Consider the following 69,355-nt stretch of genomic DNA (forward strand, 5'->3'; position numbering starts at 1 on the left):
CAGAGCATCATGTCAATGAATAAAGGTTTCAGAGACCTCCTGCTGCTCACTCATCCCACAGGAATGATGAGTGATGACCCCATCAACCCCCCTCCAGGTCCTCCTCAACTCTTAACAGCCCACATGTAAGTTCTCCAGACCCCTGAGTTTGGGACCTCATAAAGCTCAGGGGAGAGAGGGGCTGTGGGGCATCTGAGCATCTGGCCACCTGGCAGATTCTAGGTATTCTCTAATATTCAAATAATATGGCAGGACCAGAGCTTAAGGAGCTGAATGACAGCATCAAGACTGGGCTGGCCCCACAGAGCAACTGATTACCACTGGGGTTGGTCACCCAGGAACAGGGTTCCCGACAGCTGAATGTGTCCTCCCACTCTTCTGTATCACTCCTTCCCTTTTCTCCTAGGAGGGAATCCTAAGGCCCTACTGTTAAGGGTGTCAAGAGCTTCCTTCACCATCAGATGTGGCAAACTGAGCTGCTCACAGCTCTGACCTAAGCACCCTCTACCTCCTGTTGTCCCTGCAGCCAGTACAGACCTTTACCCACACACACACACACACACACACAGTAGCCCCCCTCAGTCAGGGTCTGGAGTTTTCTGAGCACCTTAGTTTCAGCCAAACAATAGTGGGACATCCTATATACCTTCCCACTCTACTCCCTCCTCATCTAAGAAGGGTCCAGGAGAGTCAGTGCCTGGTTTTCAGAAAAGCACCCCAATTCATGGAGCCTCTTGGGAAGATGAGGTAGATAAGGGATGAGTGTCTACCTTCTCTCCCGACTCAGCTACTTCCCATAGGGGCTAATGGCTGCCTAAGGGCAGTGCCTGAGATGTGAGCCCAGCCCAGTAGAGGAAGACCTAGAGGTTGAGGTACTACATGGCCAGTGGGAGCATACCTCAGCAGCTCAGCAGCTAGGGACAGTCATCACCCACATGCCCCTCAAGGTCTCTGGACAGCTGTCTGGAGCCTGGAGTTGGGGGAGGGGTTGTCCAGTTGTAAAAAGGAAGAGACATCTCACTTCCCATAATACAGGTCCTTCTGTCAAGCTGGGGCATGTCCCACACTGAATAAAGAGTAGGTTCTCTCAGCAAGGTGAGAGGGTGGAGGCTGAGCAGGAGCCACCAGCTGTGGCCGGAAGCATTTCTGAGAACTGAGATGGCTCTGGGCCTTTATCTGAGACTGAACAAAAGTTATGAAATCAAGGCAAAGGGGTGTGTGTGTGCTGTGGTTTTCCGGGAAGAACTGGAAGGCAGCTACTGTGGGGTAGGGGTTTCTGGGAATTGCAGTGAAGCCTCCTTCCTACTAGTCTAGGCCAAGCAGAGACACACCCAGCTGTTGTGGCTGCCAGGTGGCAAACACCATCCCTGCTTCAGAAGGCAGGATCTGGAGTGGTCTCTGCAGCAGAGTCTTTTTCAGCAGATCCTCTGTACATTTCTAGCACCCCTGGATTTCACACTCACCTGCCTGCAGTCATGGGGGCCTGAACAGACCCTGCACAGCTCATGGTTCTCAGTGGAAATCCCCAGATCTCTCAGGCTGGCACAGCCCATCCCATGCCCCCGAGGTGGACGTGAGTAAAACTGGGGGTGTTGCTGGCTGCAGGGCAAGGGTACATTGGAGACTGCAGCATCCCTCACCCCACCCTGCAGAATCTCCTGCCATCTCTATCACACCCATCAGTCACCCACAGAGGAGTTTCCAGCAGATGCAGCCTGTGGGTATCTGCACACGTCATACTATTTGGGGATGCCCCACCTGTGGCAGTTCCAGGGGAAGGCAGGACTGCCTATGGCTCAGAACCTAGGGGCATGGTGTGATAGGCAAGCTGGGAGATGCCCCAAGACCCCACCTCCCTTTCCGGGCTGACTCTGGACTTTGCAACATGTGCCTGACTCCTCACCTACCCAGTAAGAGACAGAAGAAACAGCTCCAGGTAATGAGGGTGCTGGTACATCCACAAGGGACTTCATATGGCCCTGAGCTCTTTGTGTTCTGATCCCAATGTCCTCTACTTTCATGGCAATTTTTCCATCTCCTCCTTCAGTCTCTCCCAGGAGCCTGTGTGTTGATGGAGCTGTTAGCACCAGAAGGTGCAGATCCATCCTCCAATCCCCATTTACCTGCTATGAGATGATAAGGCAGGAGGCACTAAAGGAAAGGATGGGTTGAGTAAGTGCTCAGATGTGCAGATGCCTCAAGGGTGCTGCTACAACTCCTTCCCTCAGGCCTACCACTCCCTGGACATCCATGCCAAGATGACCTTATTGAATTTTCTTTGATATAGGGTCTCACTATGTAGCTCTGGTTGTCCTAGTCACTCTGTAGACCAGACTGGCCTCAAACTCCCAAGATCTGCCTGCCTCTGCCTCCTGAGTGCCAGGATTAAAGGTGTGTGCCACTGCACCCTGCTCTTATTGGATCTTTCTATGAGCAGCCCCTACAACTGCCAAGAGGCAGGAAAGATCCTTTGCTGGGAGTACCTCAGAGCCCAAACTATGCACTTCAGAGAATTTGCCTCATACCAGAAAGTGCTCAGTATGGAAACTGGCAAAACCCTGATTTTTAAGCAGTTAGGCCAAGGCAAATGTCCTAAAGTGCCATCAAAACTCAAGTCTCCACAGATATCTCAAAGGGCATTCAAAGGACAGTAACCCAAAGACTACAGGCTCAGTACATGGCTGCCTAATACGGACCAGGCAGAGGTGAGGTGAAGTGGTTTGGACAAGAAGCCAAGAGAAGGACTGGAGAGCTGGTCTAACACCTGCTGCTCTCTCAGAACCTGTGTTCAGTTCCCAACACCTACATGGTGGCTCACAACTATGCATGACTCCTGCTCCAGAGAGTTATTCATGATGCACAGAAACTTACAAAGGGATAAATATGCAAATAAAAAAAAATAGAAGACAAAGCAAAGAAGGCAGGTATTCAGTACTAGCACTTTCCAAAAGCCTCCTTTGCCTGATGGTTCCTACTAAGGGTCTGTGGCCAAGATTAACCTTGACTTGTGCTCCCACCACACCACCGAGAGAGCACTGAGGACAGGCCTCAGAAGCCCCCTCACTTTAAAATTATTAAAGTTTTTTATTACATTTTATTTATACATGCATGTGTGCTTGTGTTTATGCACACAGACGTGGAAGTCAGAGGACAACCTGTCAGGGTTAACAGATTCTCCTATCATGTGGTTCCCAGGGACCAAACTCAGACCATCAGGCTTAGAGACAAGAGCCTTTGCCTGCTAAGATATTTCACCAGACTGTCCATTCTGTTTTATACCCTGGAAATGACCATGGGCATAGGATGACAAGGAGTGTCCTTAAATGCAGCCCTGGGAACCTTGCTTTCCTCTGTCCTCAGAACACAGCCACTCAGATTACTAGACAAGTATTTATTGAAAACCATGTATACAAGGTCTTGTGCTGAACACTCAGTGCTCTTGGAGAGCCTAAAGGCCCTACTCCAACAGAGCTGGCAAAAGAGGACGGCAGCCATAGGGCCACTGTAATCACCACTCTTTCTACACCCAGGTGTAATTTACCACCATTAACACCTTACACCCACTTCCGCCATCGAGGGGAGCAGGGCCAGGCCCAGGGAAGGATGCACAGTAGAGCCTTTGCTCTCACCAAGGGTAGGTCTGGGCAAGTCTTAGAGGATCTGGTTTGGGGTACAGAGGAAGAACAACCCTCATGGCCACCGGTCTCCCAGACGACTCTTTTCCTCCATGTGCTCCCCACGCTCCTCCTCAGGGAACTGGAAGCTGCAAGCATCCTCAGCTGGTGGCTGTACCTCCAAGTGTGGCTGGGTCTCTGTAGTAAAAATGTGGTCAGCAAGTAGCGTGAAACACATGTTCCCCTTCCCAGGGACACAACTGACCTCGGGGACACATGTGCTGCCTCCTCAGCTGCCATATATGTAGGCAGAGCTGGGCTGTAGTTAGGAAGAGGATGCACACAGCCATGGCCAGGAAGATGACAGTCAAATGGCCATGTTGCTCAGTGGGCAGTGGCTCCGGGATGCACACAGCATTGTGAGTCTTGTTCCCAGGGAACATGGTGAGAAATCCAAACTGGGCACAGCTGGGACACAGACAGACACTGTCAGGCTTGGTTACCCGAGCAGCCACTCTAGAAGGACTGCTGTCCTCTGAGCCATTTGGGAGATGAATGGGGGCCCTCAGGTGTTACTACAAGGGAGGGACAGGAAAGTCTTCCTCAGAATGGGCCTAGGCTACTCATCCAGGACTTACTCGGCCCAAGGTCTGCAGTGGCCCTCACGACCTGCGGAGAAGGTGCCCATGGCACAGTCAACACACTCGAAGCCAAACTTAATATTCCCTGTGGATAGACAGACAGACTATAGGGGCTACTGAGGTTAAAGAGGAAGGAGTCAGACTAGGATCTATCAGTCCACCAGATCTAATGTCCTCAGGACTAGGGCCTGGATAGACAGTACTATGTATGTCTATTCCAGAACTAGAACTAGATAGGATATATTGATCCCTATGAAGATGGATAGGATTGGTGACAAGACTTGGCCATAGTCAGAGTAACAGTCTGAGAGCAGACCAACACCTGGCCAGTCCCCACAGCCTCTCACATCCAGCCCTGAGAAGACATCAGCACCCTCATTATGGTGGAGAATCCCAGGCTAATGGGAAGAATGACTCAGGTACCCTGAGACCACTTAGCCCACCTATCCCTTTTAGAATCTAGAATGCAGGTCCCTGCCTACCCAGAGGATATGCCCATGAGCCCTACATGTACAAGCATTCTTACATACCTACACATGCTCACTGAGCATCTATACCAGCTTGGCTCTAGATTAAAAGGTTAGCTTGGGGACATCTGTGGCCTTCAGCAGTCTCCTAGGGACATACCATAAAGCTGCACCTTCTGGCCTGGTTGGCAGGGGTAGTGTTTGCAGGTCTTGCACTGAGGGTCTTCACAGTGGTACTCCGGCATGACACACATACAGTCTCCTTCAGGACAGGTCTTCTGGCCTTGGCAAAAATAAAAGCCTCAGCAACTAGGCAGAGGCCCCTTCCCTCTTCAGAGCTCCTACTGGTCCTTCAAGTGGTTAGGGTGCTAGGCCTCCATCCTCAATCAACCCCAGTGCAAGACCCTAGGTTTTGTCCAATCCAGTGTTCCTTCTCAGATGGCTGACTGCTAATATACATACCTCCCACTGCTCTGAAATTATGGTTTCATAAGTCCCATTAGATATGAGAGTCACCTGGAGCTTCCTAAGGTCCCTTGGCCTATGTTGCCCCATTCCCACCCTATATTGTCCCTCAGGGCACTAGGAACACTTCAGCAGCTGCATTCACTGCTATCTATATTTTTATCACAGAGACATGGACCCTCAGAGCTGACCCTTTCTATACCAGAGGGGTAGCAGGTGAAGTGCTGAGATATTTTTCTTTGATGGGTCCTCAGACTGCCCTACACCTAGAACTCTAAGTCACAGACAGTGGATCAGGCAAAGGAGAATGTTGGGACACCAACACAAACAGAGAGTAGCTTTGGTGATAGCTAAGGTTTGACCCATCCAGCAGACCCTAAGATGGTCTTCTTTCACCTTGGACCCCAGATCCCTCTTGAAGGAAAAGTTTCCAGCCCCTGTTGCCCCTGCTCCCACACTTCTGATCTTGAACAAGTGGCTCAGATGGACCCTCTACCTCGTCCTCAGTTCCAGAAGTTTTCCTACCCACTCACATATGCCCTGTGCCAACCCTCCTCGTGTGAGCTGCTGCACATCCTGGTTCCTGCTCCCCTCCTTGCTTACCTGGAACACACAGGCTGCAGCATCGCGTGTTGGTGCCAGTTCCATGCTGGAAGCTGCCAGGGCCACAACTAGGTTCCTCAACCAGGCTCTGCTGACCTAGGTCCAGCATACAAATCAATGAGACTCCACACAGCACAGCCCACGCTCCCATAGTGTTTCTCCTGAGTTTTCTTCCTGTTGGCTGATTTTTAGTAGTCCCCAGCCTGCTCCAACATGCCTTGTCCCCGCCCCTGCCTCTGTCCCCACCCCTCAGCTTGGGCTCCAGCCCAGCTCCACCTCCATCTTCCGGCAGGCATGTGGTGCTTGTAAAGGCCTTCTGTGAAGTGTGCAACAAAGCTATATCATCTTCCTTGACATCTCCTGAACCCCAACAAGCCTCTTCCAACTCCAGCATACCCACCCTGGCTAGGCTGCTGAGGAAAAGGATGCCCCATTCACATGTGCTGCTGCCACACTGCCTGTGGGTACCCTTTACTGTTGTACCCTTTCCTCTTCCACCCCAGGGAGCTTCTCTGGGTTTGGGAAACTAAGAGAGCCAGTGAGGGTAGTCCAGAGCATATATCATGCCTTTCAGAGAAGATCATCATAAGCTGGGCATTTCTAGCAGGCACATGAAGCGTATGGCCTGCCCAGACCCAGCCCTGGCAGTTCCAGGTTGGATCTCTTGGCTCTCTCTGGAGCCACTTTTGTTCACCTCCACACACAATTCTAGACAACAGGAAGGGAGTCCCTGATGGAGCCCTTCAGGCCTCCTCATAGTGAGACTATCCTTTCTTTCTGAGCCTCAGTTTCTCCATGTGGTCACTAGCAGGTTCTGGAACCCTGCCTCTATAAGCCTTTCTGGATTATTCAGCCTTACTTCCTACATCTTCCAGCTAAAGCTAAGCACAGGGAAACGTGGTGGGGACTTTGGGGAATATTGGGAGTGAGCATGGGAATCTCTAATATAACAATGGTTATACCCACAAGTGGTAGGTGTGGAGACTATTGTGATTGTGGAAGACCTAGGAAACCTGGTCTGACACCCTTCTAAGCTGCTGTTGGAGGAGCCTGAGGAAGTAGGAAATGTCAGAAGTTACTAGCTGTGCAGCCCTTGTTGTTCTCTGGCCACAGGTGTGTAAGCCTCCTGAGAGGTAGCCCTGGTCACTGCAGGGTAGGGAGGGGGCTCTGGGTACTCCACTCTAGGCTAACCTCAGCAGAACCTCTTCTTTGAGAAACAAACAGCTCCTGGCCAAGGAGGTGGGTCTGAGTACAAAGGCAGAAAGGACACCGTGTTCCTTGATTCCACATAAAGGTGTTGAGGGCAGTATTGGCTATGTTCCTAACCATTTAAAAAAAATTAAGGGGGTGCTCACTTTGGTAGCACATATACAAAAATTGGAACAATACAAGGATAGGATTAACATGGCCCCTATGCAAGGATGACACAAAAATTTGTGAAGCACTCCATATTTGGAGCTGGACATAGTAGTACACTACACACCTTCAATCCCAGCACTCGGGAGGCAGAGGCAGGTGGATCTCTAAGTTCGAGGCCAGCCTGGACTATATAGTGAGTTCCAGGACAGCCAGAGTTATGGGAAGATACCCTGTCTCAAGCAAACAAACAAACAAAAATCTAAGAGGTCAGCCAGGACCATGCCTTCATAGTATCACCCCAACCCTGGGGAGTGTACGGTATACACATGGTATCTCCTGCCAACCATGATATCCTCACACTGGGGATCCCTGTTCTCTAGGCAATGGCCTCTTCCGCAGGGAAAGATAACAAAGCATTGACTCACCCCCTAAACACTGCCTTGCAATGTACCTTGGGGGCATCTCATGAGAATTTTGGCCTTGGTGTCGTGTTTAAGCTCAGCCATGGGCATGGTCTGCTTGATATAGACTTGCAAGGCTATAAGCTGTTAATGAGCTCCACAGAGGTTCTTTCCACAGTGCTCTTGTGCCAACCACACACAGACCACAAAGATCAAAAGACACAGATCATATACCTGGGGAGATGTTTTCAAGCAGATGACATCAGTAAATGTCAGCACCTATGTCAGACTTCCTGTCCCACCCTCTTCTAGGTACCCACTGCAAGGGACTCCCAAGAATGAGCAGCTTTTATAACCGGGTGGTGGGTAGAGGTGATTTTTATCTGCTCACTGCTATCTCCTTTATTTTATGAGCTCCTTGTATTTCCATGTGGTTTGTTTCATAGGACTCAGTGAGTATATTCCAGGCAGCAGAGGGTCCTGGCAGTTTGACCCTGTAGGAAATCCCCAGGCTGACATGGGGCCTCAAGGAGAGGTAGTCAGGGAGTTTTTGAGATGAGGGGGATAGAGAATGTACTTTGGGACAGCACCAGAATGAAGAGAAAGTAAACCCAGTGTCTGTGCAGGTGGGGCCATGGATATTTAATCTGGGAAGGGACCCAAGGAGCCCAAAAATGAGCAGGAGACAGCAGGAAAACTGGAGACTTGTGTCCAGTAAACAGGAGACATAGATATGACCTGCCTAGTGTGGGAATAAAACCTCTTTCCTACAATCTCTAACCTCCCAAGCCCCACAGCATTCTTCTTCCAACCCTCCCCAGCCTCCTGTTGGCCTCTCTAGGCTTGGACTTCCCTGTGGGGTGGGGGTTGCCAATTGGTCTATGGCTCCATCCCCAGGCTTACATAGGGACCCAGTGAAGGGTATTTAGTAGTTTAGTGGGTGTTTCCTTTGGTTTTAGGCAGCTGGATGTTGTCATAGAATGAGAAGAAAGAGATGGGAGGGGAACCAGAATCAGAGATAGTTTTGTCCAGCCACCCTTTGGTTCACAATGACTTGGACTACAAGTAATAGGATGCCCCAGCATGCAGATTAAGATCATCATATCTGGCTCAGCAGTGGTGGCACACACCATTCATTCTAGCACTTGGGAGGCAGAGGCAGGAGAATCTCTGAATTCAAGGCCAGCCTGGTCTACAGAGTGAGTTCCAAATGGCCAGGGCTACATAGAGAAACCCTGTCTCAAAAAGCAAAACAAACAAACAAAAATCATATCAGGCCACATGCAAACCAAGTAAAAGATGGGAGGGGTAACAAGGTGCTACTTTAATGCCAGGTCAGTGGCCTCAGGGTGGCAAGAGGCAGGAAATAAGGAAACAGCCATTTTTTTAGATCCTTATGTTTCCTATGCCCCCTCAAAGTGCAGCTGACACAATCTAGCACCAACCCCACACCAGAATGTCTAGTGACTCTTTTTTTGTTTGGGGTTCTTTCTTTCTTTCTTTCCTTCTTTCTTTCTTTCCTTCTTTCTTTCTTTCTTTCTTTCTTTCTTTCTTTCTTTCTTTCTTTCTTTCTTCCTTCCTTCCTTCCTTCCTTTCTTCTTTCTTTCTTTCTTTTTTTCAAAACATGGTCTCACTATGTAGTTCTGGCCAACCTGGAACTCACTACGTGGATCAGACTGGCCTTGAACTCACAGAGATCCTCCTGCCTCTGCCTTCTCAGTGTTGGGATTAAAAGTATATGCCACCAAGCTTAGCCATCTAGTGACTCTTAACATGCATCACATGACACCAATCTGGGCTCTCTGTTTTCACTTACATGATCAGGCATAACCGCTTGACCATTTCCATGAGCAGCTTGGCACCTTCTGACTTTAATTCATTGAGCTTCTGGGTACCTGTGCTTCCAGATGCTGCTTCTGGAACTCCTTAACAGTAGAGGGCAGCAATAAGACCCTGGGTCCTCAAGTCTGTTTTAGATAAAGTGTCTGTGTTCTTGTCATGATCTCAGGACAGATGAGATTTGGCTCAAGTAGCAGCCTTCAGTTTTCCAACACAGCTGGCTAATTGGCTGCTACATGGATCCATGGCCATTCACTTCCAGAGATTCCTAAGGTAGTACCTAGTCAATGCCCAAGGACCATCAAACACTTCTCACCATTCATGTGGCTGGAGAGAAAGGATAACTCTGTGTTAGCTGCCTGAGCCACGAGTTCAAAAGGGGCACAATGGTTTATGAGCTCCTCTTGTGATCAGGGTACTTAGGCTCTGCTTGCCAGGGCCCTTTCCTTTTGGCTAAGACTCTTAGGTTTTCTTAGAGCAGTGGTTCTCAATCTGTGAGTTGTGACCCCTTTGGTAAAACTCTATCTCCAAAAATATTTACATTACAATTCATAGCAGTCACACAATTTCAGTTATGAAGTAGCAACAAAAATAATAATATGGTTGGGGGTCACCACAGCATGAGGAACTGTATTAAAGGGTTGAAGCATTAGGAAGGTTGAGAGCCACTGCCTTAGAGCATAGACTCTGGACTGCTCATCAAGCTACTAGTTGGCTCCCTTAGTACCATCCCCTTGGCATTTCAGGCCTCCTGTACTACATACCCCTATTCAAACATGTGACTTAAGTGTGGTTCTCTGAGGGGACCTTCTCCTTAGCCTAACTCTCCCCCACCAGAAGAGGATGCAACCTCAGCCCCCTAGTGCCAGTCACAGACTCACAGTTGCTAGCATGTTTATTGGTGGTACCACCAGGCAGGTAGTATGCATAGCATACATAGGAGAGCCCAGAGCCAGCCCAGCACCTAGAACGGTGTGGAGGGTACTGGCAGGCACCAGGATATGGGTTGCCCATGCTCCATAAAACCCACTCCTGAGGTATTGTTCAGATCTTGGCCAGAGTAAAGTGTGTGTCAGTCTGTTCCTCCTGGATAGGGATCCTGAAGCTGTTTTCCCCTAGGAGAAGCAAAGAAGGAAAAAGCAGTGAGGAGGTATATCTCATCCCGCTAGGAAGTAAGCTTTATTAAGCCCAATGTGGGTACTCACAGTACGGTCTGGGAGTATCAGGCAACCTCCAAGCCTTTCGGAGCAGGTACAAGGCCAGCAGAACAGTCAGGGGAGCCAGCAGGCCCAAGCCTAGGCCCAGGAAACCAGCAAATGCAGGGCCTATGAGGAGAGGCTGAGTGAACTCACTTACCCTCACCTTCTCACCCTCATCTCTTGGGCCAGCGTCCCTTACCCCTAGGAGCCACCAAGGTGGATGTAGAGGGCAACTGAGAAGTCCTGGGCCAGACTGTGGTGGACTGGACAGTGGTTGGCCTTGATATAGGGCTCTGGGTCTCCCAGAGTGGTGTGGCTGGGATGCTTCTGTCCTCACAGACTGTGTCCAAGCTGGTACTGGCTGGGTGTCGGGTCTGCTTCCCAGATAAGGTACAACTGTGGGATGAGGGTGTCTATTAGCTAGAGACAATGGTAGAAGTTGTACTGGGTCATCCTCATCTCTGCCAAGACCTCCACCCCCAAGCCACATATCTATGTTTGTTTCTGTCTTCACCCTGTTTCCATCCCTGTCCTGCTCCTAGATGGGGTTCTGTACTCTCAAATCCCACCCAATACTTCTCCAGTCTTCTGGAGAACCACAACTTGAGAACAAACATGTTCCTATGGCCTGGACTAGGATCTCACATGCCCCCACTCCACTTGCAGGGTTCCCCACAGGGGATGTCAGAAGATCCCCTGGCTCACAGATTTCTGTTCTCTGAACATCTAGACACCAGCTCTTAAATGCCCAAACCTTTCTGGTTCTATTCCTTCCACATCTCCAGTCCTCAGTGTTCCTGCCAGCCACAATACTCACTTGGTCCAGGGCTTGCAGGCCTGGTTGTTGCCTGGAGAAAAGTGGCCAGGAGGGCAGGGAACACAGTCTGCAGCAAAGACATAAGTCAGCTTTCTGATGCTACTAGGTGGGCCCTGGATGCTGAGACTACTGGAGGTGGGGCCTGAAGGGAGGGTTAATGCTCACTCTCCGGTGCAAGTGAATGGAAATCTTGACCTCTGCAAGCTCCTTCCTTCCCACTGGCACTGACACAAGTCTTGGTATGACCCATTAGAAGAGGGGCTTTTGGCCAAGACTAGATGGAGAGATACTGGAGGAGGTAACAGTGTATGAAGTGAGAACATGGCTCCTTTATACCATTATCATGAAGGTGCCAGCACACATGGATCCTGACCACCTCGCACACACTGGCCATGGATAGACATGAACCTGCCTCGTGTAGGGGGCCCCCCTGAGGCTCACCAACTCCAGGCTTGTGGCTGCTGTCTTGTCGAGGTTGGGTGCCTGGCCTGCACTGGCAGACAGTATCCTGAGTAGGTGTGCAATTCTGCTTGAGTTCACTCCCACTTCCTAGGGAAGATCAGGTAGAGACTGTGAATGAAGCTTTCCCAGCCCTGACCTATGAACAAGGCAGGGCAAAATGGACTTGCCTCTCCTCAGTTGGCACAGGGACAAAGTTGAAGCTGAGGGAACTATGACTTTAGGCTTCTCCTCTCCTAAGACCCTCTCCCTGGCTACTCTGTTCCTCCCGGTCATGAAGCCCTGCAGAAAGCTACTGAGCTGGCACAGGGCAATTGTGGCCTCCCTTTTTTATCCTCCCCCAACCTATCTCCAGCCTATATTACCTGAATCAGAACCTCAGATACTCTCAACCTCCATACCAGGGCCTTATCTACTAGGACAACTTGGGCAGGTTCACATGGCCAACAAGTGCCCCACTCCAGTTCCATATGGCCCTGGCTGAGCCTTCACCCCAGACGACAAAAGTGTCTCCAAAGAAATGCCCTGGCTACTAAGGACCCCTTAGTGAACAGGATTCATCATGGCTTGGAGTTACTTCCTCAATCATATGGGAAATATGGGCACCCATTGTAGCTGCTTCCTTGCTGGGCTTGACAGTGAGTCAGGGTAGGCGGAACTCACGTTGGTTGCACTGTGTACACTGCTTGCAGTTTTCATAATTGATTGCCTCATTGTAGAAGCCAGGTTCACATGGGTGGCATACAGTGTCCCTGGTGCCATCACAGCGGCTCACCATACCATTGCCTGTAGTAGAGCCCAGAAAGTTCAACAGGTCAGCTAAGGCCCAGGGCTGTGGAGACAGCACCCAGCCTCTTGGTAGGCTCTGTCTCAGGCTTGGGACAGAATCCATGGAGCATCACCTGTGACATCACCTGAATTCATTTACCCCCAGGATGTTTGTACCTGTGTCTCCATCATTGTCCTCCAAGAATCATCCCTCCCCTACCCTGCCACTACATCCCAAAGCCAGGCCACTCACCTGGCTGGCACTCATGACAGCACCTGTGACCACTGGGGTAGGTATCTTCAACACAGTTGGGCCTGGCTGCAACTCCAAATGTGAGTCCCAGGAGCAGAAGTGCTGTGGGCTGCTGAACCCACACATACATCCTTGTCTGGGCTCTGCCTTCACAGGAGTCTGGGTTTTTCCTTGCAGGATGTGGCTATAAGAGCTATGGGGGAGGGGCGAGAAGAGTAGGCGGAGAGGCAGGAAGATATGTGAGCATGCTTTATAATTGTGTTCCTGTATATATGACACAGGTGCAGTCCCATAACAAGTTAGGAAGTGCTTGGGGCCACTGGGGCATGTGAAACGAGGTGCAGATACCCAACATATACATATGAAGGCACACAGAGATACATACACATTCACACAGGCATTTTTTAAAGATTTTATTTTTAATCATATTTTTCTTTTGGGGGGGCATATTATATGGTAAGCATAATACTCAAGGAGGTCAGAAGAGCTAGAGTTATAGGCAATTGTGAACCACCAACATGAATGCTAGGAGCTGAAGTCCTCTGCAAGAACACTTGCTTTTACTACTGAGCATGGTAGCACACTCCTTTAATCCCAGCACTTAGGAGCCAGAAGCAGGCCAACTCTGCCTAATTTACATAGTAAGTTTCAGGACAGCCAGGACTACGTAATAGAGACCTTATCTCAAAAACAAAAACACCCCAAAAGAACAGTATAAGCTTAACTACTGAGTCATCTCTCCAGTGTGAACAGACTTCTTTTTTTTTTTAACCCCCCTTTTTGTAGTACTGAGAACCTAAGTTCTTTTACATGCTGGGTAAGTGTTCCACCACTGAGCTGCATCCACAGCCCTCTTCATGTTTTATTTTGAACAGAATTTGACTAAGTTGCCCAGGCTGACATTTGAATTTATTCTGTAGCCATGTTTCAATCTTTTCTTCCTTCCTTCTTTCCTTTTCTTTTTCTTTCTTTCTTTTTTTAAAGATTTAGTGCCAGACAGTCGTGGCACACTCCTTTAATCCCAGCACTCAGGAGGCAGAGGCAGGTGGATCTCTGAGTTCAAGGCCAGTCTGATCTACAGAGTGAGTTCCAGGACAGCCATGGCTACACAAAGAAACCCTGTCTTGAAAAAAACAAACAAACAAAAACAAAAAAAGATTTAGTTTATTTTTAATTGTGTATATGTGTGTGTAGGGAATATATGCATGTGGTACAGGTGCCCAAAGAGGCCAGAGGTGTCTGATCCCCCTGAAGCTGGAGTTATAGGCAGCTATAACTATATCCTGATGTGGATATTGGGAACCAAATTTGGGTTCTGGCAAGTGCTCTTAACCGTTGAACCATTTTTATGACCTTGAACTTCTCACCCTCTTGCCTCCATCTCCCAAATGCTGGGATTACAAGTGTCACAGACTTTCTTTTCTTATATACAAATTACTGCACTGAAGGAGGAAATGGGTTAACAGGGAGGCAGTGTCCTTATTACACATTGTGTAATAAATTGTGACATGATATAATTATCAATTTCCAAATTAATTGGAAAGTTGCATGCTAGCTGTGCACAGTGGTGCACACCTGTAATCCCAGTTTCCAGGAGAGAAAGGCATGATGACTGCAAATTTCAGGCCAGCCTGGATTAGATGAAGTCTGTTAAAAAGCCAAAAAAAAAAAAGGTGCAGGGATAGTCCTGCTGCAGAACAAGATACAGGACTGGGGCTGGAAATCCCCCACCCAAGATCACATGTGAAAGAAGTCCCCAGCCCTCTTATGGAAATTCCTAACCTGGAAGGTCAGGCTGGGCTAGGTAATAGGTGGAAGAACCTAGAGTGGGCCAAGAGGTCACAGAGACTGCCCTCCCCATGCTTTTGAAGTACAGTGAAAGTCCTGGAGAAGAATCCTCAGGGCATCCTGGGCAGCATTCCCCAGTCCTTTCCTAAGCAGAAAAGAAGGTAAAACTCACATTTGACACATGGTCTTTCCTGAGGCCAGGTAGCTTGGAGGTACTGGTCAGCACTCCACTCTAAGGTCCCCTTCCTCCCCTCAGAACTCTGCTGTCCTTGGCTGTCACACCTGGACAAGGAACTTAGCATCAGCACACAGATGAATAGAGGTGCAGAGAAGCCTAGATGTGCCCCTCCATTCCTAGGGACTCTGTTGCACGAATCCTAATTGGCCTTTTAATAAAACCCCAGTGCTAGATATTGGGGTAAATGCTGAAAGATCAGAGATAAAGGAACAAGCCACTAGAGAAACTTCTCATCACTACCGAATTCTCAGGCTGAATGGAAGGCAAGATCCTATCTCCATGAATCCTTAGACTGAATGCCTCTGAGTCCTCAGCTGAATGGTCTAGTTCCTGTCTCCTCATGTGCCTTATATATGCCTTTCTCCACCCAGCCTAGTGCTGGGATTAATGGCATGTGTGCTTCCCAAATACTGGTAGCAAAGGTATGAGATCTCAAGTGCTGGGATTAAAGGTGTGTGCCACCACTGCCTAGCCTCTATGTTTAATCTAGTGGCTGGCTCTGTCCTCTGATCCTCAGGCAAACTTTATTTGATACATAATATTTCATCACCACAGGACTCCCTGCAGAGGCTCTATACAGGACAGCAGCCCCTTCTGCTTGAAGCTGCTTCCATACAGGACCACACTGAAACTGAGTTTTCATGGTACTAGAAAAATCACTTGCAGTAGTTGGCATCACTGTATCTACTGGGCTGGTGTTCCTAAAAACTGCAGAGGAGACCACAGTTCTGGGCTAAGGCACTAGGGGTTAGAATGAGGCCCTACTCATCCCCTCAGTTCAACAAGATAAGGGACCTAAAGCTACTCCCACAGGCTGCTGCCCCTTGAGTACCAGACTGGAAGTCATCAGAACTTCTGAAAGACCAGGTGCTATTACATAACAGCTACCTGCCAGGTATCTAGCTGGCTTCCAGGGCTGTACTACACCTTCACCTGGAGACCTTCAAGATGCCACCTCAGATGTGACACTCCAGGTCAAGGCCATGAGCAGGAGCAGGATGGTGGTCAAGTCTCATAGTCTGCTAAGAGGTCTGTATTCCAGAGCAGTGTGTCTACCACTCTGGGAGATTCAGAGGCTGGGATCTGCTTGTCCACATTATCATTCTGAGTTCTAAAGTCTTATCTTTGCCTAGAAACCAGCTCAGGTACCACGACACTCCATTGACTATGAGGAGCCATGCTCCACCACCCACCCTGGTCCCCAACACACCACACAAAAGTAGGTTCCTGTAAAAAAAAAAAAAACTGTGTCATACAGGTAATCTAGGGCAGGCCTAGGATTTTGATGAGGTATCAACTGTCCTGACACACCTGCTCTGTTCCTTTTTAATACCAAAGCAGGGGCCCTGAGCACCAAAACAGACCTTCAAGAACACTAGCCTGGGACCTTAGCCAGCTCAGACTCTGCTGCGGATCCCAACCTCAAGACCCAACTTGATCCCACTTAACCTTTCCAAAGCATGAAATTCTATCATTCTCTTTCATGTCTTGCCTATTTTCACTTCTACCATGAGGAGAATCAATGTTTATTGAAAGCTATAAACCCAGTTAACCAGTGTCTACCTCAGACACTTCTAATGTAAGCTACCTAGCCACACTGTTCTCTTTTTTCATCTGAAGAATGACAATGTGTTGCTGGGCAGTGGTGGCACATGCCTTTAAGCACAGCACTTAGGAGGCAGAGGCAGGTGGATCTCTACATTCCAGGATAGCCAGGGCTACATAAAGAAAAACAAGGGGTTCAGTCCTCAGCTCCGGAAAAAAAAAAAAGAAAAAGAAAAAGAAAAACAAACAAAAAAGGAAGGCAGGCAGGAAGGAGGGAAGGAAAAAGAAAATAGGAGAAAAAGGCAATTCTATTGTAATGATTTTTGTGACAACCAATATCTACACTTTCTCATAAGGAAGGATGGATCCTGCAAGGTTCTGAGGAGTTTGAGGAAGACCCTACCCCAACAGCCTACCAGACCTTACCAAGGGGGTAGCACCAACTGTGGGGCTGATTACTTCTAGAGAAATGTGTCTTTCAGTTTTCAAGAAAATTGTAAGAGTTGTATTTATTTCCTACAGTACAGTGAGCCCCGGAGGGGCCCGGCCCAGAGTTCCTGGCCCTGATATGTACAGCATTCTCATCTGAACCAACCACTCCAAGCAGTTCTCAGAAGTAGAATAGCAACTGAGAGAGATTTGGTCAAGCAAATGCAGCTTAGCCCATGACTGGTACAGAAAGGCTGCTGCCTCAGAAACATGCTGGAGAGGACACAATGCCTATTAAGCATATCTTTAATAAATCTGGGCCATGCTGTGGCAGGAGCTGAGCCAGAGCATATGAACACAGCAGAAGAAAGAAGGTTCTGGGACAGGGCTTTTCAGGGTCATGGTAGCCCCCAGGCACAGGGTAGGTAGCATTTCAAACCCACCCGGGACCCAGTCAACCACAAGTCTCACTAGACCACAGGTCCCTCAAGGTGTAGGAAGGGTCAGACAGGAGACTGACGGCCTGGCCCCAACTGAGGGTTGAGGGCATGCTCAGAACTCCTCATGCACATTGCGAGCATAGTCCATCAGCTTGCTGCCAGTGAAGAACTCGCTATATTTGAGAATCTCCTCAGGCTCCAGGTGGTGGTTCTGGTTCTCATCAGCAATGGCGATCATCTGTTTGGCTTCATTGAGGGCATTGTATTCGTTCATGGGGTCCATGTAGTTCTGTGAGATCCAGACATAAGTCAGTGGCCTATACCTGACACCTTATCAATAGCGAGGCCCTGTGCCCACAGCCCCCACACCTACATGCTAGCCCAGAGGTCACTTCAGAAATGGGGCTACTATGTGCTTTCTCTTAAGGCCCCATACAGAAGGGGCCTTAAGAATCCCTTAACACAGGGCTAAATATGTAGCTCTGTGATAGAACAACTGTTTAGCATGTTTAAAGGCCCCGGGTTTCATCTTTAGCACCAAAATGAATTCCCAGATGCCTTCCACAGACTAGGGAGTCATTTTCTAAAGGCCAATAGCCCATAGTCAACAGGTTTCACAAGACCTTCCCATCTCTTCACTCTGAGTACTAATGCTGATGCCCATTATCTCAGGTCATCATGTAGGCAAGCCCCCTTTCCTTTGGGAACTTACTGTAGGATTAGCCCACATCCTCCAAACACAGGGCCATTCCTGGAACACACCAACATTCATAAGCACCCTTGCTCACCTCCAGCTCCTCCATGGTCACAATCCCATCATGGTCGGAATCAATCAGTTCCTCAAACTCCTTTTTCCTGTCTTTCACCCAATTGTCGTCAATGTCTTGGCCTTGCTGGTTCTCAACAGTGCCCACAGGCAAGGAGATGAACTCAGGCAGAGACAGCTGCTTATCGCCATCCTGGTCTATAAAGGGTTGGAGGAAGGTAGTGCTCAGCTTGGGCTTTACCTAAAACTCACTGAGTATCACTTAAGAACTTCCTTAGAAACTAAAACAGGACAAGCCCACCTACCCTGGGGCTTATCCCTCCAGCAGTGTAGTGACCCCAGCCCACTGGTCACCCCCAGGCCTACAACAGGGCCACAGTGGAGACAGGCCTTACCCAAGTCCCGAACAATCTCCTTGACCATGAACTTGAGCATGCCCCGGCTGTGCTCAGGGTGAAGGAAGGAAAGGAACTCATCCTCAGTCAGCAGCAGGTCTGCAGGTGGATTGTCTGCCTGATACCAGCGACCTTTGAGGTTCTCAAGGACTTCCTGTGCTGCGGAGAGGCACATTTGTGAATACCCAGACATGCTGGACACTAACGCAAGCACCGGCAAGGTTTTACTCTACTCAAACTCAAGAGGGCCATCACTTGCCAAGACTAAGGGTGCTAGCCCACCCAGAAGAGCCTGGTCTTTGGGAGGGACAAACAGAACCCTGAAACTGCCCAGCCCGCCTTCCCTGCACACTCCAAGTTGTTTATTCCTCATCAGAAATGGAAATTTCACCGAGACTGGGGCTGACTCACCTCACTGACGTCTATAGGAACAAAGGTGTCACTTTTGTTCCTCTCTACGTTTTTTATGTGCATTATCATTCGGAGCATAGAATGCAGAAAACCCAGTTTCTAGAAATGACTGAGGTAGTGAGCAAAGCTTCCCATGGACTCTAGAAATGATTGCCAATGCATCCTTTAATGTCTCCCATGTTCTCAGGGCACAAATCAATCTTCTCCCATGTAGGACTCAACATAGTCAGTGATTATGTCCCACTGCCTAGGCTTCCAAGTCACTCAGCTCCAGGAACCACAAGAATCCTTGCCTGCCTTCATGGTCTTATCCCATTGTCCTGAGTCTGCCTCTGGCCACATCCTGACTGTAGCAGCCCTCCATGACCCATTAAGTACCTGATCAACACAGACAGGCCAAGTGGCCTTCATGCATAGTATTTCCTGTGTTAATCTAACCTGACTAACAGGACTCTTTTAAAGGATGATGGGGAATGGGATACATTGGCACAACCCTGTAGTCCCAGCTGACTGGGAGGCTGAAGCAGGCAGCACATTTGAATGACTGTCTCAAAAAAGTAAAAATAAAAACAAAAAAGTGATAGAAGGCAGACTTCTCTACCAATACTCCCACCATGTGCTGAGGGAGACCCACTAGCATTATACAAAGGAGATTATAAAGCATAGGCCTTCCTTCTAGGATCCTACCAAGTGCTCAGATCACCCCAGACAATCAGAGACCCTTCAGTGGGTTGAGGTCAGGATGTGAATACACAGGTTATAAGTGTTTTAATGATAAATGTCCCTCATAGTCTAGGGCACTTGAACACGGTCCCCAGTAATGCTATTTGGGGAGGTTTAGGAGGTGAGGCCTTGTTGGAGGAAGTACATTACTAGGGGCAGGCTTTAAGTGTTTACAGTCTCACTCAATTCATGCTCTCTACTTCATGCTTACAGTTCAAGATGTAAACTTTCAGCTTCCTGCTCCTGCCACCATTCTGGACTCTAATCCTCTAGAACCATAAGCCCAAATAAAGTCCTTTCTATATGTTGCTTTAGTCATGGTACTTTTTCACAGCAACAGAAAAGACTAATAGAGAAGTCAGTACTAAACAGAAGGATGTTGCTATGAAGAACCTGACCTGTTGGTCTGGGGAAGAATGTGGAAGATTTGGGAATTTTGGACTCAAAAAGTATGTAAAAGCTATAAGCAGAGCTTAAAGGGCTATCATTATAGTAGAAGCCTGAAAGACAGTACTGTCAGGAGCAATGCTGTCTGTGGTGGCCAGCTCAAAAAGTTTCAGAGGGAAACAATATTAGCAACTGGACTAGAGGGTATTCTGGTGATATTTTGGCAAAAATATGGCTGTCTTTTGCCACTGTTCTGAGAACTTGTCCAAAGCTAGATTTAAAAGTAATAGAATAAAAGCTGAAGATTAAGTGATTAAGAGTACTAACTACTTTTCCAGAGGACCCAGGTTCAATTCCCACCATCCATATGGCAACTTATAGTTGTCTGTAACTCCACTTTAAGGGATCTGATATCCTTTTCTAGCTTCCTCAGGCACCAAGAATGCATGTGGTACATATACATATATGCAGGCAAAACACCCACACATTAAAAAAAAAAAAAGTAATGGACTAATTTCTTTGGTGGAGTTTGTTTTTTGTTTTTGTTTTTGAGACACGGTTTCTTTGTGTAACAGCCCTGGCTGTCCTGGAACTCACTTTGTAGACCAGGCTGGAACTAACAGAGATCCACCTGCCTCTGCCTCTCAAGTGCTAGGATTAAAGGTGTGCACCACCACCACCCACCTTGGTGGAAATTTTAAGACAGTAAAATATTTGAATGTGTGGTGTGGTTATTAATACTTATACAGGTCTATAATGAAAAAGAACAAGTGGAGAAGAATACAATACAAAATGTACAGTTTGGAGAAGAAAAAAGAAAGAACTAAGAAACTTAATGTCAAAGCCAAGACATATGCTGGAAGAGTTTGTAATGTGTTAAAGAGATTAATGTCATTAAATAGTGCACTGGAACAAAGGGTGCCCTTCATGGAAAGACCCTACTCAGCTAAGCTTCCAACTTACAAAAGGAAAAGGCCTAAGGAATTTTCTGCTCCTAGAAAGAAATAGAAAACAAAAACTACCACTAATGTGGTTCAAGAGGGAACCATTCCAAGCTGGTAGTTGAACTTTGTAATGTCAACCATGTGGTACTGGCTTTAAAAGTCTAAAAGATCCAAGAGTGAAGAAGTGATGATTCTTCCTCTACAGTCTCAGAAAGTTGCGGAGGCCAGGCAGCTTGTGGCAGGGAGGTCCTTGCATGAATGCCCTGAGAGTCCATTGAGTAAAATGTAAAAGTGAGCCTGGGTTGTAGTAGAGACCCCAAGATATTGACAATGCCAGACTTGTGGGGTATCTGCCAAGGAGGGCTGCATACAGGCAGTGAAACCAACCCAAGAGAGGCACGTATGCTGCAGGTATAAAAGGAGGAGGAACAGTGCCGTCTAAACCCTTTGATATTGACATAAGCTACAGGATTTGGTATTTGCCCTCCTGGATCTCAGTCTTACTTTGGTTCAGTATTTTTCACTAGGCCTCCCTTCCTCCCTTTTTGAGTAGTAATGTATATTCTATGCCATTAGATGCTAGAAGCATATAATTTGCTTTTTTATTTTACAAGGCATTACAATCAACAGATTGCCCTGTGTCTCAGAAGAGACTCTGGACTTTTACACAGTGCCCTATGGGTGATAGAGCACCTTGCTTATAAAAAAAGAGGATTCCTGTGAGATTACAGCTGACCTTGTTCAGTCAGCCCAGAAGAAAATGTCTGTTGGGACAGCCAGTCTCACTTTGGGTAAACAATTTCAGGAAGGCGTGCAGACTCACACACAGTCTCCTACAACAACAATCTCTTTATTTCCAACCCCCTCAATCCCACCCCTATAAAGGGTTACAGCCAGCTTTTTCTCCTGGCAGACCCCTCAATTCCCCACAAAGAAAGGCTGCCTCTCATTGTGTGCATTAATAAACAGTATTATCTGTTGAGGGTCAGACCCTGATCCTTTTCTGCCCTCTGTCTCTTTACCCTGCCTCAGAAATCTAACAATGGGGAGCTGAGCACAGTGGTGCACACCTTTAGTGTCAGAACTAGGGAGGCAGAAGGTGGATCTCTGTGAGTTCAAGGCCAGCCAGGGCTTGAGAGGCCCTCCCTCAAACAAATAAATAAATAGATAAACAAATGAAGACTATGGAGGGTTTTTTTTAATCATACATTATTATTTTTTATAGTATTTTTATTTTATAATTAACTTAATTTCACATGTCAGCCACAGATTTCCCACCCTCCCTCCTCCCACCCCGACTATGGAGGTTTTTAAAGTTGGACTAAAAGCATTTTGCACTATTGTCATGAGAGTCCCTGAGAACTAGAGACTCTCTAGGAAAATAAAAACAACAAATAGTCATATGGGCAGAGTAATGTCCTTTAATATACATAAATTTAATCCTATCTCTCCTGCAAACCCCTCCTTGCTTAGTGTGCCTTCCCAGAGACCTTGAAAGATAGACAGAAAGGTCATATTGTGGATTAATCTTTGCCAAAATGCTTATGTGAAACATTGTGACATTCCCCCAAGTACCCCTCATCACCTCCACATCCAGGGCATCTTTAGAATGCCACCCTGAGGGCTGGAGAGATGGCTCAGAGGTTAAGAGCACTGTCTGCTCTTCCAGAGGTCCTGATTTCAATTCCCAGCAACCACATGGTGACTCACAACCATCTGTAATGAGATCTGATGCCCTCTTATGGCCTGCAGGCATACATGCAGGCAGAACACTGTATACATGATAAATAAATCTTAAAAAAAAAAAAAAGATTTCCACCCTGAGTTGTTTATTATTATTATTGTTGTTGTTGTTTTGGTTTTTTGAAACAGGGTTTCTCTGTGTAGCCCTGGCTGTCCTGGAACTCAGAGATCTGCCTGCCTCTGCTCCTCAAGTGTTGGAATTAGAGGCCCAGCAGTTTTCTTTATTGTTTTAGATTTACTTATTTTATTATTTTATGAGTATAAATGTTTTGCCTACATGTATGTGTGTGTACCACATATGTGCCTGGTACCCCAGATTCCCTTGCAACCAAAGTTACAGATGGTGTGAGTCACCATGTGGGTGCTGGGAATTGAACCCAGATCTTCTTCAAAAACAACAAATCCTCTTAACCACTGAGCCAACTCTCCAGCCCTTACCACCTTAAGATTTTTAAATAACCAATAGAATTGTAAGTTACCATACATGGGAGATAAAGAAACAAAAATCATTAATTAAAAAAAAAAAAGCTGTTTCACTGTACTTGAGGCTTGTTTTTTTTCTTTTTTCTTTTTTTTTTATGAACATAGTTCATTTGAGCTTATGAATGCACATTAAAGCTATTTTCCTGAAGAAGCCTTGGTGTTCTGTCTCTTTGATCAGAACCTTACAATCTTATATGGTCATGAGACTATGGGGGCCAGGAAATGTAATATGATTTTAATGAGAAGTGCCTCCCATAGTCTAGGCATTTGAACATGCAATCCTCAGTTGATGGCACTGTTTGGGGAGGTTTAGGAGTTGAGGTCTTGCTGGAAGTAAATCACTGGGAGTGGGCTTTTGAGTATTTTAGTCTTGCCTACTTCCAGTTCACTCTCTGCTTTATGCTTGTAGTTCAAGATGTGAGTTCTCAGCTTCCTGCTCCTGCCACCATACTTACTATCTGCTGCCATTATGGACTCTAACCCTCTAGACTCATAAGCCCAAATAAAGTCTTTCTAAGTTGTCTTAGTGTTGGTAGTGTTTTATCACAATAGAAAAGTAGCTAATACACAGGCTCGAGAAGGTCAGATGTGGCTGAATAGAGACCTCAGGCATGGAGAGCTTTGACAGTGTAAATTCTAAATACCTCCACAGTCCTGAAGGCAGATCAAGCTCCACAGAGACACCCTAGAATCAAGACACAGGAGTGATATGTCTCATTCAGGATACACACCAAGTAAAGTGGCCAGAGTCAGACCACATTCCAAAGAAGTCACAGAGGGGATAGCTGTGAGGGCATCATACTCCCTGGTGCACTGATGCTCTGAAAGGCATCTTCAAAATTGCCAACAACCTTGACAGGCATATACTAGCCTCACCACAGGAACAGGAGAGGGACATTCAGGAAGCTCCAGCAGACAATATGAAATGAAGGACATGTAATGGAAACATAAAACAGAATGAAGTGTAGGAAAATCACACAATCTCTTTGGGAGGGAAGAAGAGAATAACTGAAGGTTTAGGAGAGGATAGAACTTAGTCTTGTAGGATTCCTCTCACCAACAATTGCCAGTACTGGGGAAGCTAAGGCAGGGAAAGTGCTTTAAGTTCAAGGCTCTTGTGAGATCTTGTAAAAAAAGAAAGAGAGGGGAAAGAAAAGAAAGAAAAAGAAAAAAAAAAAAAGCTGGGCAGAAGCAGGCAGATCTCTGAGTTTGAGGCCAACCTGTTCTACAGTTCAAGTTCTTGGACAGTCAGGCCTACATAGAGAAATCCTGTCTCAAAAATTAAAAAGAAAAAATTAAAAAAAAAAAAAAAAGGAAGATGAAAGAAATACAGGTGACAAAAAAGGACAGAACTAAAGTACTGGTCATCATGGCACACGTGGGTGATCATGGTCTGTAAATGTTTCTAGAGTTTCTGTGCTCCTAGGTGTGAGGTGCTACTTTGTAGACTGTGACCTCTATTAAGGTCAGCTGCACAGACAAACTGAGGAGGTAGAGCATAGATGTACAGTGTGTATATCTGCCAAGAACTATATATAATGTGACCAACCCATAAGTGCCTTACCCTCCACAGATCCAGATAAGGGCTGTGAATGAATCACCATATACGGCCAGGGAATGAGGTGAAGGGGAAGGGGTCCAGGACTGGAGGCAGTAACAAGTAAAGTCTGTTAGTTATACTTTACAAATCAGCTATCCAGACTCCCCTTCCTGACAAATGCCCCTGAGGGCTTCCTATTGCTCCCAGCTTTCTCAGAGTCCTGTTCCATGTCCCAAAGACCAGCATATCTGACATTACCTCCAAACCAGAATGTCCACATCTCCATCTGGAAGTGATGTCACTCTTGAGGTCCCAGGGCACGCTGAATGTTGTGGATGTCATTGCCCAGCTCTGGTGACTCAAGGCCTTGACAAAAGCTGCTCCCTCTATTAAAGATCTCTTACTGGATTCAGGTCCTCCTCCCTGCCTCTACTTTAAAGCTCCAAATCTCAAGTCTCAAGCTAAGGCAGAGTCAGTCCCCCACTCTTAGCCTACCCACCCTATGCCAGCAGCACTCACTCTCCTCATCCACTTTGAGCTCCTCGTGGTTCCTGATGGCGTCAGCAATTTCCCTCTCATTGTGGCCTTTGCTTGCCAAAAACTTCACTTTATATTCATCCCAGGACACATGGCCTAAAAAGAGATCACTCTGTCAAGATATTTAGCAAGAAAGGTTGGTCATGAAAAAGAGAGTTATTTTAGGACATCTGCTATAAATCCTTGGGCCACAGGCAGCCATAGGGCAGGGGTACAAACTCCTCTGTGCTGAGTGCCTAGTACTAGGGAAGGCTGAGAGTATGTGCAGCTCCAGATACCCTGCCAAGTGGCATTCAGGGGCAAAGCAACCAGTACCCAGCCCACAGCTTTGGTCAGCACCCTATATCCACTTCCTCACAAGTAGAGTCAGCTGGAACTTTTATCCCTCGGGGTCAAGAGAGATACTAGCTGGCCACACATGGTGTGAGAACACCAGGAAGGCATCCCAAACTTTTAAGAGCTACTGGGTTTTTTGGTTTATTGAGAAGTAGTCTCAGTATGTAGCCCAGGCTGGTCCTGAACTCTAAGATTCTTGTTTCAGTCTCCTGAGCACTGAGATTGTAAACTAGGATCTAGCATTACTTTTCAATTAAAATACTTTAATTGAATGGCTTGAGGAGTAAAGCATCTCCTGTGTAAGCATGAGGACCAGAATTTGAATCCCTAACTTATGTAAAAGCTGGGTAGATGTGGAGGCCCATCTATAATCCCAGCACTGAGAGGCAGACAAGGACTCCCTGGCACAAGCTGGCTAGTTAGGCTAAAGGAATCGGTGAGCTCTGGACTCAAAATACCCAATGCTAATTCCAGCTTCCAAACAAATGCACAGTTGTGCCCACTCACACACATGAATACACATACACACAGAATTTTAGAAAAAAACACTTAGGTCAGTGTGGTACTTGCTGTGTCCTTTAGTTCCAACAAGCACACAGCTACTGTCAGAAACTAACTCATGCCTTGAGCATCCCTACTCCTACTGTATCCTCTTCTACCTTTCTGTCCCTTGGCCTTGGGATATCTGTCAGGTCCTTCCCATAAGGCTAGAGTTTCCTGCCTGACTTCTCCTAGCTCTGCCACTTGGGTCCACTGTACCGTCACCATCAGGGTCCACAGCCCCAAAGTGTAGTTTGTTTTCCTTAACAGCCTCCTGGAAGTGCTCTGCTGTTTTCTCCATAATCCAGTGCTGCATCTCCTTAGCGCTGATCCTCCGGTCAGTGTTCACATCTACCCTAGAAGCAGGTAAATGACAAGCATCAGACCAGGCTCTAGGACCCCCAACAGAAAGGCAAATGCTGCTGGTTCCAGGAATTACACAGGTAGCTATGAACCTGCCACAAAAAGCAGCTCATTCCATTTGGAAGTGTTATAAAAACCCAAAGGCTAGGAGCTCACTAGGGGCCACCAGAGGATCAGGGGCTGTCAGAAAGATTGTAAGGGAGCAATTAAGTCAGGAGCTGCTACTGGAGGACAGAAAAGATCATCACCAGGAACAAACTCTCTCCACTTAAGGTACAATGGGAAGAATCATAATTCTTCATTTAATTATTCATTAATAATTATTTAATTAGTAATTAATTAATTAATTAGGTTTTTCTAGGCAGAGTTTTTCTGTGTAGTCCTGGCTGTCCTGGAACTCACTATGTAGAGCAGGCTGGCTTCGAACTCACAGAGATCCACCTGCCCCTGCCTCCCATGTGCTGAGATTAAAGGTACCACCATATCCAGCTCATAACCCTTCTAATCACAGCAAAGTCTAAATACTTTAGATAAAAACACCTTCACATGCAAAGGTATAGCAAAGTCCTTTCAGAAACCTAACATTTTGTCCAAGGATAGAACAAGGTCTTAGTGACAGAGACCTCGGGACTTGAGGATAGATTATAGGAATCCCTAAACACACTTAGTAGAAAGAATGTCAGGAAGAGTCTGTGTCAGGGCCAGCGAAATGGCTCAGTGGAAAAGGGCACTTGCCACCAAGCCTGACAATCTGAGTTTTATGCCAGGAACCTGCACGGTAGAATGAGAGAAACAACTCATGCAAGCGTCCTCTATCTCCATATATGGCGTTCTCTCTCTCTCTCTCTCTCTCTCTCTCTCTCTCTCTCTCTCTCTCTCTCTCTCTCACACACACACACACGAGTAAATAATAAATAAAAATGGACAGTCCTTATGAGCTGAACTGCTATGAAGTTTAGTTCAGTCTGCCCACCTGAACCCTAACTCAGAAAGTTGCAACTTTCTGGTTTTCTTTTTTCCTGTCTCTTTCTTTTGGATGCTTAGAATCTAAGTATGCTTTTCTGATCATCTGGGTTTCCTTACCTTCTTTCTCTAAAGCCCCTTACCTCTATACTATGTGGCTGTCTGTTGCCATGTGGTGGACCTCCATGCCAGTAACTCAAATGGCATGGCTTTTTTCCTTCTCTCTTACATGCTTCTCTTCAGTCAACTGCTGAGATTTACAGTTTGCCTTCCCTGGGTTATTTTTCTTTTAAACTCTAATAAAATAGTTCTCGAGCTTCAAAAAATACGTAAATGCAAAACTTAATAAGAAAAGGGGGCGCCGGGCGGTGGTGGCGCACGCCTTTAATCCCAGCACTCGGGAGGCAGAGCCAGGCGGATCTCTCTGAGTTCGAGGCCAGCCTGGTCTCCAAAGCGAGTTCCAGGAAAGGCACAAAGCTACACAGAGAAACCCTGTCTCGAAAAACCAAAAAAAAAAAAAGAAAAGGGGGGTGGGGAGACGGACACGGCTGCAGAAACCTTTATCCTAGCATTGAGGGAGCAGAGAGAGAGCCAGATGTGATGGTGCACATCTTTAATCCCAAGATTTGGGAGGCAGAGGCCAGTCTACATAGTGAGTTCCAGGATAGTCAGAGTTATATAATAGAGAGATTCTGTCTCACAAAAAAAAAAAAAAAAAAAAAAAAAAAGCAAGCAAGCAAGCAAATAAGCAAGCAGAAGCAGGTTGATCACTTGTGAGTTCAAGGCCAGACAGAGTTACACAGTGAGATCTTATATAAGAAAAAAGAAAGGAGGGAGGGAGAGAAGGAGGGAAGGTATGAGATCAAGGGAGCCTATGTCCCCCTCCCCCATCAGCTCTTGACCTACTGGGTTGTCAGACCTTTTCCCAGGACCATCCCTACTCTACTTGGAATTGTAACTTGCTGGGTCCATTCCACTTCCCATTTGGCCTGACTTCATGCTTTTCAATTAATAGGGCCTATAGTTTGAAAAGTCATGCACAAAATCCTTAAGAAGTGGGTTGGGGGCAGAAGTCTATCCTGAGGTCTTCCTGGCCATGAGGGCCTAGACATTGGCTATGGCCCTACAAGTCCTATCAAAGTACAAGGTGCTAGACAGAGCAGTGTTTTTCAACCTTCCTAATGCTGTAACCCTTTAATATGGCACCAACCATAAAATTATTTTCCTTGCTACTTCATAACTATAATTTTGTTACTGCTATGAATCATAATGTAAATATCTTGTTTTCCAATGGTCTTAGGCAACCCCTGTGAAAGGGTCATTAGATCCCCAAAGGAGTGGTGACCCATATATTGAGAACTGCTGTGCTAGAGGAACAGCTTACAGCAACTGGATTATCATTTCAAATGCTGTATCCCTTGACATGCATCTGCAGGGGACACATGAGACACCTACTTGGAAAAGATGACCATCAGCTTCCTCCGGCTTCTCCTTGGCTCTGAGTCCTCATCAAACCCATCCATGTCCTTCCCCAGGAAAACCTCCTGGTGGAAGTCCCTGTTCAGATGTCCATCCATCTCTAGTTTCACCCCATTCAAGTGGTCTGGGGGTAGGATCTCATTTTCCTCCCTGTTGGCTGCTCTTTCCCGAGTGGATGAGTGGTTGGCAGGTCTAGCAGATGCATCCATCAACAGGACAAGGCCCAAGAGCCAGAGGCCATGAGCAGCCAGACCACAGAGGGAATTCTGCCTGGACGTCATTGCCACCAGCCAGACCATGGGACTCCTGCAAGGTGTGAACCAGAAGTAGCAGTAAGGAAGAAAGGGAAATCATAGCTCAAACTAGAGCCTGTGATACTACAAAGGTTCTGAGTTACTAGCACTGCCAAGAAAGCTGAAGGTTGATGGCAGGCTCAGCCTGACAGTCTACAAAGAAGACAGACCAGGCCAGGTGGTAATGGCACATCCCAACACTCGGTGAATCTCTATGTGTTCGAGGCCAGTTTGGTTTACAGATCAAGATTCAGGACAGCCAGGGCTACACAGAGAAACATTGTCTGGGGGGCAGGGAGGGCATATTTATTTTATAACATGATTTAATAATCAGGACCAACTACATATTCAAGTGAGGTATGACGGCATTTATCTTTAATCCTAGCACATAGGAGGTAGTCACAGGTGGATCTCTATGAGTTCAAGACCAGTCTGATCTAACAATGTAAGTTCTGAGTCAGTCATGGATAAACAGTAAAATCCTGTCTCAAAAAACAAACAAAATCCACACATATGGAGCTGGGACTGTAGCTCAGTGGTTAGTAGTACCACAGGAAAAAAGATGAAAAGGGAAAAGGAAAAAAGAAAGACAACAAATGATATTTTTACTTTTAAAAAAGAAACTGGAGGAATGTTCTTTGGGCTGCCAACCAACTCCCAAATAAAGACACAGAGACTTCTTAATTATGAATGTTCAGTCTTAGCTTAGGCTTGTCCCATTAGCTTTTTTTGTTTGTTTTGTTTTTTGTTTTTGTTTTTCAAGACAGGGTTTCTCTGTGTAGTTTTGGTGCCTGTCCCGGATCTCACTCTGTAGACCAGGCTGGCATTGAACTCACAGAGACCCACGTGGCTCTGCCTCCCGAGTGATGGGATTAAAGGCCACCACCGCCCAGCCCATTAGCTCTTTTAATTTAACCTGTTTCTATTCATCTACATTTTGCCTCGAGGCTTTCTTTCATTCTGTATGTCCTACTTTCCTGATTCCTGTGTCTATCCGTCTGGCCACTGGCATCTCCCTATCGTCTCTTTTTCTTTCTCCTTGATCCTAAATTCCTCCTCCTCCTTACTCTCCCTGCCTGGAAGTTCCACCTATACCTCCGCCCTGGCTATTGGCCATTCAGCTTTTTATTAGACCAATCAGGTGCCTTAGGCAAGCAGGGTTAAAACGGCAACACATCTTTACATAACTAAACAAGTGCAACACACATCTTTGCATAGTTAAACAAATATTCTGCAAAAGAGGAATGTACTTGGCCAGGCTGAAGTTCCAACTCAAATTTGTTACTACTTCCAGGTGCTGATCTATCCAGTACCTTACCCCCACATACCAACAGTACAGCCTGCCAACAATACAGCAAAGCAAATGACCTCATCCATCCCTGATTACTATTACAGTATTCAGCATACGGCTGTGGTCATTCACTCTCCAGATCCCAACTTGAACACCAAGCTCTGAGACCTTGGTTAAGTAATCTGACCTTCCTGTGTCTATTTCTCACTAATCGTCCCATAGTTTCCACCTCAGTGTTTTGTGTGGAGTGGGAACCTATGTACACTCTGTGCTGGACCTATGTACACTCTGTGCTGAACAACTGAAAATTGTGGTCATGAGCAAACACTTGCACCAACCCAGCAGAGACTACACATATACATCTATACTTGTGCCTGCATCAACATATTTCTTCACTCATGTTCACCGAGAAACATTAGTAAAGTTGAAGTGTCCAGTAAGTCTTATTTGACCAGAACATGGAAAACACATTTTTCTTCCCACAGTCTATCTTCCTGCCTATTTGCTGGCCTTCGGAGTGCAGCCTAGTCCCACCTATGTGTGGGAGCTGTCTCCCGTTCTGCCCCTGGAAAGGACTCTGTCTGACTTAGCTTGTTTATCCCAACATTGCCAAGCTATTAGAACCTAAAAGACATTCAATCAATGCTGTCTCCAGAAACAATAAATATTACTCAAAAGCATAGAGTAAAGTCAATGAAACAGTACTTAAGATGTGTCCTGGGATGTTGGACAGCTTGCCAAGAGCCAGGAGCTAAAGGAGTCTGTTGTTACCCAGGGCAAGGAGCCCTGAGATGTAGCTGTATTCCTCATGTTTCTATTCTTCAGGCCATGTAAACACCAGAACCAAGGCAACTTCCTCCTAGTATTAACTGTACTTTGCTCCTTGAAAAAACAAAGTTCTCATTCTAACTATTTTGATAAACTCTGTGGAACAGTCAGTTACTCATACATCTTACATAAAAAGCAACCAAAAGCAACCAGGACTCCATCAGCTGACTTTCTCATATTGGTTCAGTTTTTTTCCTTGCCATGCTAGACAAGTATTCTGCCATGGAATAACATTCCCCACTACTATCCCACAATGGTTATTTATCTTAATGCAAAAGTTTGCCACATGGCTAAACAAGTTGGGCAGCTGCTTCCTCCCCACCTGACCTGAAATCCCTAAGTCAGGATTTCAAGGAGCTTTATCTTGTCATAGCCCCTACACACATCTGTTCTCAACAAGTAGTCAACAGGAAGCTACTAACACCTGCAGTAAAGGTGACAATGGTACCTCTTGATCTGTCATCAATCGTAGTCCAATGACATTTCCAAAGTAAGTCACAAATGTTCGAGTTTATGATTAGTTGTTAATCTCTGCCTGGGCCTACTTTATAAGTTAAATTTTGTTGTAACTATGTATAGGAATAAACCTGAGGTTTCAAGGGGGTTTTGTTGTTGTTTGTTTGTTTGTTTGTTTTGGTTTTTCGAGACAGGGTTTCTTTGTGTAGCTCTGGAGCCTATCCTAGAACTCGCTCTGTAGACCAGGCTGGCCTCAAACTCACTGAGATCCGCCTGCCTCTATGCTGGGATTAGGCATGAGCCACTTCTGCCCAGCTGAGGTTTCAGGTTTCAGGCACCCACAGGGTGGTTGGGGGGAAATACTTGTACTTCTTTGCAACCCTTACATTACAATTCCAGTGAAACATTTCTTTTTGTTTGCTTGCTTTTGTTTTTGTTTTGAGACAGGGTCTCACTATGTTGCCTTGCTTGACCAGGAATGTGCCCAGTAGACCAGGATAGTCTTGAAAGTGTGGCAAACCTCCTGCATGCTGGGATTACAGGCAAGAGGATCAAGAGTTCAAGACCAGCCTCAGGTACATAGTAAATTCAGGCCAATCTGGGCTACATGAGACCCTGTCTCAAAACGAGCAATAACAACAGCAAAAGGAGAAAATAAAGAAAAAAAATTAGAAGAAAAAAGACCATCACAATCTAAAAAACAACAACATAGTCTAAAACAGTCCAAAAACTGTTAGGGGGCTGGTGTCTTAGCCCAGTAGTAGAGCATTTGCCCAGCATTTGTGAGGTCCTGGATTCGATCTCCTCCAGCAACACAAAAATAAGAATGTAAATAAAAATAAATAAATAAAAGATCTGTCAATTTAGGAACTGCACTCAATAGTACCCAAGAGAACTACCACTAGAGCCGGGCCAGGTACGAAGGTTTTACACAGGCCTTCAATTTCCAACTCGTACTACTAGAACTCATGGCGCACATTTTACCGAAGATGAAACCGAGTTAAAGATGCTGGACCACAAGTTGAGGGCACAACGTCAGCCGGTAACAGAGCCCCGAGCCTCAGTCCCCCCGCGGCACCGTGAGTTCCGGAAGAAGCAGCCGGGCAAGAGGGCGGGCGCACTCTTTAACAAGGAGATCGCGGGGTCAAGCGGGCTCAGACCCAAAGCAACCCAAACAGTGGACGAGTGGCCTTTAAGCCCGCCCCTCACAAAGCAGTTTCAGGGACCCCCTCACTCACCCCCCGGCTTTCTGATGCGCCGGGTCTAGGGAGCGCAGCTGGGCGCCCGCGAAGTCGTACGCGGACCTAGGCTCAGGCCGCCGCCATCTTTCTTCCGGGAAAGGGCGAGAAAGACAAACAGGAACCGTGAGAGGTGGCACGGCCTCAGGCGTGAATCTCGGCGCCGCCATCTTTTTCATGGGCGGAAGCAGCCGCTGAGAAACAACCAATAAAAATGGCGCGCAAGGTCACGTGTCAAGGATCCTTGACCTAGGCCTCGCCTTCAACAACGCCCTGGATGTCAGATCCTGGAAGTCCAAGCACTCAGTCACTGGGTGCTTTGGGACTCCTCCTACCACTACGAGACCAAGCCCGCTATGCAGGTCTCCGAGTAGCGCAGACGCCTTCCAGCCTCCGCGCCTGCGTACTCGGTGCCCTCCCTCCCGCACCATGAAGGTACTCCGGCGCTCATGGCGGCGCCGGGTGGTGCTGGCCCTAAGCGGCCTAGCGTTTTGCAGCACCACTCTGTTATATTTGGCGCGCTGTGCTTCCGAGGGCGAGACGCCCGCAGCCGCTGGAGCCGCTCAACCCCGCGAAAAGGCCTTCCTGGCAGTGCTAGTGGCCAGTGCGCCCCGCGCGGTTGAGCGCCGCAGCGCGGTGCGCAGCACGTGGCTGGCACAGGGGAGGCGCGGCGGCCCTAAGGACGTGTGGGCGCGCTTTGCTGTGGGCACCAGTAGCCTGGGCACAGAGGAGCGGCGCACACTTGAGCTCGAGCAAGCACAACACGGGGACCTGCTGCTGCTGCCCGCCCTGCGCGATGCCTACGAAAACCTCACGGCCAAGGTCCTGGCCATGTTGACTTGGCTGGACGAGCACGTGGACTTCGAGTTCGTGCTCAAGGCGGATGACGACTCCTTTGCGCGCCTGGACGCCCTATTGGCAGAGCTACGCGCACGTGAGCCTGCACGTCGCCGTCGCCTCTATTGGGGCTTCTTTTCTGGGCGTGGGCGAGTCAAGCCCGGAGGTCGCTGGCGAGAAGCTGCCTGGCAACTCTGCGACTACTACCTGCCCTATGCTCTGGGTGGTGGGTACATCCTCTCTTCGGACCTGGTGCATTACCTGCGCCTCAGCCGCGAATACCTGCGCGCGTGGCATAGTGAAGATGTATCGCTGGGCGCCTGGCTGGCACCAGTGGATGTGCAGCGGGAGCATGACCCACGCTTCGATACAGAGTACAAATCACGGGGCTGCAGCAATCAGTACCTGGTGACACACAAACAGAGCCCGGAGGACATGCTGGAGAAGCAACAGACGCTGCTTCACGGGGGCCGATTGTGCAAGCAAGAGGTGCAGTTGCGCCTCTCCTATGTCTATGATTGGTCAGCGCCACCCTCCCAGTGCTGCCAGCGCAGGGAGGGCATTCCCTGATGTCATTGCATGTGCTGTGGCCTCTCTGGACACAGGCCAAGCTGCCTGGACAATCTGGCCAATTGTCTGGGTGAGCCTGGTTTATCCAATAACTGTTGAGGCCTTGGGACCTCAGTCCACTTACTGATGGCCAGAGGCAGCTATCAACATCTAGTCCATGCCCTGGAGGGTGTGCTCATTAGTGGTCTTGTGTAAGACCTGTCCAGGGGCATCTGGTTATGGATTTGTAGATTGCATCTGCACCCCACACACACCTCCAGCCAGTGTAATGCCACCTATCAGCCATCTGAGGTGTGAGGGCAGGGGGCCTCCTCACTTGATGAGTTTATAGTACTGAATTCTGTCTCTACTTACACTATGCAGCTCACTGCCCATCTTGAATGTTCTACACAGCCCTGTCTGCAGAGTGACCTGCAGACTGTGTTGAATTTATCTGTGTATTGCCATCAAAATGTTATTTGCCTAAATGGTCATTGTATTGTTTGGACAAAGTTCCATTCTATGTGTCTCCTGTCTTTATCCTTTGTCATGTACAAGTCTGACATATGACTTGATTTTCAAGTCAGCTAGCTTAGATAGTATTTTTGTCTCTGAAGATAGTTTGGTAAATATAATTCAGTTTGGTTGAAACTTATTTATAAATACTGTAAACTTGTGTAGATAAGAATTTTAAGTTGAAAGCTGTGTGGTGGTGGTGGTGGTGGTGCTGCTGCTGCTGCTGCTGCACACCTTTAATCCCAGCACTTTGGAGGCAGAGACAGGCAGATCTCTGAGTTTGAGGCCAACCTGCTCTGCAGAGAGAGTTTCAAGACAGTCAGGGCTACACAGAAAAATCCTATCTCAACCCCCATCCCACCCCCCAAAAAATTAAGTTGAGAGTGTACAAGTTTTAATTTTTGTTAACTATTTAAGAAAAATACTTTATTATCAGAACTTATATCTTTGGATTAATCTATCAACAACCTGAGTGGCCAACCCCACTGCTGGGTGTATGTAAAACATAGAAGATTGTTTAAACTGTCCATTTCTCTTTCAGGTTACACATAAGTCCCTTCATTTTTGTTTTTTCTGAACAGACTACTTTTAAGGCTTTTCAGAGAGCACGAGCTTATGGACTGTAAGGCAATCCACAATCAGGATGTCCACACTAAGTTTGCTTTTCAGATATGCTTGGTTTATTCACACAAACATTCCTAACAATATCATGTCAATATAGAAGTTAAACAGATGTCTCAGCTGGGTGGTTGTGGCACTTGCCTTTAATCCCAGCACTTGGAAGGCAGAAACAGGTGGATCTCTATGAGTTCGAGGCCAATCTGGTCTACTAATTGAGTTCCAGGACAGTTGGGGCTACACAAAGGGACTAACCCTGTCTCGAAAAACCAAGGGAAAAAAAAATGCTGCTGTAGGGTTCCACTGAGTAACCTCCAGTGAATACATTTTTGAAGTGTGCAGGCTTGACCACTGCCCATGTGAAGTCCTTCAGTTGTGGTAGACTGGGAGGATGGCACTGGTAGAAGTCCAGGAGGTCCTTGAGAGTATAGGCCAATGGTTAGCACTGACAGGAGGGCCAAAATGGGTGAAGCAATAGTGCCACAAGTTCAGAGGTCACTGAGGCCAGGGCCACAAAAAGAGTCTCAAGTCCTCTTGGTATCAACACAGGCTATAGAAGCCTTGTTGCAGGAGCTTGGCTGTGTGATCCTAGAGACACAAACTAATTTGGATCCTAGATTCCAAACTAATTTTTGTATCATTTCATTGGGAAGTCACTTTGGATAACGGTTCATTGGCATATCAACACCACCTTCTGGTTAGCTTATTAGCATATCAAGGCCCGTCCTGAACTAGGCTCATATTTGAGCTGCCATTTGGGCTGCCAGGGGGCTGGCTTCTGAGGCCTGGCTATTACCAAAGCTGTCAGGTGACAAACTCAAGCATCATATTATTTCAAGTCACACAAAATGACTTTTGAGTTACACAGCATGGTTTTTAAGCTGTGTTCCATACAGGCTTCCAAAAAGGCCTCCAGATTCCCTTTTTCTCATTCAGCAGTTTCAGGAATCCAAACCCTTGAAGAGGTGAGGAGATTTCTCAGATTCTGCTTTAAGGAAATAGTATTTGCTACCTAGCACCCTAACCACATGAACTATAACAGCTAATATTGCATACCCCCTTTTAATGTAAAAAAAAAAAATTAATGGTATACTTATAAAAATATAAGGTGGTTCCAGGATAAATGGGCAATCTGAGCTGGACTTAACATCGAGCTTTGGATGATGATGTTGCAATCTCTGCTATTTTAATGGGACCAATGTTTGGGGTTTTTTTGGTTTTAGATTTTATTTTGTTTTTGTTTTTGAGACAGAGTCTAGATATATAGCCTAGACTGGACTTGAACTCAGTCCTCCTGCCTAATCTGAGTACTGGGATTACAGGCATAAACCACCAAGCCCAGTTTATATCAAGTTGTTGGTTTGTTTGTTTGTTTTGGTCTGTGTAGCCTGCGTGTATTCCTGCCTGGCCTCTGCTGTCCCATTTGGGGTACTGTGGATGGGGAGAGACATGCTGACTGCCTGTCATCAACTTGCTTTTAAATTCTCAGGCTGTGAACTTGAGCATGTTTGGATTCTTTCTTTTCCTTTCTTTTGTTCATCTGCCGTTGCCCCCACCCCCTGCCCCTTTTTTTAAAACCATGCCTCATTGGGTTATTTTCTTTAAAGATAGAATATTCAGTACTGGAGTGTAAAGCCCTGGATCTGAAAAAAAAGGGTGCTCTTGTTAGTGATTGTGATTCTCCTGTATTTATAGTGTGAGGTAATCAAGTTTTGAGGCCTATAGGGATCAGATTAGGAGGCCTAATACACTTTCTGCTGGGTTCCTGAAGATAGAATGAGCTGGCCTGTATATACATTGTTCTTAGAGTCTGTGAGATCCAATGGGACTTAAAGGAGCCATGCCGTCTGTGGTAGTTTGAATAAAATGGTCCCCATAGGCCCATAGGGAGTGGCACTATTAGGAGATGTGGCCGTGTTGGAGTAGGTATGACTTGGTTAGAGGAGGTGTGTCACTGGACGGGCTTTGAGGTCTCAGAAGCTCAAGCCAGTTCACTTCCTGCTGCCTGCAAATCAAAATGTAGAACTCTCAACTACCTCTCCAGCACCACATCTGACTGCACACCACCATGTTTCCCGCCATGATGATAATGGACTAAACCTTTGAACTGTAAGCCAGCCCCAATTAAATGTTTCCCTTTATAAGAGTTGCTGTGGTAATGATATCTCTTCACAGCAGTAAAACCCCTAAGACATGTTCACAGGGCTGGTAGCTTTCTAGAGATATTGATAGCAGGACCAAGACTCATACCAGCCATTATCTCCTGAAATGTTTCACCTGAACCTTGGAATTGTTTGAGGAATGGTTAGGTCTCTGTCCTTCAGATAAAGAAATGAGCTTGAAGAGACTGAACAACATGGAGGGCCATGTGGCCATAGGCAGCCAGGACTCAAGCTAAGGGCTCCAGATGACTGTACAGAAAACATGGCACAGTACTAAAATAAAAGATAGAAAGTCTATAGATGTCCACAGTTTATGTAGGCTGCAGAGATGATTGAGTCAATAAAGTACTTGCCATGTAATCATGAGGACCAGTTTGACCTCTACCCCTGGCACCCATGTAAAAAGCTGGGTATAATGGTATGGGCTTGTAATCCCAATATGAAGGGAGGCAAAAATAAGAATGCCCCTGAGACTGGCCAGCCAGACTATTGGTGATCCCCAGGACCCAATATAAGAACCTGTCTCAAAAATAAAACAAGGTAGACAACTCTTGAGATATACTCAAAGTTGACCTCTATCTAGCCTCCATGTGTAGCTAGAGTTTTCCTTCCTGGCCCACAGTCAGGACAAATCTCTGTCACCCGCCAGTCCCACAGCTGCTCAGACCCAACTAAGTAAACACAGAGACTTATATTGCTTACAAACTGTATGGCCGTGGCAGGCTTCTTGCTAACTGTCCTTATATCTTAAATTAATCCATTTCTATAAATCTATACCTTGCCACATGGCTCGTGGCTTACCGGCATCTTCACATGCTGCTTGTCATGGCGGCGGCTGCCAGTGTCTCCCTCCGCCTTCCTGTTCTCTCAATTTTCTCTGTTAGTCCCGCCTATACTTCCTGCCTGGCCACTGGCCAATCAGTGTTTTATTTATTGACCAATCAGATTACATACAGACCATTCCACAGCATCCATGCAACAACAAAACCCCATACTTTTTTTTTTTTTTTTGCTAACTTTTCAGGGTGTTGTGTGATACTATTTCTGGGGAGACAGACATCTACTCATTACACTGTGTCCATTGTGTACCACATGGAAACATGAGGAAGGAGAGAGCTTGTGAAACAGCAAAGCCTTTAATAAATCTTCACACAAGTGTGGTTGCTGATCAATCAGAGCTGCAGGACAAGGACTCAGGAGCATTGTTTCTCCTGGCAGCCCTGAGCAGGGGCAGAAGCAGAGTTTCCAAGCATAAATACCATAAACATCTGTTGCCAAGTCACAGTTACAATTTTGCACCCATCGGGATTCAAGGATTAGGGGCTTTCCTTGTGTGTTCCATCATTTTCAACTGACACAGAATGTAAGCTTTTAAGTTCAACTTGCTGTGGGATGGTCTTTCTGTGCACTGTGAATATGTGTTGCTCTCGCTGGTTGATAAATAAAGCTGTTTTGGCCAACAGCCAGGCAGAATAAGGTTTAGAAGGTATAATCAAACTGAAGACAGATATGAAGAAGGGTGGAGTCAGGGCAGATGCCTGCCAGCCAGCCGCTGAGGAAGCAAGATGCTGTGGGATGTTCTGTATGGCAAATGTGTTGCTGATTAGTCAATAAATAAAACACTGATTGGCCATTGGCTAGGCACGAAGTGTAGGCGGGACAAGAAGGAGAATAAAGCTGGGAAGTGGAAGGCTGAGTCAGAGAGACACTGCCAGCCGCCACGATGAGAAACAGCATGAGAAGATTCCGGTAAGCCACGAGCCACATGGCAAGGTATAGACTTATAGAAATGGATTAATTTAAGCTGTAAGAACAGTTAGCAAGAAGCCTTCCACGGCCATATAGTTTGTAACCAATATAAGTCTCTGTGTTTACTTGGTTGGGTCTGAGAGGCTGTGGGACTGGCAGGTGAGAGAGATTTGTCCTGACTGTGGGCCAGGCAGGAAAACTCAAGCTACAGCAAGATGTGTAGAAAATAGGGTAGCAAGCCATGAACAATGTGGAAAAGCATAGATAAGAAATATAGGTTAATTTAAATATATGAGCTAGCTAGTAATAAGCCTGAGCCATCAGCCAAGCATTTATAATTAATATAAGCCTCTGAATGTTTGTTCAGGAACTGGCAGACAGGAGAGAACATGGTACTCCAACCTATGGCCCATACATCCACATATAAAGCCTGAGAAAGTTTAAAAGGGGGGGATCTAGAACACATAAACAAAGCCAAAAACAGCTTCCTAGTTGTGTCTCTCCACGTGGGCCGCAGTACAGAGACACCGCAACATACAGGCTTGAGCTACAGCATGGTGGGTTCACAGTGTGTGAGCATGAGCTACAGCATGGCAAATTCCTGCCAGCACACTGTATGGTGGATTTAGCTTTTGTTCATATGGACAAAAAGGGTTAAGAAACACAGTAAAAACAGATTTAGACAGAAAGGCCTCTAAACAGGTCACAGTGTGTTTAAAAGATGTGCTTAGGCTTGCAAGAGAAAAGAGAAAAAATACATACAGCCTTAAACTGAAAATACAGATTTAAAATAATAAAGTCCTTAGAAGGAGGAGTAAAATAATATAAAGAAAATGAGCCATTTAATGGTGGAAAATACATAGAGTCTGGATTATGTACGCTGTTGTGTTTTCTTTGGATTTTTTGACTGTTAACAAGCTAACTGCTGATTGTGGAGGCTGCTAGGTTAAACCAATCTATATATTTTTAAAATATCTTGACTTCAAATTTTGAGTCTGAGGATATGTTGCTTTGGGAAGGGGGTTCTGTTTTTGTTTCCACATAAGGTGAGAGTCCATGGATTCATTCCAGGTTGGAAGAGATTAGGTTTGATCAAGGAAGACTGTGGTGATATTTTATTTGTACTGAAATGTGATTTTATTTGTATGTTAATAAATAAAGTTGCCCGGGGTTCAGAGCTATTAGCAAGCCATAGAGAAAGCTAGGCAGTGGTGGTGCACGCCCTTAATCCCAGTACTTGGTAGGCAGAGCTAGGTAGATCTCTGTGTGTTCAAGGATACATCCAGCATTGGAGACACATGCCTTTAATCTCAATACCAACCATAGAAGACCTGGAGGTCTGTACAGACAGGCAGTGACGAGGCGGTCATGTGGTTGGGTTTACAACCAATGAGAAGGCAGAACAGAAAGTCTTTATAAAGACAGACACACAGGAAGTAGGTCTCTTTCGGAGAGGTAGGACCACCGCGATAGTGAAGGGTAAGGTTTTTAGCTCTTAGCTATTGCTGTGACCTCTTGGCTTTTATCTCTGTATTGGCTCTGTGTTTCTTATTTAATAAGATGGTTGGATACTTCTACATAAGACCCCCTGAAAATCCTGACTACAGACATGGGAAAATAAACCTAAAGTAACTTCAAGACACTTGATATATATTTTACCTGCTCAAACATAAAACAAAAAATTGCCTTTGGCTGGCTTGTGTACAATACACAGTTTATGGGGTTGGGGATTTAGCTCAGTGGTAGGGTGCTTGCCTAGCAAGCACAAGGCCCTGGGTTCAGTCCTCAGCTCTGGAAAAAAAAAAGAAAGAAAAAAATACACAGTTTATGTTTATATTAATATATATGTTACCTTTAAAGTTTATATATTTTCAGAACAAGGGGACCAGACACCAATAAAAATGAATGGCCCAGATGATCCAACATTTCAATACACTTCTGTTACAGTTTCCTCTGAGTTCTGCATCCAAACAGCTTCAAGGCTGCTGGCTGAGATGGACCAGCCACACAAAATACCCCATCAGGACTTGACCATAATTCTAAATTTTCTCAGGGTCCCCATAAGATTATCAGCACCCCCAATCAACAGGAAGTAGTCTAGAGAACTATGCCCAAATTCCCAAGATATTATTTATGAATGTTTGTTTTCATTTAAGGGGGATTGGTTATAAATTGTTAATGGCCATAGTCAATCTCTTTCTAAAGAAGAAAGGGGAATATGATATAGAAATGATGGGGAAAAAGATAAATTATTATGAAAAAAAGGGTAGATTATTGAATCTACTTTAATCCAAAAAAGAACTGTTAATCCTAAGATATTTTACATTGGTATGGATTTATTTTATTGATCCAAATTTAAAGTCAATGTTGTTACACTGTATGTATATTTCTACTCTTGTTTAAGGTATGTTTATGCAGCTCATTTAAAAATGTAATGTATAATTAAAAAATACACATTAATAGTCATCTATAGTAGTCAAATTTAGAGCCATATTAGTTAGATTTTCTAGGTATACAAAGATATATTTCAATTAGGTAGGTAATCTTCAAACACTTCTAAGACCTATAGAAGCATTTAAAATGTTTTAAGAACTTAAACTTTTCTTGACAGTGAGACACATTTGCTCCTGGCAGCATCAATTCCTTCAAAGAGGATGATGGGCATCAAATAAATTCCTTATGGAGTTCGCTTTCAATGTAGCAAGGCTAGCCATTTGGGCAAGAAACTGTTCTTGCCTGGACTGCTTGACAGTATGCTGGATAAATGGGACATGCACAACCCACAGGAAAGTGACCACTAAACTTTACCAAAATAAGACAGGGTGGTCCCTCAGGTTCCTACTTCACAGAAGAAACTGCCAGACATTCTGCAGGACACAGAAGAAAGTGACTGGCAAACTTTGCCAATGTAGGTAGGACAGTCCTTCAAATTTCCTGCTTCACTAAAAAGTCTGCCAGATATTCTAAGTCTATAGGCTGAAGATGGATGCTCCAATGTTACAGAAGAACTTTGGCCTAGTCAGATGTCTCTGTCATTTCTAGAGTTTTGGAAGTGACTTGAAATGTACTTCCTGTTTATTCAGGTAATATTATATTCTTCTGAGGTCTTTGATGGAGTTGAAGACTAGATAGTTATAATTAGAGTTTTCCTTAGTCATGATAAAAGATAAATTAGATATGAAACTTTAGACTCACAAAGATAGAATAGATGACAGAGTATTTTATTTAATTTTGCCAAGTACAAATAGACTAGATATTGTAACTGTAATTCTTGCTTGATAACTTTTGTTATACATAAAATTTTACTATGTTAAAATGAAAACATTCCAGCCGGGCGGTGGTGGCGCACGCCTTTAATCCCAGCACTCGGGAGGCAGAGCCAGGCGGATCTCTGTGAGTTCGAGGCCAGCCTGGTCTCCAAAGCGAGTTCCAGGAAAGGCGCAAAGCTACACAGAGAAACCCTGTCTCGAAAAAACCAAAAAAAAAAAAAAAAATGAAAACATTCCTTTTTGATTAGACAGAAAGGGGGAAATGCTGTGGGATGGTCTTTCTGTGCACTATGAATATGTGTTGCTCTCATTGGTTGATAAATAAAGCTGTTTTGGCCAATAGCCAGGCAGAATAAGGTTTAGGCAGAACAATCAAACTGAAGATGGAGATGAAAAAGGGTGGAGTCAGGACAGACACCAGCCAGCCACTGAGGAAACAAGATGTGTAGAAATTAAGGTAACAAGTCATGAGCCATGTGTTAAAGCATAGATAAGAAATATGGATTAATTTAAATATAAGAGCTAGCTAGTAATAAGTTTGAGCCATTGGCCAAGAATTTCTAGTTAATATAAGCTTCTAAATGGCTATTTGGGAACTGGTGTGCAGGAGAGAACCATCTGTTTACACCAACCAATCAGATTCATTTGTTCTTTCTAGTGTCAGGAACACCACAATGTTTTAGAGAACTAAACATACATAACAGACTTCTATTGTTTAAGGAGTTGGTCAGTTATTGAAGACTTTCCAGCTCCCCTACAAAACATAGAAGCAGTTCAACAAGTTGAAGAGTGTCTTTTCCAAGCATAGTTAAATTGGTGTGAGGGCCATACCACACCCCAACCACCAGCTCAGTTGGTCTCTGCCTCTTTATCTCTTCTAGGTAGCTCAGCCTGTCTGAGAATGTTTTTCAACAGTCCTTACACCTTACATGTGTATGGGGAATGTAAGTGCTACAGCTCTGAGGGGAAAGGCTTCTCCAATGGAAGTGTTACATCTTTGAGGAGAAAGGCTTCCCCATGGAAGTGTTACAGCTTTGCTCAGGCAAGGGGAAGGTTTCCCCAGTACAAGTGTTACAGCTTGGCTGGGAAAGGTATCCTGGCAATCAGGAGCCAAAGAATACCACAAAGTCAACAAAGCTCACACAAGAGATTCACTGGGAGGGAAAAACTCAGAGGGTGGATATGGTGGTATTGTATTCCCCAAAATATTGTGTACCTTAATAAACTTATCTGGGGTCAGAGAACAAAAAAGCCACTAGGTACTTAAGATAGGCAATGATAGCACATGCCTTTAATCCTAGCATTCCAGAGGCAGAAATTCATGTGTTCAAGGATACAGCCAGGCATGGTGACACATGCCTTTAATCCCAGAAAGCCAGCCTTTAATCCCAGGGAGTGATGGCAAAAACAGAAAGATATATAAGGCGTGGAGACCAGAAACTAGAAGCATTTGGCTGGTTAAGCATTTGGCTGGTTAAGCTTTCAGGCTTTCTAGCAGCAGTTCAGCTGAGAGCCATTGGGATATGAGGACACAGAGGCTTCCAGTCTGAGGAAACAAGACCAGCCAAGAAGTTGGCCAGGTGAGGTTAGCTGTGGTTTGTTCTGTCTCTCTGACCTTCCAGTGTTCACCCCATTACCTGGCTCAGGTTTAATTTTATTAAGACTCTCTTAAGATTCATGCTACAGGTGGATGCCTCCACTTGGGTGAGAAGCAGCAGGGAACTGATTGAGCCAACTTTATATAGGTTTCATGGGGGAGGGGGACAGGGGTGGAGCTTTCCAGGATGGCCTGAAACTGGTGGGATTTTTGTGGCCTGATCTTGGGGAAAGCTTAGGGATTGGTGGGATTCTGTGGTCTGATCGTGAGGCAAACTGAGGGATTGATGGGACTCGGTTTTTTGGCTCTGGTCTTGGGCTTGGGGTCAAGTCAGGGGTAGGGTGTTTTTCCTTTACCCTGGTCTTGGGGTTGTAGTCAGACCTTTTTGTCAGAACCTCTGGCTCCCCAGTAATGACACAAGACTTATTGTTAATTATAAAAGCTCGGCCATAGCTTAGACTTGTTACTAACTAGCTCTTACAACTTAAATTAACCTCTTTCTATTAATATACATATTGCCACATGGCTTATAGGTTTACCTGTCCTCCAGCATGTCTTGCTTCCTCTGCATCTCCTGGTGACTCTGCCCTTCTTCTTCCCAGAGTTCTCTCTGTCTGGATCTACCACCTATACCTCCTGCCTACCTAATGGCCATTTAGCTTTTTATTAAACCTATCAGAAGGCACCTTGACAAAGACAACATCTTCACAGTGTACAAAAAGATTATTCCACATTCCCCCCTCCCCTTTTTTTTGTTTTTTTGTTTTTTGGTTTGGTTTTTTGAGACAGGGTTTCTCCGTGTAGCTTTGTGCCTTTCCTGGAACTCCCTCTGTAGCCCAGGCTGGCCTCGAACTCACAGAGATCCACCTGCCTCTGCCTCCCGAGTGCTGGGATTAAAGGCGTGTACCACCACCACCCGGCTCATTTCCCCCTTTTTAATCCAAGTAAAAAGGAAAGTATTTAACTTTAATGCAGTAAAACTATACAATAAGAACAATTATCAGGTAAAAATTACATTTACAATGTTCAGTACATTTGTATTTGGCAATTTCAGAGAAAATACTCCATTATTTATCCTATCTTGGTGAGTCCAAAGTTCTGTATCTAATTTACCTTCTATCATATCTAAGGAAAACTATAACTATGACTATCTAGTCTTCAATTCCATCAAAGACCCCAGAAGGATGTAATATTACCTTAGTAAACAAGAAGTGCATTGCACACAACTTCCAAAACTATTAAGAAATGATAGAAACAGCTAACTGCCTGGACAGTCATCCAAGGTTCCTCTTGCATCTTCGGCCTGTAGGCCTAGAATATATGACAGACTTTTCTGTGAAGCAGGAATTTTTGAAGAACTGTCCTACCCTATCTTGGAAAAGTTTGGCAATCACTTTCTTTTGTGTCCTGCTTGTCCAGCTTGGACAGCATACTGTAAGCAGTCAAGCCAAGGGCAGTTTCTTGCCCAAATGGTTAGCTTTTGCCACAAAGAAAGCAAACACCATATGGAGGCTCTTTGATCCCTATCATCCTTTTTTGAAGTAAATTGGTGCTGCCTGGTGCAGATGTGTTTCACTGTCGTGAAAAGTCTTATGTTATTAAAACATTTTAAGTGTCATATTCTATAGGTCTTCAAATTGCTTGAATACTATCTATCTATTTAAAATATATCTGTTTAGCCTTGAAAACACACCTAATATGATCACATGTTTGATTGTTATAGATGACTAACTACTAACTTGCATTTCTTAATTATCCTGAACAGTTTGTAATAATAGCTTTTAAGGACTAGAATTTTACATTACATTTTTTTTAAAGATTTGTTTATTTATTATGTATACAGTGTTCTGTCTGCATGTATACCTGCTGGCCAGAAGAGGGTACCAGATCTCATTACAGATGGTTGTGAGCCACCATGTGGTTGCTAGGAATTGAACCTAGGACCTTTGAAAGAGCAGTCAGTGCCCTTAACCACTGAGCCATCTCTCCAGTCCTACATTACATTTTTTAATGGGCTGCATAGGTACAATACCTTAAACAAGAATAGAAACATATATAGAGTATGTTCTAACAAAAATATCCTTAAATTTGTATCAATATACAAAAATCCACACCATTGTAAATATTTGAGACTAGTGGTTGTTCAAAAGTAGACTCAACAATCCACCCTTTTATCCAATCTTTTCTATACTATATCCCCTTTTCCCATCAGAAAGAGATTCCTGAATCTAATCTCCTTTGTTTAGTATTTTTCCTGACCATCACCAATAACTCATAGCCAACCCCTCTAAACGACGATAAACATCCATAACCCATTGAATGACCAAAAACCACCCATCTCACCTCTTGGGAATGTGGGCATCGTGTTTTCTAGAAGACCACTTCCTGTTGTCTGGGGATGTTGGCATCTTTAAGGGACCCTGAGAAAATTAAAATAATGGTCAAGTCCTGGGAGAGCTAGCTTTTGTTCAGTCTCTGTCCAATGGGAAAGTTTAAGCCTTATTTGAAGTCCTAGCTGGAGTAGTCTTTGAGGCTGGACTATCTCAGCCAGCATTCTTGAAGCTGTTCAGGATGCAGAACTCTGATAAAACTGCAACAGAGGCACTCTGAGAGGCTGGATCACCTGGGCCACCTGTTTTCATTGGTGTTTTTATTGGTCCCCCTGCTCTGAAAATACACAAACATTCAAAGGTAACATACACATTTACATTAACACAAAAGCCAGCCAAAGTACTGAAATGGAAGCCTTGGCTGCTCTAGGAACCATGCTCATCACCAACTCTTGGAAGCGGTGGGTCTATGCCTCCATCAAAGAAAGCAGCGTGTAACCCAGAAACCATTTATTTTGTCTGTACTAGCAAAAGCTAAATCTATCACACAGTGTGCTGCATGGCTTGGAGACACCTCTGTGTAACTTGGCAGGAATCTACCATGCTGTAGCTCCGGCCCGCATGTCGTGAACCTGCCACAGCCAGGGGACACATCACTGTACCTCAGCCTGCCATGAGCAACATGAACTAGGAAGGTGCTCCTTGCTACATTTATAATCTCTTCTAAAGCTCTCTCAGATTTTAGGTGGAAACTCTTGTCACCACATCTGGGTGCCAATAGCTTAGGCTTGCTTCTAACTAGCTCTTATAACTTAAATTAACAAATTTCTATTAATTTACTTTCTACCTTGTGGCTTTATTACCTTTACTCTGTTCTATCCATGCTGCTTTCCTGTTTCCACCATGTCTGGCTGGCGACTCTGCCTTTTTCTTCCCAGCATCCTGTGTGCCTGAAAATTCTGCCTAGCTATTGACCATTTAGCTTTTTACTGAATCAATCAGAAGGTGCCTTGACAAAGACACATCTTCACAGTGTACAAAAAGATTATTTAACAACATTTTCCCCTTTTGTCAGTTTTTTTTTTTTGTTTTTTTTTTTTTGTTTTGTTTTGTTTTTGTTTTTTTGAGACAGGGTTTCTCTGTGTAGCTTTGCGCCTTTCCTGAAACTCACTCTGTAGCCCAGGCTGGCCTCAAACTCACAGAGATCCACCTGCCTCTGCCTCCCAACTGCTGGGATTAAAGGTGTGTGCCGCCACTGCCGCCGCCGCTGCCACCACCACCGCCACCGCCACCACCGCCACCTGGCAAAACCTTTCTTTTTTTATTTAGACAAAAAGGAGGAAATGGTGTGGAATATTCCTTTACACTGTGTGAAGATATGTCACTGTGATTGATTTAATAAAAAGCTAAACAGCCAATAGCTAGGTAGGATTTTGGGGGCAGAGAGGATGCTAAGAAGAAGAAGGGCAGAGACACCATAAGACACAGAGAGAGTCAGGCAGTGGTGGTGCATGCCTTTAATCCCAGCACTCGAGAGGCAGAGCCAGGTGGATCTCTGTGAGTTTGAGGCCAGCCTGGAAAGTGAGTTTCAGGACAGGCACTAAAACTACACAGAGAAACCCTGTCTCAGAAAAAAAAAAAAAAAAAAAGACAGAGAGAGCAGTATGAGCACTACTGAGATGAGGTAATAAAGCCATAACACAGGATGTAAATTAATAGAAGTGAGTTAATTTAAGTTAAAAGAGCTAGTTAGAAATAAGCTAAGCTATTGATCAAGCTTTCATAATTAATAATAAGTCCATGTCATTATTGGGAAGTCAATGGTTCCCATGAAAAGTCCAACCACATGGGGTCAAGTCAGGGACAGTGTTTTCTTTACCTGGTCCTTTTACCCTATAGGGAAGGAGGGAGGGACCTAGTAAATCTGGCCAGTTAGAGGGACTTCATAAATCTTTGGGTTTATTAACTTCCAGAATTTAACCAATTTTCTTGCTATAAGTCCCTCAAGGCATGAGAGTGGCCAGGCCACTCCCCTGAGGACCTCCAATCACCAGATTCCTGTAGATGTAATTCTAAACAGTCTTATTAAATAAAAAACACAGAGCCAAATAAAGAGTTAAAAGCCGAGAGATGGCTCAGAGGTTAAGAGTACTGACTGTCCTTCCAGAGGTCCTGAGTTCAATTCCCAGCAACCACATGGTGGCTCACAACCATCTATAATGAGATCTGGTGCCCTCTTCTGACCTGCAGACATACATGCAGGCAGAACACTGTATACATTATAAATAAATCTTAAAAAAAAAAAAAAAGCCCAGAGATAGAGCAGTAGCCAAGAGCTAAGATCACCTTATCTTACCTCTTGCTGCTGTCCTTCCCCTGAGAGAGAGACCTTCTTCCTGTGTCCTGTCCTTTTATTGCCCTTCTGTTCTGCCTTCTCATTGGCTGTAAACCCAACCACATGACTTCCTTGTCACTGCCTGTCTATACAGACCTCCAGGTCTCTATGGTTGGTACTGAGATTAAAGGTATGTGTCTCCATGCTGGCTGTGTCCTTGAACACACAGAGATTCTGCGTGCCATGTGATCGGATTAAGGGCGTGTGCTACCACTATGAGACTTCTGCTTAATGGCTTGCTTTTAGCTCTGATCCCCAGGCAACTTTATTAACATACAAATAAAATCACATTTCAGCACAAATAAAATATCACCATAGGTTCCACCCACAGAACACTCCAACTGCCCTAATGGCCAGGCCCAGCCCTCACCCTACAGAGTAAAAAGCCCAAACTCAGTACTTGAAATCCCCCCATTCCCCACCGTGGAAAGTTCCCCCACAAAAAAAAAATCTATATTAACCTTGTCTTCTGCTCATTTCTCTGCTGCTTTTCACTCAAGCAGAGGCAGCCACTCTCCTGGGTTTTTCCTTCCCAATAAATCTCTTGTGTGAGGTTTGTTGTGCAGTGTGACTTTGTGGCATTCCTTGGCTCTCTACTGCTTTCCCCTCAGAGCTGTGACACTTATACTTGCAGGTTGTAATGTTTCATCTCCCTTCAGAACATCCTGTGTTTTAAAGAGCTTCCCTCCCAATGGAATTTTTTAAATAAAAGGAAACTGTAAACATTGCAGCTTGGATGGAAAGGAAGTGCTGGATGGCAGTTGGGAGCCAAGGAATACCACAAAGTCACTGTAAGCATTGCAGTTCTGCTCTGCTCTGGGAAAGGTTTCCCCAATGCAAGTGAAACAACTCTGCTCCAATTCGGGAGGGTTTCCCCAGAGAAAGTGTTACAGCTCTGCTCTACTCTGTTGTTACAGGTGGACTCTGCTCCAGAAAAAAAAAAGTCACACTTCACAAGAAACCTCAATCAAGAGATTGGGAGGGAAAAATCCAGGAGAGAGGCTCCCTCTGCTAGGGTGAGCAGCAGCAAACTGAACAGAATACAGGGCTTATATAGGGTTTCTTGGGGTGGGGTGGAGCTTCCCAGGGTGGAGATTGGTGGGATTTCAAGTCCTAAGCTGGTGGGATTCTCTGGTCAGACTCTGGTGCAAGCTCAGGGATTGGCTGGATTTCATGCTCAGGGGTTGGTTGGATTTTGTGCTCAGGGAACAGTGGAGATTTGTGACCTGACCTTGGGGCAAGATCGGGGATTGGTGAGATTTCAAGTCCTTGGCCTTGGTCTTGGGGTCAAGTCAGGGTCAGGGTGCTCTTTTCCTGATCCTTTTACCCTAAATTGCCCCCTGTAGTCAGGCTTTTTCATAGGGACCATTGACTCCCCAATAATGACACAGAGACTTATTGTTAATTATGAACGCTCAGCCTTGTGAGTTGGAGTAATAGCTAATCCCAGATAAGTAACCTGAGGAATGGACAGCTGGACCTTAGAGGATGAGACCCTATATCTCCAGCTGGACAGAAAGTTTAATAAGGTAGAGGTGTCAACCTGGCTAATTTGCAGGGATGGTCTACAAAGAAGATCATCTACATATTGTATAAGCTTGTATTTAGGAAGAGACAAAGAGGATAACGCAGATGCTAGAGCCTGGCCAAATGAATGTGGGCTGTCCCAGAACCCCTTAGGTAGGACAGTCCAAGTGAGTTGGGGAGACAGGTGAGTGTCCAGGTCAGTCCAAGTAAAGGCCAAGATATTTTGTGACTGGAGGTCCAGAGGAATAGAAAAGATGGCATCCTTGAGGTCTAGGACAGAAAAATTTGAAGTTTCTGAGGGGATGGTGGAGAGGAGGATATAGGGGTGGGTACTACAGAGTGAAAGGGAACTACTGCTGAGTTGATAAGTAAGAGATCCTGAACCAAGCAGTAGGTTCCGTTGGGTTTTTTTAACTGAGTATAGGGGTGTTAAAGGAAGAAATGGGAGATTATTTTTTTCTTTTTCTTTTTCTTTTTTGGTTTTTCAAGACAGGGTTTCTCTGTGTCTGGCTGTCCTGGAACTTGCTCTGTAAACCAGGCTGGCCTCAAACTCAGATCCACCTGCCTTTGCCTCCCAAGTGCTGGAATTAAAGTCATGCACCACCATGCCCAGCAGATTCTTTCTTAAGTACCCTGAGGCTTTGAACAGAGAGTGGGTATTGAGTCTGAGTTATATATTTGGTGGGGTTTTGCAGTTGAATGATGAGAGGGGGTAATGTTTGTCTATAGAGGGGTTTTGAGTGTACCATACCCAGGGATCTACCTGAGAGGCCAGTAAGGAAAAAAGGTGTGTCAGATTCTGTGGCTTGGAGGTGGTGGTGGTGGCGGCAGTGGCGGAGGAGGAGAAGGAGGAGGAAGAGGAGGGGAATGGCTAGTGAGCCTATGGTCAAGAGGATGGGGGGAGTGAAGGAAATAGAGGTTCCCACTTTGTCTAGGAGATCCCTTCTCAGCAAGGGGAAGGAACAGGTTGGTATCTTTAGGAAGGAATGGGCAAGGGAGGATACCCCTAAAGATACAATTAAGTAGTGGGATTTGGTCAGCTTAGTAAGGCTGTCCCACTACTCCAACAATAGAGGACCAATAAGGAGAGGTGGGCCCCCCAAAATTTGTCAGGATTGAAAAGTGGCCCAGTGTCCAGAAGGAAGGAGATGGATCACCCTGATACTGTGATGACTACCCAAGGCTCTCTGTTGGAGATGGCGGTGATCAGGCCAAGGGAGCCTGGGCCCCCTCAGCCGTTCATGGCCAGACCAAGAAGGTTGTCTGAAGGGTGATCTGGGCTTGATGTCCTCATGCCACAAGAGACATGGGAGCAGTCAACACCCCAATGCCCTTCTTGATAGCACCTTGCACATGGTCCGGATGGTTTATGGGGGTTAGGACAGGCCCAGGCCCAGTAGTAGCCCTCCTGACTGCATTTGAAACAAGGACCCAGAGGTTCTCAGGTTTTGGGAGGCAAGGGAGCCTGGGTAGTTGCTATGGCCAGTTGAAAGCCCTTCGTTAGCATCAGGTATTTTTGGTTTCGGGCTTTTTTCATCTCTCCCATTAAGACACCTTAAGACTTCTGTCTGTGGAGTCAGGGTCCTCTCTCTAGATTTGTAAGTTTGGCCCTACTATTGTTGTGCCCAGATCATGACCCCCAGAGAGACCACCAAAGACGAGCAAGCCAGAATGCAAAAGCAAGGTTTCATTTGGAATATCCAAATACAAGCCTAGGCAGGGACTTTGTCCAATACATCCAACGCAGTGGAGGCTGGAGGAAGTGCCCACCTATCTGCAAGCTCAGCTTTTAAAGGGAAAAATCACAAGGTTACATCATTTAGGGGTGCTAGTACGGGTACAATTCTGATTGGCTCGCTTCTAGGGACTTCTAGAAATTACTTCTAAGGGAGTGGTTGCCCGCCACCATTTCTCATTGGCTGCCCTCAGGTGGGGACATTTCTGTGGTCAGTTACCCTGGAAACCAGGGAGAGGACATTCCATAGTCCGGCAGGCATTACCTCGTGACTATTTTGTGACTCTGTACTTTTACACTTCCTGGTTTCTGGAATCTGAACTGACTGGTTTCAGTAACTAGTGGTCTATTCCCAAAAGGAGAAAACTTAGGCCTTAATTTTAGGGTGAAAGCATTTTGGTCTTATTTCTAAGATGGCTCATTTTGGTCTCACACTATCAGGGAAACTCTGGAAGAAGAAATAGGTCATAAGTAGATGTTTTCCATCTGGGGTCTCAGGACCCATATAGATACATTGTAAGAGGGCCTTTGTAAGGTGGTCTAGGAATTGAGACTGGTTTTTGTAGTTTTGTCTTGTATGACCTTTGTGATCTTTGTTTTTGTTTTTGTTTTTATAATTTACCACCTTAAGGGTGACCTTGTGGAGACCAGTCAGAAGGCAAGTTATAAATTGATTCCTGGTCAGGCATTGCCCTGGCCCCTGCTGGGTGGGTATCATCAGTTTGGTGGATTTCATTTGCAAGGGCCCTAGCCTGATCCCGGACCAGGGAGAAGATTGTTAGTGAGAATCATATAAATATCATGGAAGGTAAGGTTATAAGACTAGATAATATGTTGGAATTCTTTAATAAAGGTGGAAGAATTGGCAGTACAGGACCCCAATCTTTTTTCTGTTTGAGAGAGTTCAGTTAATGAGAAGGGAACGTGTATCCTGACTAAGCCATCCACCTGGGCAATCTCCCACAAAGTGAGATCTGAGGCCAGGTTAGACCAGATAGGGGGAGATAGAGGGAACCCCATGGTGGATCAGTAATGAGTAGTGGAGGGACTAAGGGCTGCTGGTGGGCTGAAAGTGGGCACCAGAAAGGTTTGATTATGGTGACCTGTCTCAGGAAAGGGAGAAGGGGAGAGTGGAGGGGCTGGAGAAGAAGGAGCTGAGGGTTGAGGCCAATAGGGAGGAGGCTCACTAGCTGGATTAAAAGTAGTGGTTTGGGCTTTAAAGCTAAGAGGAGTTAGGTGGGGAAACAGGAAGAACAGAGAGAGGACTTGGAGTGGGGATAAGAGAAAGCTGGGACATAGGAAATGGGGAATCTCTTTCCATTTCCCCAATTGCCTGTAGTATTTGTAAAGTCCTGAATAATATTCAGATCTAGGGTACTATTAGGCGGCCATTTGGATTGATTATCTAAGGGGTATTGAGGACAAATTTGATTGGAAAGGCAAATAAATTCAGGGTCTTTCAGGTAGGTGCCAGGTTAGAGGCTGGAGGTTTTCTAAGAGATATCACAAGGGGGAATGCAAGGGTATGGAAGACACAGTTCCTATGCATGAGAGAAAAGGAAAATGTCACTGCAGCCTGTAGTTATGGACATCCCCAGAACTCAGAGAAGAATGGACCAAGCCATTCAGTGGGTCATCACTACACTCAATGGGGTCAGGGGCTTAACCTGGCTGAGCCAGAGGAGAGACTCGGCTCCTGGTGCCAGGGCTTTTGTGGAGGCCAAAAGGCAAAGATGAAAACTGAGCTCTAAGCGGGGATAGGAGGGAGGGGGGGAGGGTGTAGGAGGATGTGGTGATATTTTAATTGTGTTGAAATGTGATTTTATTTGTATGTTAATAAAGTTTGCATGGAGATCAGAGGTCATTAGAGAGCCAGGAATAGAAGTCAGGTGGTGGTAGCCCACGCCCTTAATCCAATCAATGACAGGCAGAGTCTCTGTGTGGTCAAGGACACAGCCAAGCGTGGTGACCCTTGAGTCTTTAATCCCAGTACCAACCATAGAGACCAGGAGGTCTGTATAGACAGGCCGTGACGAGGAAGTCATGTGGCTGGGCTTACAGTCAATGAGAAGGCAGAACAGAAAGGCAATAAAAAGACAAGACACACAGGAAGAAGGTCTCTCTCTCAGGGGAAGCAACGGCAGCAACAGGTAAGCTAAAGGTAGTCTTGGCTCTTCACTAGTGCTCTGATCTCTTGGGCTTTTAACTGTGTATTTGACTCTGTGTTTCTTATTTAATAAGACCATTTAGAATTTCGTCTACAGGAGGGTGATGGGGTGTCTTATCCACAGGAAAGGGTTGGGGATGGGGTGGCAAAAGCTATGAGGGCCTAGAGGTAAGGTGAGAGCCCACAGAGGTATACATATATCAGTTTATTAAGGGATGAAATGAGGAAACAGACTCACTAATACAAAGCAAGGTAGACATGGTGTGGATCTGCTGCTGATCCAGCTTTTCTGTTCTCCTCAAGGCTGATGGGAACCAACTGCAAGCCGCTTTCTACCCCTTGACCCAGTCTCCTCACCCCAAGAGAGAGTACAACTCTCTCTCTCCTCTTAAGCAGTCACTCACATATTCAGACAAGAAACGACACCCCAAGGCTTGTACCCCAAAGCTATTGGCGAAATGAATTCCCACAACATAGAGGGGCTGTGGGATTATGGGCAGCTCCAAAGGGAAGATGGGAGAAGAGGGCAGGAAGGGGCACAGTAGCCCTGTTGGGCCTGAGGAAACTGCAGAATTGCAGCTCTGAGGGTGGTGGGCTGGGGTCAGGTGAAGAGGGCCAGCCATAGCCTTAAAAACCGTGGCTGGGGGTGCCTCCACCTCCAAGAGTACCAGAGGAGTGCTGGACACTTGTCACTCCCTAGGACTCAGGGAAATGTTTACACTGACCAAAAGGGAAGCTTACCCAATTGCTGCTGGTGGATGGGGTGCTGAGTGATTGTCAAGCTGGAAGGTGAGTCTGTTTTGGGTGGACTGGAGATGAGGGATAGGGTCCCAGTACAGCTCAGACCATGACGAGAAACACAGGCACCAGGAGAGCCTATCTGAGTTAGGGCACCAAATGTAAGTGTTGCAGCTTGGATGGAAAGGTATCCTGGCAGTTGAGAGCCAAGGAATACCACAAGTCACTGTAAGCATTGCAGTTCTGCTCTGGTGGAACTGTTACAGCTCTGCTCTGGGAAAAGTTTCCCTAATGCAAGTCTAACAACTCTTGAGAGTTCTACATCTTGATCCATAGGCTGAGAGAGAGATTCTGGGCTTGGAGCAGACTTTTGAAACCTCAAAGTCCATCATCCTGGTGACTAAGCATTCAAATATGTGAGTCTTTTGTTGTTGTTGTTGTTGTTTGTTTGTTTGTTTTTCAAGACAGGGTTTCTCTGTCCTAGAACTCACTCTGTAGAACATGCTGGCCTCATACTCAGAGATCTGTCTGCTTCTCCTTTTCCTTCTTCTTCTTCTTCTTCTTCTTCTTCTTCTTCTTCTTCTTCTTCTTCTTCTTCTTCTTCTTCTTCTTCTTCTTCTTCTTCTTCTTCTTCTTCTTTTGGTTTTTCGAGACAGGGTTTCTCTGTGTAGTTTTGGTGCTTGTCCTGGTTCTGCTCTGTAGACCAGGCTGGCCTTGAACTCATGGAGATCCACCTGGTTCTGCCTCCCAAGGGCTGGAATTAAAGACATGTGCCACCACTGCCCAGCCCTAAATATATAAGTCTTGGGGGGGCATTCTTATTAAAACCATAACACCCACTGTCTCCTGCTGCTTTGAGGGGTGGTGCACGATAGTTTTCCAACTCTGGTAGAACCCAGTTTGTTTGTTTTTTTTTAAATCTAGGGCCCAATGACATCACCTAAACTAATCACAACTATAGAGATCTTATTTACAGATAAAGTCTCTTTTATAGGATCAGCAGTTAGGGCTTGAACCTTTCTTGTGAGGTGAAACTCAGTCCCTCATAGGAGCTTTGAGAACCTTGATTAGAAAGCAGGTGGCTCACAACCTTGATGTAGCCAAAAGGCTAGGGCTCCCACCAACCACAGGCCACTGAAATGGAGGTTCATGTCAGCTTCAGGAGTGGGAGACAAGGTTTCCCCCAAGAGAAGGAAGGCAGTAGAACAGAGTAAGTATGCCATCCTCCCACTGTTACAGAGGATCCTAAAGTGGGTCAGAGCCCTCTGCTTAGAGATTGGAACATGCCATGACTGATTCACTGTGGACTTATGAGTCTTGGAGTAACACAGAACCCTTTAGGCTTTGTGGTGGTTTAAATAAAAATGTCCCCCAGAGGCTCATAGAGAGTATCACTATTAGGAGGTGTGGCCTCATTGGAGGAAGTGTATCAGTGGGGGTGGGCTTTGAGATTTCAGATGCTCAAACCAGGCCCACTGTGTTTCTTCTTCCTGCTGCCTGCCAGTCCAAATGTAGTACTCTTGCTACCTCTCCAGCACCATGTCTGCCTGCATGCTGCCATGCTTCCCACCATGATAATAACGGACTAAACCTCTGAACTGTAAGACAGCCCCAATTAAAATGTTTTTCTCTGTAAGAGTTGCTGTGTTCATGGTGTCTTTTCACAGCAACAGAAACCCTAACTAGCCAAGCAGTGGTGGTACACCCCTTTAATCCCAGCATTCAGGAGGCAGAGGCAGGCAGATCTCTATGAGTTCAAGGCCAGCCTGGTCTACAGACTAAGTTCCAGAATAGCTAGGGCTACTAAAAGAAACCCTGTCTCAAAAATAAAAAATAAAAATAGAAAGACAGAAAGAAAGAAAGAAAGAAAGAAAGAAAGAAAGAAAGAAAGAAAGAAAGAAAGAAAGAAAGAAAGAAAGAAAAAGAAGGACTGAAGAGATGACTCAGGGGTTAAGAGCACTGGCTGTTCTTCCAGAGGTCTTGAGTTCAATTCCCAGCAACCACATGGTGGCTCACAACCATCTGTAATGAGATCTGGCTCCCTCTTCTGGCCTGCAGGGATACATGCAAACAGAATACTGTATACAAAATAAATAAATAAATCTTTAAAAAAAAAGAAAAAGAAAAAGAAACCCTAACTAAAACAGACCTGATGCCAATATCTCATCTAGTGGTTCCCACAACAGGTGAGATCTCAGGGGATACTTAAAAGATGTACCAATTTGGTCCCAAGTTCCCTGAGAAGATGGGTTCAGTGGTCTGCCATTCTTGTCTCCTAAGGACCTAGTCGATCAGACTCTGTGATGGTTTGAATATGAATGGACCCTATAGGCTCATGTATTTGTTTGAATGTTCAGTTCTCAGTTGGACTGAGATTAGGATTAGAAGGTATGGCCTTGTTAGAGGTGGTGTGTCACTGGGGGTGGACTATGAGGGTTCAAAAGCCCACAGCAGACCCAGTCTCCATCTCTCTCTGCCTGCAATTTATGGATCAGATGTAAGGTCACAGCTACTGCTCTAGTGCCACGCCTACCTGCTGGCACACTCTCTGCCATGATGGTCATGGACTGACACTTGGAAACTGTAATCAAGTCCCCAATAAAATGCTTTCTTTTGTACATTACCTTGGTCATGGTGTTTTGTCACAGCAATCAAACACTAAGACAGACCACCTGGGATGACCATGATCTCCCAGGTATGTGACACCTTGTGAGTCTTAAGAGGTTGTGGCTAGTACCATGACAGATAGTAAAGTGACCCCAGTCCAAGGCAAAGGTGTCACTGGAAGGCATCCTGGGCTCTGAAGTTCACAGCCTGTCTGCTGTCTCTAAGACCACAGAAAGTAGGTAGCTGCAAGTCACAGAGGGCCAGGCTTTAGCTTTGAGGTATCCTTTCAATTCTGACATGTGTTGCCTATAGCATGAATGGGGAAATTTAGCCAGGTTGTGCTCTATTCAGCTTTAAATTTTAATGTTTTATATGGGAGGTATGGAGGTTCTTGTGCTCACAGATAAGCAATTAGGGGAACCAGGAATGTTAAACACACAGGGTTGTCCCTTCAAAGGGAGGGATGCGTACCTGTTACATACCCATTATCCACCCAGAAAGCTGCAAGTGGACATGGTTAATAGCCTGGTCACCTTTGTGCTATCCCTGTGAACACCAGGTCCTTCCAAGACCATTATCATGAGCTTGTCAATCTATAGAAACTATCTTTATGGAAGGTGTCATGTATTCTATACAAAGAGTTTCAGTGCAGTCATGTCTTAAGCTTTATTGTACACACAGGATTGAGTTAATTATTACCAGGAAATTTTTCACCAAATTGTGCTGTGCTTAAATATGCCTAAAATAAACTACTTGGGGTCAGACTTCCAAAGTTTGAACCAACACTGGTTACTTAGTCATGTTGAATTGAACTATCTTCTTGCCTCCCTTGGTTCATTACCCTGCCGGCCATAGTGGTTGCAGAGATCTCTGTTTTAGAGTTGGGCATGGTAGCTGATGATTGTAATTCTATAATGCAAAGGCTGAGGCAGAAGATCACTGTATATTCAAGACTAACCTAGGCTACATAGTGAGTCAGAGGCCAGCCTGGTGAAATCCCTTGGATCAAAAACAAAAAATGAAAGAAAACACCCCTAAATTAATGCTTTCATATTGGATAATATGAAAAATCAGCTTTAACAGGTCAAAATAAGTTGCATGCTGGTACTCCCAGTGCCCTGTCCAAATCCTAAATACTGTAAGCCCTTCCTGAAGGTATGTACTGGGCCAAGGCCACGTCACATTTTTTTTTTTTTTTTTTTTTTTTGGTTTTTCGAGACAGGGTTTCTCTGTGTAGCTTTGCGCCTTTCCTGGAACTCACTTGGTAGCCCAGGCTGGCCTCGAACTCACAGAGATCCGCCTGGCTCTGCCATCCGAGTGCTGGAATTAAAGGCGTGCGCCACCACCGCCCGGCTCACGTCACATATTTTAAACTAGATTAAATACTTAACAATTTATTTGCATGTGTATGGGGTGTGTGTGTGTGTGTGTGTGTGTGTGTGTGTGTGTGTGTGTACATGCTCGTGCCATGATGTGCCTGTGGTGGTCAGAGGACAACTTTTGGAATACCGTTCTCACCTTCTACCTTGTTGAGATAGGTCTTGCTGGCCTGTGAGCTTCCAGTGGTTCTTCTGGCTTTAACTCCATTTTTACTGTAGAGTGCCACAATTACAAATGTACACTACCACATCTAGCTTCCTACTTCAGTTCAGGCAGTTGTAAGGTTTACATGGTTAGCACTTTTACTGGCTGGTCATCTACCTGAGCTCCGTTTAAATGTTTTCACTGTGTTGTGTATCAGTTTTCTCTGATTTAAAACATTCCACCTTGGAGGGAAGCTCTTTAAAACACAGGATATTCTGAAGGGAGATGAAACATTGCAACCTGTAAGTGTAAGCATTGCATCTCTGATGGAAAGGTAGTCTGGCAGTCAGGAGCCAAGGAATACCACAAAGTCACTGTAAGTGTATCAACTTACAGCTCTGTTCCACAGAAAGATTTCCCCAAAGCAAGTGTAACAACTCTGCTCCATGAGGGGAGGGTTTCCCCAGAGAAGTTGTTACAGAAGTGTTACAGCTCTGGTCAGGAACTAGGAAATGTTAACAACTCTGCTCTGCTAAGAGAGTTTCCCCAGTCAAAGTGTTACAGTTCTGCTCCTTTCTGGCTCAGGCCAAAGTTATTATAGCTGGGCTCCACTATAGCAAAAATGTCACACCACACAACACACCTCACTCAAGAGATTTATTGGGAAGAAAAAATCCATGAGGGTGACTGACTCTAGGGTAAGAAGCAGCAGCAAACTGAACAGGGTATAGAGCTTATATAGGGTTTTCTGGGGGAGGGGGAGCGTGGAGCCTTTCAGGGTGACTTGGGATTTGTGGGGTTTTGTAGCCTGATTCTGGGGCAAGCTCAAGGATTGGTAGGATTTCAAGCTTTGGTCCTGGGGTCAAGTCAGGGTCAGGGTGTTTTTCCCTTGGCCCTTTATACACTACAGTAAATGTTATAGCTCTGAAGGGAAAGGATTTCTGGCAGTAGAGAGCCAAGAAATACCACAAAGTCACACTGCTCAACAAACCTCACACAAGAGATTTATTGGGAGGAAAAAACCCAGGAGAGTGGCTGCCTCTGCAGCAGAGAACTAAGCAGAAGACAGGGTTTACATGGAACTTCAGGGGCGGGGGTGCTCGGAGCTATGCTGGGATATTTGTACACTGTGTGAAGATTTGTCATTGTGACTGGCTTAATAAAAAACTAAACAGCCGATAGGCAGGAGAGGTTAGGTGGGACTTCTGAGTAGAGAGAGAAACTGAGAGGATGAATCTAGGTGCGTAGATTTTGCCAGCAAGACACAGAGCAAGTTGGATGCATGGTACCAAATAGAGGTAAAGAGCCATGTAGCAAAACATATTAATAGAAACAGGTTAATTTAAGTTATAAGAGCTAGTTGAAAACAAGCCTAAGCTAAGGCCAAGCTTTCATAATTAACAATAAGTCTCCGTGTCATTATTAGGGGGCTGATGGTTCAAAGAAAGTCCAATGAGAAAGCTTGCCACACAGAGCTCTCAATGGTTGGGATTGGTGGAATTTCAAGTCCTGGGCTTGGGCTTTTTACTCTGTAGGGTGAGAGCTGCATTTGGACATTAGGGCAGTTAAGAGTGTTCTGTGGTTGGAGGTTCTCAGGTGAAGAGCCTGGCCACTTGTTTGCTTCATGGGGCTTGCTGTGGCTTCTCCACCTGAGAGCTCAGTTCACCCAACACCAGCATTTCTGTATCTCTATCTTTTCTTCATTCCATCTCCCCACTCCTAGTCAGGTCCAGTCCCTGGAGCAGAGCAAGTATTTGACATTCTATCTTGAAAGGAAGCTGGTAAGAGACAAGGGATGTTTAGAAAGGAAGTGAAATAACAGGATGTTAAAAGGGAGGTGAATGATGCCAGGGAAACTCCCAGGAATCCACAAGGATGACCCTCTAGCAACAGTAGAGAGGGTGCCTGAACTGGCCATCTACTGTAATGAAATTGGTGGCTACCCCAATTGTCATCACAGAGTCTTTATCTAGGAACTGATGGAAGTAGATGCAGAGATCCAGAGTCAAGCACTGGGCCAACCTCTGGGAGTCCTCCTGAAGAAAGAGAGGAGGGATTGTATGAGCCAGGGGGTCAAGGTCATGATGAAGGAACCCACAGAGACAGCTGACCTGAGCACATAGGAGCACATCGACTCTGAACCAACAAACAGGGAGCCTGCATGGGACCAACCTAGGCCCTCTGCATGTGTGTGACAGTTGTGTAGCTTGGTATGTTTGTAAGGCTCCTATCAGTGAGATCAGGACCTGTCCCTGGCACTTAGCTGGCTTTTGGGAACCTTTTCCCCATGCTGGATTACCTTACCCAACCTTTATACAGGGGGAGGAGCTCGGTTCTATCTCAACTTGATGTGCCATGCTATGTTCAAGCCTATGGGACACCTGCCCCTTTCTGAATGGAGACATAAAAGTGAGTGGATGGGGAGGGGAGTAGATGAAAATCAGGGAGGAGAAAATGGGAGGAGAAGAGGGAGGGGAAACTGTGGTCAGTATGTAAAATAAAGGAAAAATGTTAATTTAAAAAAAAAAAAGGAGGTGAAATATTCCACCCTGCAAGAAAGACAGGGAATATTCTAAGGGGAAGTAAACACTTCATCCTGTAGGTATGTCTGGGAAGTTCAGGATGAAAAGAACACAAAGGTTTCAGGAAGTTCCTGAAACTGACTAGATTCAGTCTCCTCTCTTGTTCCTCTCTTGCCAAACAAGCATAAGGTACAAGGAGGCTGAAAGACACTTTTAAAGAAACTGAACTACCTGGAAGAGTCTCAAATCAACTGGGTGACTGGAAAGAACTCTAACTTATTGAGCTACCTGCATGCTGTGGAGTGTACTCTAGGTTTCTAGCTTTGTTACTCATGATAGGATAGGCTTTTAGTGATGCAGGTGTCTTTGAGCCATTTCTTCTCCAGTAAATAACCCCAATAAAACCCACTGGCTCACCAACTTGGACTTTGGTGATATACTTATTTCTATCTGGGTGAATAAACATTTATTTACATCTTCCCAGGAAGTATCACACAATACCAGGCTTCGACATTCTTCACCCTTAGGCAAACACAGAGCTTTTGAGAGGTCAGATCTTCACCTGTCAAGTGTCTCTTCTTTCTGGGATTCTTTTGTCCCAGCAGCCCATTTTCTGGGGAAAAATACCTTCCCTGAGTCTCACTTTCAACTCTGTCCCTCAAGTGCCCACCAGTCCCTGCCTCTGACATCTCTCAGTCCCCATCACCACTGGCCACATCATGCATCATACTGAAATGACCCTTCCTGGATCCCTGCCTATCTTAGTTAGGGTTACTATTGCCGTGATGAAACACCATAACCAAAAAGCAAGTTGAGGAGTATAGCAGTTTGAATGAAAATGATCCCATAGGCTCATAGGGACTGACACTATTGGGAGATATAGTCTTGTTGGAGCAAGTGTGATATTGTTGGAGTATGTCACTGGGGGCAGGATTTGAGGTCTCAGAAGCTCAAGCCAGGCCTAGTATTTCTCAGTCTCTTCCTGCTGCCTTGGGATCCAGATATAGAACTCTCAGCTACCTCTCCAGCACCATGCACGCCTACATGCCACCATGCTTCCCATCATGACAACAATGGACTAAACCTCTGAACTGTAAGCCAACCCCAATTAAATGTTTTCCTTTTAGAGAGTTGCCATGGTCATGATGTCTCTTCACAGCAATAGAAACCCCAAGGCAGGGAGAAGAGGGTTTATTTGGCTTACACTTCCATATCACTGTTCATCTTCAAAGGAAGTCAGAGCAGGAACTCAAACAGGGCAGGAACCTAGAGGTAGGAACTGGTGTAGAGGCCATGGAAGGGTACTGCTTACTGACTTGCTCCCCATGGCTTACTCAGCCTGCTTTCTTATAGAATCCAGGACCACCAGCCCATGGATGGTACCACCCATAATGGGCTGGGCCCTCCTCCATCAATCATTAATTAAGAAAATGCCTTACAGCCTGATCTTATGGAGGCATTTTCTCAATTGAGGTTCCCTCCTTTCCAGTGACTCTAACTTGTATGAAACTGACATAAAACTAGCCAGCATACTATCACATCACAGGCATGTTTATCCCCTGCCATGCTCTGGGGTTGCTTCCACGGGTCTTCCCCACCCCCTAACCCTTGAGATTCCCTATGGCAGGTGAGGGAGGCATGGAAATGAGTGGCAAGAACCAAAAGTCCTTCGGGGAAACCAGGGAGAGGCAGCAAGTGCCAAAGCACCTAGAAGACCTGGCCCATCTGGGCCTCATCCATGTCTCATGTCCTAGTTTACCTCAGGCCCCTGAACAAGGTGTGACCACCAACAAGGCTGGGAGTGTGGCCTTAGCAGTATTCCCATGGACTATAGCACCCCTCTCTGATGGGGCTACAGAGGAAAATACTGTTTTGGACTTTCCAACAACACTGTGCAGCTCATCTCAGCCAAACTGGCTTTGGTAATGAATGCTGCTCCAGGTTGGGGAGAAGACAGGGGTTGCAGTGTGTGGCCCTATCAGTCAGCTGCATACTGTAGAGTAAATACCCTAGGTAGTAACTGCCTCTCTGAGGGCAGGCCTGGTGTGATGAGCCTACATCAAGCTCTGCCTTTCCACTAAGCCAGGACCTGACCATGCTCAGTGACCCAAGGAGAAAGAAACCTAAGACCCAGCCACTCCCTCCTGTGGCATCTGAGGGTCTCAAGTTGGCCCAGTCTTTACTGTGGGCCATTCCTACAGCCCCCCACTTCTGATCCTGAAAGGAAATGATGGATGGTCAGTGACAGCTCAAGTTCCTGTGGTGGTAGCAGGTCAGTCTTGCCCTCAAGCATACAGGATGGGCCCTACTCCAGTCCTGTCAGCCCTGATCTAGAGGAAGAATCCTGAATCTCCTGTAAATGCTTTGGAGAGTCAGGCATCAGCATGTCCTGCTTTCTGAGAAATGGTCCTGTGGCCAGCACAGACCTAGGGGATGCCACTACTATGACCTCTGGGCCACTAGGGAGGTATCTGGAAAGGTAGTTGGAGCTTTGGGAGATTGAAGAGCTGCTTCGGAGAGATACTTAAGTGTCAGAAATGGAGTTTACTAGGCTCCAACACTTGGCTTCCTGTTTACTCCAGTTCTGGCTGCCACCTCATATCACCAGGTCTCAGCAGGGCTGGCTTAGGGATGTGGTGCTGGGCCTGGGCTACATGTATGCATGCTGACTGTTTCAAAACTGATGTTATCTCCTGGAAGAACCTATGAGTCACTGCCCCAGAGCAAGGGGCTGTGCCCCAAATCCTCCCAAACAAAGACCCTTTGTCCCTAAACCCTCCCACCCAGGCCCACATGAACAACCTTACCAGACACACAGGCAGACAGATGTGCCAATGGAGGCAGCCAGCACAGGTAGAAGCAAGGCTGTTTCCCACACCTGAGTGCATTTCTCATCCCACCTGCCTCAGCTCTCAGAACTAGGCTATGGGAGATCTGGGGCTGGCTGTAGGAGGCCCTAGGCAACAAAGTCCTGGAGGGAGTAGGGCCATAAGGTCTTAAAGCCCATAGGCAGACTGGCCGAGCCCTCAGTGAGCAGTGGCCCCAGGATCCAGAATGTTGTGTTCTGCTCTGACTTGCAGTCTGCCACGGATTCTTCAGTTTGTCTGAGACCAGTGCTCATACAAGTCCATACAAGGCACTCACTGCTACCCAAGGACCCTCTCCCCAGGCCAGGAGCTCCTTTTGAGGTGGGAAACCTCTCTCCCTTGACCTCTTTTCCCATCCAGGGAGCCTCAAATGCCAGGGATGTGCTCACAGTAAGCTAGTGTGAGGCCCTGAACAGCCACACTTCCCATCTTGGAATTCCTAGCTGACTTCGGCAGGATTAACACCACTGGGTCTTTCTAGCACCAAGGGGCAGAGCTATGTCCACTCCTAAGTTTGACCACTTGCCTGTGGAGAGCTCCAGTCAGCTGCACACCTGCCCCATGCCTACTTGGTAGAGGTCTAGCAGTTCTAGCTCTTCCTGAATCCAGAGCAGAGATCTCTGGAGACACAGATACCCCTTTCCCTGCACTATAAACAAATATGCATATTCAGGGTGCCTCTGTGGGAACACAGCAGGACACACCACAGGCTCTTGACATCACCTATATTTAGCAGGAATCTTAAAAGTTCTTATTAATAAAATCAAACCCGGAGCCAGTTATTGGGGTGAACTGGAAGATCAGAGAGACAGAACAAGCCACAGCTAACCTCACCTGGCCAACTTCTCAGCTGGTCTTGTTACATCTACACCTATATAGACATTAAATTGCCTATATGAATACCCAAGTATACACAGATGTGGGAGAGGAGAACCTCCAGAGAGACTTCCCACATGACAGTCAGGTACTCTTGGTTCTTTACAGAATATGTAGACTAGGTCTGAGCCTAAGGATGGTACACTGCTTCCAAATTCAGGGGGCCTAGCAGGTGGCAAGTAACCAAAGGGGCCCTTAGAGTAGACACACTCAAAAGCCAAGCCTTCCTGGCTATATAGTCTAAGGCCCCATGTATAGGTCAGTATGAGGAAGCCTCTTCTATGTATTGAACCTTCAAAGGGGAGTACAGGGTGGGTATATGTGGGGACTGGCACTGTCAAAGCTATCTAACACCTAAAATATAGGTCTTAGAGGCTTAGCCTTGCTCTTGGCCAGAAGCCTGTCCCTGTCTACCCCTTCCAACTCCTAGCTTGAGATGCACCCTAAGAGGACTATCCAGTTATCCTGAGCATGAGGACCACATTCTTATTTGTGTTCAAGCCCAGGACAGGGTACCAAGGATACCAAGGCATCAGGCTTTGACTAAACACTGCAGGATAACTCCAATACAAAGGTGGACATTGCTCCTAGGCGGGGCTGGCCAGGTCTAACCAGGCTATGGTGCAAGACCAGACTCAGGAAGGGTTTCAGATTAAGTATTTCCATCTTGGATATGGCCTCCCAGGACAGTCAGGAGCCTTTGGCAGTGGCTTATACCCCAGCTCTAAGGCCCAGCCTGGCAGGCAGAACTGAGGTTGTGGGAAGTCAGCCTAGCAAAGGGGTTAGCAAGGCCAGCCAGCACCTCTAGCTCTTCTAAAACAATGGCTTGGGATCAGGAGCCAAACCAAGGCTGTCCAGCACAGCAATGGCCATGCTTTCTTTGCCCCCAGCCAAGGATGGGAAGTATCTAGACACTTGGACCATTTTATAAACCACTTCCAAAATGGGAGAATGTAGGAAAAAATTACCTTCCCCTGAGCCCTTCCCACTCTTGGGACCCTCAAGGTAGCCCCCACTTGAATATTAGCAGCTCTAACCTGTCTGTCTTCCATAGCATACCATGCTCAGGCTGGATAGCCATACCAGGTTGTCTTCCATGAACCTCTGGGATATTGGAGTCTAGGACCATGTGGGACTTGAGAAAACCATATGGTATAGCTGAGTTCAAGCAAAAAGCCTGGCTGCTTGTCTTTGGGGCAGGTTTTATGGGTTTTTCTGTGTCTGTGACCTGGAACCTTGGTTTGGAGCCTTTCACTACACCCTAGACACCCACTCACTTGCTCTTGGGCCCCCAGCCACTGGGGCTCATCAAGAGACAGCACATTCCAAGGAAATTACAGGTAAGTAGCTAATGACCTCCGATTAGGGGCAGGAATGGGGAGAAAAAGCAGACAGACAGACGCAGGTGGAGTCAGGCGCAGAGACAAGGCCCACCCTGATCCTGGCCATCTGCCCAGGCATTTCTCTCCAGAGCTGGCCCCCAATCAGTGTCTCCTCATCTCTCATCTCCTCATCTCCATCTGTCTCTTTGTGGAGCCCTAAGTTCCATAGTTCCATTCTTTGAGTCTCCATCTTGATCATCACAGCCCCTACAGAAGCCAACAAGACCAAAGAACAAAGCTGTAAGACCCTTACCCTGGGCAGGGAGGCGCTATATGTGGCTCAGGAGTCTGGCAGGTACTGCCCACCATACTGGGTGGTTGGCTTCGAGCCTCAGCCTGATCTGCAAAGGGTAATGGCTGCTATTAGTGGAGCAGAGAAATTACAGGCCTAGCCATGCAGAGAAGCAGTTCCTGAAAATCCTAATAATGTAAATGAGATGTTTATGAATCTGCAGGTGTAGATATTCAAACCATACTTCTGTGCCACCTCCTTCCTAGTCCCTCCTTTGCCTTTTCACAGAACCTTGACCCTTAGTATCAGTATCTCCACCGATATGCCCTGCAAAGTCACTCTGTGTGCAAACTATTTTCCCCGCTATAGTGGATGGAGGCTTTGCTCCTCCTGGGATGAGAATTCATTGATGGGCTGGGGCTCAGGAAGGAAAACCAGAGAGGTCCAGTCCTTGGTCCAGCAGGCAGGCTGCCTAACAAGGTTATAGAGAGCAGAAAAGAAACAGGGCTCCCTGAGCCTAGATTTTTTTTTTTTTAATCTGGCCTGGACTCCCAGGCCTGTCAGGACCTCAGTAATTGGCAAGTGGGAGGACAGTCACTTCCATATTTGGGCCTCCTTCTATTTACTCAATAGGGACCCTGGGTATGTGCCCTATAGGCCCTCGTATGCATTACACCATCCCCCATCAAAGTAGCTGGCATGGAAGCTGCAGTCAAGTGAAACACAGACCTGTCCAGACAGCCCCAGCCCCTGACGCCACAATGGGGGTTGGGAGTGAATGTCCAGAAGAAAGGTGGGGATGGGTCAGTGGCCAAGCCTACTACTACACAGACTGGCGCCATTCACACCACCCAGTGCCTGGCTTGATCTGCCTCACTGCCCAGCAAGACCCCAAGGAGGGGCCCTCCTATAGCACCTCAAGTAGGGTCAAAGTCTTGGGTGAGAGATGACAGTCCACACACTCTGGCCTCTCCCAGTTTCTACGGCCTCATCTCATACACTACCCACAGACCTATGAGCAGACTCCTCACCTCTCAGATGTAGTATACCTTTGGGAGATCATTCCAGGGCAAGGGAAACTCTCTCTGCTCAGTCTTAAAGAAAATTCTGACAGCTTGCCATGGTTTTGTCTTGACAGAAGTCAGAGGCTGAAAGCTTAACACCACCTTTTGATGACCCAAGTGCCAACTAGAGATGGTATCTTGGAAGCTCAGCAGGCTGGAAAATCCTGAAGCTAATTTATATTCTTTGACAGAAGTTTGCCAGAGCCAAAGTAGCACAGGATTAGTTACTTGCTTCCTCCTTGAAGACTGCAGTGGATGGGCTTCTAGGTTTTCCCTGCATATCCTCTATGGGCCTCTGATTTTGGGGAGTGGTGGCCATCACTGGGGAAGGCGGCAAGGAGAACTCCTGCCTTAGCCTGGACAGGCTTCCCTAGCCCAAACTTTCTTACCACACTTGGGCCTGCAGGTGCTCTCCCAACTTAGCACATAGTTACCTAAGAAGTGGGTAGTCTTGTGTGTTGCTTATAAACCCTTGAACTCCCTTCAGCAACCCACTAGTGTGTGGACCCCTCCTCATAGGATGCAGGCCTCACAGGGCCCCTGTGCTGACCAGTTTTTGTATTTTTTTCTTACTTTTGTAAACTTGACAAAAGCTAGAGTTATTGGGCTGGAGAGATGGCTCAGAGGTTAAGGGCACTGACTGCTCTTACAGAGGTCCTGAGTTCAATTCCCAGCAACCACATGGTGGCTCACAACCATCTGTAATGAGATCTAGTGCCCTCTTCTGGCCTGCAGGCATACATTCAGGCAGAACATTATATACATGATAAATAAATCTAAAAAAAAAAAAAAAGCTAGAGTTATCTGAGAGGAAAGAATCTCAATTGCGAAAATGCCTCCATAAGATTGGCCTGGCCATATGTGGTGGCACATATCTTTAATCCCAACATTTGGGAGGCAGAGTCAGGTGGATCTTGTAACACAAAATGTAATTTGGTCTTTTAATAAAAACCCTGAGCCAGATATTGACATAAATGCTGAAAGATCAGAAAGAAAAAGGAACAAGTCACTGCCACATCTTACCTCTATGACTCCTCAGCCTGAAAAAGCC

The 69,355-nt window shown here is 46.0% G+C and overlaps 4 protein-coding genes and 1 non-coding gene across 10 annotated transcripts; 2 read left to right on the top strand and 3 right to left on the bottom strand.

Annotated features, from left to right (window-relative positions):
* Positions 1–3,382: 3,382 nt before the first annotated feature.
* Positions 3,383–8,999, bottom strand: Tnfrsf18 (TNF receptor superfamily member 18). Of its 3 annotated transcripts, none has more exons than XM_052715129.1 (5): positions 5,791–8,983; positions 4,883–5,000; positions 4,253–4,340; positions 3,880–4,082; positions 3,383–3,812 (listed from the first exon to the last, which is right to left on the bottom strand). In XM_052715129.1, the coding sequence occupies exons 1-5, from the start codon at positions 5,833–5,835 to the stop codon at positions 3,691–3,693; spliced, it is 576 nt and encodes a 191-aa protein (XP_052571089.1). In that variant the 5' UTR covers positions 5,836–8,983; the 3' UTR covers positions 3,383–3,690. The 3 variants fall into 3 exon arrangements, with proteins under 3 accessions (XP_052571089.1, XP_052571087.1, XP_052571088.1); XM_052715127.1 differs by having other exon boundaries at positions 4,883–5,005; positions 5,791–6,020; XM_052715128.1 differs by lacking the exon at positions 3,880–4,082 and having other exon boundaries at positions 4,883–5,005; positions 5,791–8,999.
* Positions 7,138–7,246, top strand: LOC128098002 (U6 spliceosomal RNA). Its single transcript, XR_008214054.1, has one exon. It is a non-coding gene; the product is annotated as a U6 spliceosomal RNA (small nuclear RNA).
* Positions 9,000–9,141: 142 nt separating the features above from the next.
* On the bottom strand, positions 9,142–17,043 carry Tnfrsf4 (TNF receptor superfamily member 4). Of its 3 annotated transcripts, none has more exons than XM_052715132.1 (9): positions 14,846–17,043; positions 12,909–13,078; positions 12,528–12,650; positions 11,847–11,954; positions 11,406–11,472; positions 10,788–10,984; positions 10,595–10,684; positions 10,271–10,504; positions 9,142–9,716 (listed from the first exon to the last, which is right to left on the bottom strand). In XM_052715132.1, exons 1-8 carry the CDS (start codon positions 14,854–14,856, stop codon positions 10,434–10,436), a joined length of 837 nt encoding a protein of 278 aa, XP_052571092.1. In that variant the 5' UTR covers positions 14,857–17,043; the 3' UTR covers positions 9,142–9,716; positions 10,271–10,433. The 3 variants fall into 3 exon arrangements, with proteins under 3 accessions (XP_052571092.1, XP_052571090.1, XP_052571093.1); XM_052715130.1 differs by having other exon boundaries at positions 10,595–10,714; XM_052715133.1 differs by having other exon boundaries at positions 10,595–10,714; positions 12,886–13,078.
* Positions 17,044–17,173: 130 nt separating this feature from the next.
* Sdf4 (stromal cell derived factor 4) lies at positions 17,174–33,161 on the bottom strand. Of its 2 annotated transcripts, none has more exons than XM_052715124.1 (7): positions 33,042–33,161; positions 28,912–29,241; positions 26,350–26,486; positions 25,237–25,350; positions 18,487–18,645; positions 18,114–18,289; positions 17,174–17,614 (listed from the first exon to the last, which is right to left on the bottom strand). In XM_052715124.1, exons 2-7 carry the CDS (start codon positions 29,232–29,234, stop codon positions 17,438–17,440), a joined length of 1,086 nt encoding a protein of 361 aa, XP_052571084.1. In that variant the 5' UTR covers positions 29,235–29,241; positions 33,042–33,161; the 3' UTR covers positions 17,174–17,437. The 2 variants fall into 2 exon arrangements, with proteins under 2 accessions (XP_052571084.1, XP_052571085.1); XM_052715125.1 differs by lacking the exon at positions 33,042–33,161 and adding an exon at positions 32,788–32,880.
* A 196-nt stretch (positions 33,162–33,357) lies between these two features.
* Positions 33,358–37,063, top strand: B3galt6 (beta-1,3-galactosyltransferase 6). Its single transcript, XM_052715126.1, has one exon. The coding sequence runs from the start codon at positions 33,471–33,473 to the stop codon at positions 34,446–34,448; it is 978 nt and encodes a 325-aa protein (XP_052571086.1). The 5' UTR covers positions 33,358–33,470; the 3' UTR covers positions 34,449–37,063.
* The last annotated feature ends 32,292 nt before the right edge of the window (positions 37,064–69,355 follow it).

This window comes from Peromyscus californicus, unplaced genomic scaffold (assembly GCF_007827085.1).
Source record: "Peromyscus californicus insignis strain IS unplaced genomic scaffold, ASM782708v3 Scaffold_5__1_contigs__length_169319896, whole genome shotgun sequence".
NCBI classification, from domain to species: Eukaryota; Metazoa; Chordata; class Mammalia; order Rodentia; family Cricetidae; genus Peromyscus; species Peromyscus californicus.

Excerpts from the sequence above, each read along its gene's own strand:
- Tnfrsf4 (XM_052715130.1), bottom strand. Across the intron at positions 11,955-12,527 it reads GTGTACACAGTGCAACCAAC|GAAGTGGGAGTGAACTCAAG; the intron begins GTGAGTTCCGCC and ends GATCTTCCCTAG. Across the intron at positions 10,715-10,787 it reads CACCTTGGTGGCTCCTAGGG|GCCCTGCATTTGCTGGTTTC; the intron begins GTAAGGGACGCT and ends CTCTCCTCATAG.
- B3galt6 (XM_052715126.1), top strand. The coding sequence starts at position 33,471 with ATGAAGGTACTCCGGCGCTCATGGCGGCGCCGGGTGGTGCTGGCCCTA.
- Tnfrsf18 (XM_052715127.1), bottom strand. The coding sequence starts at position 5,941 with ATGGGAGCGTGGGCTGTGCTGTGTGGAGTCTCATTGATTTGTATGCTG. Across the intron at positions 5,006-5,790 it reads CTGCAGCCTGTGTGTTCCAG|GCCAGAAGACCTGTCCTGAA; the intron begins GTAAGCAAGGAG and ends ATTTTTGCCAAG. Across the intron at positions 4,341-4,882 it reads CCAGAAGGTGCAGCTTTATG|GGAATATTAAGTTTGGCTTC; the intron begins GTATGTCCCTAG and ends GTCTATCCACAG.
- Sdf4 (XM_052715124.1), bottom strand. The coding sequence starts at position 29,234 with ATGGTCTGGCTGGTGGCAATGACGTCCAGGCAGAATTCCCTCTGTGGT. Across the intron at positions 18,290-18,486 it reads GGAGATTGTTCGGGACTTGG|ACCAGGATGGCGATAAGCAG; the intron begins GTAAGGCCTGTC and ends AACCCTTTATAG. Across the intron at positions 17,615-18,113 it reads TGACCATGGAGGAGCTGGAG|AACTACATGGACCCCATGAA; the intron begins GTGAGCAAGGGT and ends TGGATCTCACAG.